At 38.9% G+C, this 62,484-nt stretch overlaps 2 protein-coding genes across 3 annotated transcripts; both read right to left on the bottom strand.

Moving 5' to 3' along the window:
• Positions 1-2,342: 2,342 nt before the first annotated feature.
• Positions 2,343-16,960, bottom strand: LOC306863414 (GTPase IMAP family member 8-like). 2 transcript variants are annotated; one of them, XM_079406748.1, is made up of 5 exons: positions 15,299-16,960; positions 13,950-14,786; positions 13,059-13,166; positions 3,831-4,033; positions 2,343-3,460 (listed from the first exon to the last, which is right to left on the bottom strand). In XM_079406748.1, the coding sequence occupies exons 1-4, from the start codon at positions 15,828-15,830 to the stop codon at positions 3,855-3,857; spliced, it is 1,656 nt and encodes a 551-aa protein (XP_079262874.1). In that variant the 5' UTR covers positions 15,831-16,960; the 3' UTR covers positions 2,343-3,460; positions 3,831-3,854. The 2 variants fall into 2 exon arrangements, with proteins under 2 accessions (XP_079262874.1, XP_079262875.1); XM_079406749.1 differs by lacking the exons at positions 13,059-13,166; positions 13,950-14,786; positions 15,299-16,960 and adding exons at positions 6,416-6,523; positions 7,307-8,140; positions 8,653-9,204.
• Positions 16,961-30,669: 13,709 nt separating this feature from the next.
• LOC306861364 (GTPase IMAP family member 8-like) lies at positions 30,670-45,406 on the bottom strand (the record flags this gene model as incomplete). The annotated part of the gene is made up of 7 exons (XM_079403584.1): positions 30,670-30,807; positions 31,915-32,435; positions 32,954-33,514; positions 33,685-33,744; positions 44,763-44,795; positions 44,911-44,935; positions 45,284-45,406. The coding sequence occupies 7 exons, from the start codon at positions 45,404-45,406 to the stop codon at positions 30,670-30,672; spliced, it is 1,461 nt and encodes a 486-aa protein (XP_079259710.1).
• Between the last annotated feature and the right edge of the window lie 17,078 nt (positions 45,407-62,484).

Raw genomic sequence — 62,484 nt, 5'->3', positions numbered from 1 at the left:
CGAGGCGACCATAAGCATCATTTGTGAAAATATACATCATGGGCGAAGGAGGATTTTACGTCACGCTTCCTTGCAACGCGTCAATGGACGTATATCCTGACAACCGTATTTCTGATTACAAAACAAGACTTGCCAGAAGCATGAACCTCAAAGGACAATGGGAGGTCGGTTTGATCGAATTTCATTATCCTATTTCCTGGTACACCTTTAAGGATGAGGGCGCAGCTTTTGTTATTAACACAACGCCTAGCATACTGGGGTATGATGAAAAACATCACGAAGAGACTGAGGGCGTAATTATCTATATTACAGAAAAAAATCCTCAAAACATATGTAAAGTGTGTAACACGTTAAAACCAGGATATTACGAGGACGTTCTGTTTCTGGTTACAGAAATAAACGCTAATCTACCTCCTAGAGTGTCCCAAGGTTATGATCCCTTCAAAAACAGGATATTTCTAAAAGCACCGGCGAACGCATCTTTGATATCTTACGGAAAGTTGGCTATTATTTTAGGGTTAAACCAGGGTGTTTAGATCGATCTGATGACGTACCTGTCGTGACGTACGCACCGCATCAGGCTGACATAAGAGGAGCCTTTTATAGCATGTATATATACACAGACATGATCAAATATCAATCAGTCGGTGATTCGCATGTGCCGCTGCTGAGAACTGTACATAGAGAGGGGGGTGTGTAACGACATCGTCAGTGTTAGATTCGATAAGCCGCATTACGCACCTGTGAATAAATCTAATATTACAGACATTTGTATCAGACGTCTATTAAAAAAATACCTACGTCGAAATACCACCTCTATCAGCAATAACGGATTCGTCACCGCTAGATTTTGTTATTGCGGGTACAGGCGAGGATTACATCGGTCACTGTTATATACACGGATGAAAATAACCAGGCCAGATGGCAGCGATACAGCAGACGGCGCACCTGTCGGTTTAATAAATTACCCCGGTGCATGTATATTCTCGCAGGTGGATGTTTCTCTAGGAGATTGTCTGATAACACAGAGTTCTAGCACTTATCCTTACAGGTATTTGATCGAAGCTTTGATAAATTTCGGAAAAGATACCTTCGAAAGCGTCTTTTCAGCTGGTTTGTTTTACAGAGATACACCGGGTCACATGGACTCTACTGACCCCGCGGGGGAAAATACGGGGTTAATGAAGCGAGCGGCGTTTACCAACGCTAGCAATGTTGTAGAATTACTAGCACCCATTCATAGCGACATTTTCTTTCAAGAAAAATGAATGTTGAACGGTGTAGATATAAAAATACGGATGACGAGAGGTAAAGACAAGTTCTGTCTGATGCGAGATGACGCTACCGCTTATAAACGTTTCAGCATCTCCTTTTGTGAAAAAAAATTTGGTTTCACCGGGTGTGCAGTTAGGACACGCGCAGGCTCTTCTATCAACCACTGCTAAATACCCTATAGAACGTGTGTCTGAAGAACTTCTCTATCCCTGTAGGATGTCACGTGTCTAATCAAGAATATCTTTTTCTTGGAACGCTGCCAAAATCCATCATTTTAGTAATGACAGAAAATTCTGCTTTTTCAGGGGCGTACGATAAAAACACCTTCGCTTTTAAACATTTTAACCTGGAGTTTTTAACTTTATATCGTGACGGTGTCCAAATCCCATCCAAACCCCTGCAACCGGAGTATGAGAGAGGATCTGCCGTGAGGGACTTTTATCAACTCGTATTATCTACCGCTGGCGATAGATCGCCAAGATTTTCTCAATGGATACACCCTCTACGGGTTTAATTTAGCACCCGATGAAGATTGTTCGAATCACGTCTCTCTAATCAGGTCAGGAAACATTAGACTGGAAGCCCAATTCAGACAGCCTCTCAGGCAGTCTATAACCATTATCGTATACGCGGTTTTTGATTCGATCGTTAGCTTTGGTGGTGGTCCAAAAAATTAGCGTTTTCCAAACCCCATCCAAGACTTTTTAAAAAACAATTCTATTCGTGTACGATACTCTAACAAACAGGTTCAAAACATCACATCAGACGCTTGTGGACAACATTGTGTGTTTTTTCTCTATCACATGTCAAAAGGACAGGATTATGAAAGTATTGTTAAAATGTATTATGATGATCCTATTAAAAATTATGATATGGTCGTTCGCTTCGTAAAGAGACTGAAACCTAGACTCATTTAATTGTACTCGGTGCGTACAGATCTAAAATAAAAGGAAAAAGTAATAAAAGGCGCTGTACCGTATAAAGAAATGGTGTTTAATAAATAAAATATGTAATCACAAAATGTATTAATGTGTGTACTGTACAAATAAAAGACAATGTGTAATCAATCTTATCTTTTTTTATTAACGTCATATTGCTAATTTAACATAGGATTTAATACAAATATTTCAAACATTTCAAATATGTTTACAAAGAATGATGTTAAAAAGTTAACCACGCGTTAGCATCAAGAGTTGGTGAATTAAACACATTTCCGATGGGGGTACTAGTTTGTGACATAACCGTAACCTTTTTACCTCTCCGCTTTTTTAACGGGGCGGGTATGTTTGGCGACATCTGCTGGCGGTGTGTGGGTGATTTTCTTTTAAGGACCTCGACCGCACGCTTAACTTGCGGATTGCTTATAGTTGATGAAAACGGTACATTTAAACCGGGTCGCATGTGTGTTTTCATCAGTGTAGGGGAAAGTTACTTTATAAAAATGCAATACAATGTTATGTTATTCCATTACTTCTTTCCCCGCCAGCGGTTTTTTTACAAGTTGCCAGCCACCGCCAGCATTTTTGATGATTTTCACCTAAATTTGACAGGCCTCAGAATATTTTCTGCTATGAAAATATGAACATATTATATATTAAAATAAAGAACCAAGCCTCTGCTCTTAATAAAATAAAATAAAAAATATTTTATTCTATCTTCATGTGTTCATTTTTTATCACCACTTGAATGCACATAGGTTTCATCAGAAATACAACATTTTGGACAAAAAATAATTTTTATCAAAGTACTGCATTTTCAAGCAAAATACATTAACATTTTTTTTTTTTTCTTATTTACAAAAAAAAGCTTCTAACTAGCATTATTTTCTTTTCCTACTTTACATTTCTTATTTACAAAAAAGCTTCTAACACTAGCTTTCTCATTTTTTTATATTCTACCTGTATGTTTTCTTTCTATTTATTATAAAATGAATAAATGAATAAAAAACCTATGTGTACAGCATTAGACTAACCGAGACTTGTCGCAGCACGTACATATTATTTAAATGTACTCCAGAGTTAAAAATGTCAGTCTCCATGATGAAAGTCCTTAGAGGTCTAGGGTGCCTGAAGATGGATGCTGTAGTGAAGCATGTCTTGAGGATAATGAAGAGCTCTTTGACTTGATTTGACAAACATCAGTGTCGAATGGATGATGAGGGAGAAGTCGTATGGCCTTAATTTCCCTAAAATGAAATACAGACTAAAGGTCAAAATGAACAAAATCAATATTCTTACACATACAGAGAGAAATCAATAATCAAACTCTGAGAAAAATCTTATTAAAACAGGTCATGATATTCAAGTGAAATGATCTGAATGGGAAAGTTTTGTTTTTTTGTTTGGAAATTAAACAAACATTGACTTATTAATATTCATTTTTGCAGATCAATTCATAGTAGAATCCGCAAAGAAACAGAGTAAAAAAAAAAACATGTATAATTAAGAAGTGAATAAATATTTTCTTCAAGCAAGTATACAAAATAAAAAATAGAATGGTTTTGGAAATTTGCATCATGCACAGATGTCTTAATGTGATGATTTGCCCAAATTTACCTGAACTTATCCTTCAGCTTCATATTATCTGCCAATCACAGACACAATGTCTTCAACAGAACCAACAATTGATCCAGCAGCTGCTCCAACAACAGGAATATAGTAACCCCAGTCACGAGCTCGCTTTGATCTGTATGGTACTTTTGCTTCAGCTTCTTTTAAAGCTTTAGCTTCTGCTTCTGCTACTTCCTTTACATGAAAACCTTTAAAAATAATTGCACAACAAAACATATCAACACTTGAGAATAGGAAAAAACATATTCACTATTATTTAAGAGTTTTCCCTCAACAAACTCCTGTTTAGCTGCTTATTAATAGTAAGGTAGTTGTTAAGTTTAGGTATTGGGTCGGATTAACCGATCTAAAATATGATCATGTAGAAAAAGGCATTTATATGAGCTTTATAAGTAATAATAAACAACCAATATGTTAGTAATATACAGTGGTGTGAAAAAGTGTTGGCCCCCTTCCTGATTTTTTTTGCATGTTTGTCACACTTTAATGTTTCAGATCAAACATATTTAAATATTAATCAAAGATAACAAGTAAACACAACATGCAGTTTTTGAAAGAAGTTTTTTTTATAATGAAGGGAAAACTGAATCCAAACCCACATGGCCCTGTGTGAAAAAGTGCTTGCCCCTAAACCTAATAACTGGTTGGGCCACCCTTAGCAGCAACAACTGCAATCAAGCGTTTGGGATAACTTGCAATGAGTCCGTTACAGCGCTGTGGAGGAGTTTTGGCCACTCATCTTGGCAGAATTGTTGTAATTCAGCCACATTGGAGGGTTTTCGAGCATGAACCGCCTTTTTAAGGTCATGCCACAGCATCTCAACAGGATTCAGGTCAAGACTTTGACTAGGCCACTCCAAAGTCTTCATTTTGTTTTTCTTCATCCATTCAGAGGTGGATTTGCTGGTGTGTTTTGGATCATTGTCCTGCTGCAGAACCCAAGTTCTCTTCAGCTTGAGGTCACGAACAGATGGCCGGACATTGTCCTTCAGGATGTTTTGGTAGACAGCTGAATTCATGGTTCATTTAATCACAGTCTTCCAGGTCCTGAAGCAGCAAAACAGCCCCAGACCATCACACTACCACCACCATATTTTACTGTTGCTATAATGTTCTTTTCCTGAAATGCTGTGTTACTTTTACGCCAGATGTAATGGGACACACACCTTCCAAAAAGTTCAACTTTTGTCTCGTCTGTCCACAGAGTATTTTCCCAAAAGTCTTGGGGATCATCAAGATGTTTTCTGGCAAAACTGAGACGAGCCTTTGTTGTTTTTGCTCTGCAGCAGTTTTCTTCTTGGATCTCTGTCATGCAGGCCATCTTTGCCCCGTCTCTTTCTTATGGTGGAGTCATGAACACTGACCTTAACTGAGGCAAGTGAGGCCTGCAGTTCTTTAGATGTTGTTGTGGGGTCTTTTGTGACCTCTTGGACGAGTCGTCGCTGCGCTCTTGGGGTAATTGGGGTTGGCCGGCCACTCCTGGGAAGGTTCACCACTGGTCCATGTTTTCTCCATTTGTGGATAATGGCTCTCACTGTGGTTCGCTGGAGTCCCAAAGCTTTAGAAATGGCTTTATAACCTTTTCCAGACTGATAGATCTTCATTACTTTCTTTCTCATTTGTTCCTGAATTTCCTTGGATCTCAACATGATGTGTAGCTTTTGAGGATCTTTTGGTCTACTTCACTTTATCAGGCAGGTCCTGTTTAAGTGATTTCTTGATTGCGAACAGGTGTGGCAGTAATCAGGCCTTTTTCACACAGGGCCATGTGGGTTTGGATTTTGTTTTCCCTTCATAAAAAAACCTTTCATGTAAAAACTGCATGTTGTGTTTACTTGTGTTATCTTTGATTAATATTTAAATTTGTTTGATGATCTGAAACTTTAAAGTGTGACAAACATGCAAAAAAATAAAAAATCAGCAAGGGGACCAACACTTTTTCACACTAATGTACATCTTGATATTTCTACATTTGATCCGCTCATCCCAGAGCCGCTGAAAATCAGAGATGTGACATGCTTTGATCTCTCCGCTGTGCGGTCACGAGATTCATGAAGCTCTCAATACTTCCAAACAACTCGTGGGATAGACAGCACTATTTTAGGAATACTATTAAAACTATTTTAGGGAGCGCAAATGGCTAATGAGCGCTGCTCTGCACTATCTACTGGTTAAAATGGTAATTCAGCGTGTTTTTAAATGTTAAAATAAAAAGTGTTTTTTATCAAGTGAAAGTTTTCGTTTTACAAATAAGGAGAATTTTTAAAGGAAAAAAAATGTTGATGGTCATCACATATGAATAATAATCAGACGTTTGAGGTTTGAAGTGCTGGAAAACGTTAGATCTCATTCATCTTAGGATGCATTAAAGACACACTTGTGTTGTTTCTCTCTGCTATTGCTGTACCATTGCAAGCATTTTGATTTCATACAGTTTGTCAAATGGCTTCAAAACATGTAGATGTGCTTGTGATTTGATGACTGCTGCTGCAGCATGTATAGCGTCAGTAGTGAAAGAAAACATGGGACTGCTTCATAAGATTTGATGGCGTCATCAGAGCTTGCCATACCTTGTCTTGAATTGATTATGCTGGTGAATCGATTGTTTTCCAGTATGATGAAGACCAGCAGAAGAACACAAATGAGCCCGAAAAACACTCCCAAATATCCACTTCCTCCTGAAAAACAGGGAGAAAACACACAGATATCCATTAAGAACAAATCACATATTATAAGATATATCCCCTAAAATCAACATTTGTGAGTAATTTATAGAGCTTTTTTAACGAGTGCTCTTTTGAATGCTCTTTTATAATGACAATCACTGGACATTAATATACGATACAATATGCTAACCATGTATGCTGTAAAGAAAAAATTCTGTGTTAATACACTAAAGGCCTGTTCACACCAAGGACAGTAACTATAAAGATAACAATGAAGATATATTTCTAAAAATCATTCTCATTATTAAAGAATAGCAGACTCCACACCACAAATATAACGTTAAAACAACAGAGAAACAATATCCTTGGAATCACTTTTAGAACAACTTTCTTTCCTGCATTTCCTGCTAATGTATGATAAAAGATGAGCGTGCGCTGAGAATAAACAGAGCTCATCCGCTGGTGTGGACGCTAACATGGTTATCTTCATAATTATCTTCAGTTATCATTCTTGCTGTGAACCTTTACACTGACATACTCTTCTTACAGAACAATTACTGAAAGTTTATGTAATGATTCTCATTATGTAATATTCCTCAAACATATCACCATCTCTAAATACACGAACTGAAAGTGCATTTCTACTTCAGTAGTACTTGAAAAAGTATACTAAATAGCACTAATAATTAAATAGATTTTTAGTGCATTGAAATAAAGTACAGTACTGCAAGAATATACTGAAATTGATTTTAAGTGCAGTCAGATAAAGTACCAGAAGTGTTTTAAGTGCATTACTTATTCTCTCTTTCTCTTCTTGAAGTTTATCCATCAGGATCTTCGTCTTGTTTTCTTCTTCTTCATGTTTAGATTGAAGATCTGCTTTCTCTCTTTTCATTCGTTCTCTCTCTCGTTTCAGTCTCTGATTAAATTCATCACAATCTCTCTGTTCTTTCTCCCTTCTTTTCTCATCCTCTTCTCTTTTCATCTTTTCCTCTTTTTTCTGTTTCTCCAATTTCTCTCGTTCTCTCTTCATCTTATGTAAATGTGTCTCTAGTGAATTAATTTTCTTCTTCATCTCTTCATGTTTCATCAGTTTTTTCATCTGTGCCTCCAGAAACTTCTCTGTGGAGAAACTCTCTCCTCTGTTTTCTTGCAGCATCTGCTCGATGTTCTCCATCAGTGTGGACACTTGTGTTTTGGGACCAAAGAACTGGTGTCTTCCTCCAAACCTCTCGATGACAGACTGTGTGTCTTCACTGAGTTCTTCTGTCTGATGCTCTGAATCCTGCTTTATGAGGATCATGAGGTGTTTGTTGATTCTTGAGCTGAAGATCCTCTGGATCTCCTCTATTTCTGCTCTGTCTTCATTATTGAGTGGAGCAGCAGGAATAATGAGGAGGAAAACATGGACTCCAGGATGACAGAGAGACACACAGCGGAGAGTCTGACGCATCACTTCCTCCTCTGAGAGACCAATCAGAGCTGGAAGCTCCAGCAGATTAATCAGACGATTATGAATCTCCACGTCTGATCTTCTGTCTGTCTGCTGCAGGATCTGCTCTGATACGGAGGATTTTAATGCCCCATCGCTCCCGCACACAACCAGATTCAGCTTCACACTCTCTGAAACTGACAGAAGAAGATGATTAAAACATATTCATTTTTCACTAGTGTTGCACGATATAGTGGTATATAAAGGTATCGCGATACCCTGCTTTTAAAAATGGTATGATTCTGCATGTTACTAGTACCGGTACTCTAAGAATGCATTTTGATAAGAGCCGTAATTCCTGAGTAAAACACTTGTTTATTTCTCGGGCTGTATTATTATGAAAAGGCGAATGTAACCATTAAAATAGACTGGAAAAAAGCAGAATTTGGAAAAAAATAAAACAGATTTTTGGAAGATATAAAACAGATTCATAGGGCCCAATTTATTTAATTTGTATCTTTGTTTTATTGTATTTGTCCTTTAGTTTGTTACTTGCATCTATGTTATTATTATTAATAACAAAGTTAAAACGTTTCCTGTTGTTCTCGGTTTTTGTCGTAGTATTGGTCCAGTAGTTGTATTGAGATATTTTAGTTGAGTATTGTATCAAAGTCAATATTTTGGTACTTGGAGCTTCAAGCATCATCACACTCAGTGGTCTGTTGCTCCATCATGAAACACTGTGAAGCTTTAGCACAGTCCAGATAACGTCCATCATTCATCTTCTCAATGTGCTCAAGCGTCTGCAGAAGATCCTCAGGAGAGCTGCTGCTCTGGAGACTGAAGTGTCTGTTTGCACATTTCTGGATGATTTTCTGTAGGATGTCACTGGTTTCTGTGGGCTCTTGTGTGCTGAGCACCATGGTGTGCTGATAAACGCTCTCAGAGAAAGAGCGCAGCACCTTCTCCACATGCTCCTGATCTTCTGCTGTATACTGATCATGTTTGAGGAGCAGAACGATCACATGAGGTCCTGGATCAGACAGAAACACACACTCTCTCACTGTCTGTGTGATCTGATGATCTGAGATGTTCGTCTGGAGCAGCTGAGGACTGTTGATGATGATCACACGTCTGTCCTTCAGTCTTCCTCCGACTCTCTCTACAACATCTGGAGGAGCTTCACTGTCAAACGCTGCTCGTCCTAACATGAAGTTCCCCACCAGACTGTTTTCAGACATGCTCGAACCCAGAAGAACAATCCTCACTGCAAAGAGTCAAATCAGACATTTAATATTGACAGTCCTCACATCACACAGTAGCAAAGATCATATGTGAGATGTAACATGCTCTGATAACAAGATCTTGATATTAATCCAGCATCACAGATTCAATCACTTTAATCACTTTCATTTATTGATGTAAGCACAGACTTACTCTGAGGAGGTTCATCTTTGCTCAGTCTTCTCCTCTGAGGAGGATTGTGGAGGACAATCACTGTATTAAACAGAAGTCATACATTATATTTGACTGTTTCATCACAGTAGCACAAACCAACAGATATCAGCATCTTTGAATGATTCTGACAAACAATGTTAATCAAAGTCAAAGTGAGATTCTATCAAATCACTTCCTGTGATTCTCACCTGTGGTGTCAGCGGCTGACATGTTGATCTTCTGCTCTTTCTCCAGTCTTCATCTGATCATCTTCTCTGACTCCTGATGTCTGTCTGTTTATCGAGATTGTAGTGATTTTCAAGCAGTTACACAGTCTCTGTTTATTCATCCAGACTCTGAAGCTGCATCACTGTTCTTCCTGTAGTTTGTTCAGTTTTCTGCAGCAGATTGAGCTGGAAATCTCAGCTAGTATAGATTATGAAGATATTCCTGCAAAACTGCTGTGATTCACACCGAACAAACACACACTGATAACACTCTCATGTATTATAGAAATAAGACACTCTCTGAATTACATACAACAGATTAAACTGAGAAAGATTAAGAGAAGTGTGTTGATCTGGAGCTTCAAGTGCAGATATTCTGCATCATGTTTATCTAAAGACCACAAACTAAACACACTTCACATCAGATAATACTCATGCGTCTCAACACTGAACTCAGTCTTTTACTCAGATTTGTTTCTCACACGTTTCTGTGACTGAAGTGAAAGTGAAACTGATGTTTCTGCAGCTCGTACACTTATTAATGACACCGATGATTAAAATAAACTCGTGTTTTAGTGTTTCTGATATTTAGATTTCATATAACGTATAGAGTGTATATAAGGAAATGTGATACCTGCATGACTCGTCATCGTGCTTATATGATTATTTCCTTATTGTTGTTCTTCGTCTTCTTCTTCTTCTTCTTCCTCTTCTGGTGTTAATGGCGGCTGGCAGACCAACTAAAATGGTGCAGTCTCGCCACCTACTGGATATTTATATATTTTTAACTAAAAACTACAATCTCTTAAATTCTATTTATCAAACTTGTTTCTTTTAAGAAAATAATGAATTAATTTAATATTCATGATTGCTTTGGGCCACCTCCTAACATAACCTGAGGTGACAAATGATTTATTCCCAAGGATCTTAACACTTGAATTAGTATAAATCTTTCTCTTTCATATGCATCACACACTATAAGAACGTGATCTATTGATTCAGCCGGACCACATTTATCACACTTTCCCCATTCTGTGTAGGCACTGATTTAACAAACAATGTCCAATACACATCCTTGACATTAAAACATCTTTTCTTTTGCCATACTTTCTTCTTTCTAGACCTACTTTCTCTTGAATGTGATATAAATGTCTATCTTTTGCTCCACTATCCCACTCCTTCTGCCATTTCTTTCTTATTTAATTTGCGATTAACCCTTCTACTTCTGTTTTACTCATTGACACTTTAATGTTAATTTGTGCATGTTTCAAAGCCTGTTTGGCCAGATGGCCTGCCTCCTCATTTCCTTCCACACCCATGTGTGATGGTACCCACACGAAGTTTACTATTAGTCCGGATTTACTTATTCTAAATAAACTCTGCATCACTTCAAATATCATATCTTGTCTTGCATGTCCACTTTACAATCTGTGCAAATTACTGGAGACAGACCTTAGTTTCAGTAGTCATGTCAAAGCAGTAACTAAATCAGCATACTATCATCTCAAAAACATTGCAAGAATTAGATGTTTTGTTTCCAGTCAAGACTTGGAGAAACTTGTTCATGCCTTTATCAGCAGCAGGGTGGACTACTGTAATGGACCGGCCTTCACCGGTCTTCCCAAGAAGCAAACTGCTGCCAGGATTCTGACTAGAACCAGAAAATCTGAGCATATCCCATCAGTCCTCAGGTCCTTACACTGGCTTCCGGTTACATTTAGGATTGATTTGAATGATTTTAAAGTGTTATTACTCATTTAAAAATCACTCAATTGCCTAGGACTTCAATACATTGCATCAATGCTCACAGATCACTGAGATCATTAGGATCAAGAAATAATACCAAGGGTTCACTCAAAACAAAGGCAGTCTGATTTTCGCTAGTATGCCGCTCTGCAGTTGGAATCAGCTTCCAGAAGAGATCAGATGAGCTAAATCACTAGCCATATTTAAATCTAGACTTAAAACACATCTGTTTAGCTGTGCATTTACTGAATGAGCACTGTGCTACATCTGAATGATTGCACTGTATTTTACGTATCCTCATTTTTTATTAATATTCTCAGATGTTTTACTTCATTTTAAATATTTTTTAACATTTTAAAATTGTAATTCTTTGCTTTTATTGTGATTATTTGTATGATAAGTGTAATCATTTTTATGTAAAGCACTATGAATTACCATTGTGTATGAAATGTGCTATATAGATAAACTTTAAAATTAACCCCATACTGCCTTATTTGCAAGCAAAAAAAAAAAAACACGTAAACAAGCATTTTACCTTTGTATTTATGAGCAAACACAGCTATCAGTATTCCAGCAATCACACAGAGCACAATAAAACGCGGGTACTTGGGGCGCTATCTGGTCCTCAACGTCTCCATCGTCGTGCAGGAAACAACCACGTCTACAGTCTTTAAATCTTTTAAACGCGCAGTTTAATCTCTCCGTAAACTCAGAGTTCGATACAGATGAGTAAATATATGAACTGATAGTACAACCGTCTGTAATCACGCTTGACTGGCCAATTAAGGACACCAGGAGGTCACCAAACACTCGCGTCTCGTGACGAGCTCAAAGTAAACAACCAAATCAAAAATTGAGTTTCCCAAGGGATGTCTATTACAGTTCTTAGCTTTTAAAACTAGTCAAAAGGATTAATTTAATCACTTCATTACCGCCTGCAGCGCGTCTCACCCCTCCCCTTCTATTTTTTTCAACCACCAATCACATTACACACCCCCCAATTGAGGGCGGGACTCTACACTAAAAAAACCAATAGAAATACAGGAAACCTAACCTGCTTGTTAAAACCACGTTTTTCACATGTGTAAATCAATCAAACCTGACATAAGATCACGCTCTTAAAGGAGCAGATACACAATTAGATTACCTCAATATAATGACCTACACCTCAGTCACAGTTTAGTTCATGAAGATCTCAATACTTCCAAACAACTCGTGGGATAGACAGCACTATTTTAGGAATACTATTAAAACTATTTTAGGGAGCGCAAATGGCTAATGAGCGCTGCTCTGCACTATCTACTGGTTAAAATGGTAATTCAGCGTGTTTTTAAATGTTAAAATAAAAAGTGTTTTTTATCAAGTGAAAGTTTTCGTTTTACAAATAAGGAGAATTTTTAAAGGAAAAAAAATGTTGATGGTCATCACATATGAATAATAATCAGACGTTTGAGGTTTGAAGTGCTGGAAAACGTTAGATCTCATTCATCTTAGGATGCATTAAAGACACACTTGTGTTGTTTCTCTCTGCTATTGCTGTACCATTGCAAGCATTTTGATTTCATACAGTTTGTCAAATGGCTTCAAAACATGTAGATGTGCTTGTGATTTGATGACTGCTGCTGCAGCATGTATAGCGTCAGTAGTGAAAGAAAACATGGGACTGCTTCATAAGATTTGATGGCGTCATCAGAGCTTGCCATACCTTGTCTTGAATTGATTATGCTGGTGAATCGATTGTTTTCCAGTATGATGAAGACCAGCAGAAGAACACAAATGAGCCCGAAACACACTGCCAAATATCCACTTCCTCCTGAAAAACAGGGAGAAAACACACAGATATCCATTAAGAACAAATCACATATTATAAGATATAACCCTTAAAATCAACATTTGTGAGTAATTTATAGAGCTTTTTTAACGACTGCTCTTTTGAATGCTCTTTTATAATGACAATCACTGGACATTAATATACGATACAATATGCTAACCATGTATGCTGTAAAGAAAAAATTCTGTGTTAATACACTAAAGGCCTGTTCACACCAAGGACAGTAACTATAAAGATAACAATGAAGATATATTTCTAAAAATCATTCTCATTATTAAAGAATAGCAGACTCCACACCACAAATATAACGTTAAAACAACAGAGAAACAATATCCTTGGAATCACTTTTAGAACAACTTTCTTTCCTGCCTTTCCTGCTAATGTATGATAAAAGATGAGCGTGCGCTGAGAATAAACAGAGCTCATCCGCTGGTGTGGACGCTAACATGGTTATCTTCATAATTATCTTCAGTTATCATTCTTGCTGTGAACCTTTACACTGACATACTCTTCTTACAGAACAATTACTGAAAGTTTATGTAATAATTCTCATTATGTAATATTCCTCAAACATATCACCATCTCTAAATACACGAACTGAAAGTGCATTTCTACTTCAGTAGTACTTGAAAAAGTATACTAAATAGCACTAATAATTAAATAGATTTTTAGTGCATTGAAATAAAGTACAGTACTGCAAGAATATACTGAAATTGATTTTAAGTGCAGTCAGATAAAGTACCAGAAGTGTTTTAAGTGCATTACTTATTCTCTCTTTCTCTTCTTGAAGTTTATCCATCAGGATCTTCATCTTGTTTTCTTCTTCTTCATGTTTAGATTGAAGATCTGCTTTCTCTCTTTTCATTCGTTCTCTCTCTCGTTTCAGTCTCTGATTAAATTCATCACAATCTCTCTGTTCTTTCTCCCTTCTTTTCTCATCCTCTTCTTCTCTTTTCATCTTTTCCTCTTGTTTCTGTTTCTCCAATTTCTCTCGTTCTCTCTTCATCTTATGTAAATGTGTCTCTAGTGAATTAATTTTCTTCTTCATATCTTCACGTTTCATCAGTTTTTTCATCTGTGCCTCCACAAACATCTCTGTGGAGAAACAGTCTCCTCTGTTTTCTTCCAGCATCTGCTCGATGTTCTCCATCAGTGTGGACACTTGTGTTTTGGGACCAAAGAACTGGTGTCTTCCTCCAAACCTCTTGATGACTGACTGTGTTTCTTCACTGAGTTCTTCTGTCTGATGCTCTGAACTCTGCTTTATGAGGATCATGATGTGTTTGTTGATTCTTGAGCTGAAGATCCTCTGGATCTCCTCTATTTCTGCTCTGTCTTCATTATTGAGTGGAGCATCAGGAATAATGAGGAGGAAAACATGGACTCCAGGATGACAGAGAGACACACAGCGGAGAGTCTGACGCATCACTTCCTCCTCTGAGAGACCAATCAGAGCTGGAAGCTCCAGCAGATTAATCAGACGATTATGAATCTCCACGTCTGATCTTCTGTCTGTCTGCTGCAGGATCTGCTCTGATACGGAGGATTTTAATGCCCCATCGCTCCCGCACACAACCAGATTCAGCTTCACACTCTCTGAAACTGATAGAAGAAGATGATTAAAACATATTCATTTTTCACTAGTGTTGCACGATATAGTGGTATATAAAGGTATCGCGATACCCTGCTTTTAAAAATGGTATGATTCTGCATGTTACTAGTACCGGTACTCTAAGAATGCATTTTGATAAGAGCCGTAATTCCTGAGTAAAACACTTGTTTATTTCTCGGGCTGTATTATTATGAAAAGGCGAATGTAACCATTAAAATAGACTGGAAAAAAGCAGAATTTGGAAAAAAATAAAACAGATTTTTGGAAGATATAAAACAGATTCATAGGGCCCAATTTATTTAATTTGTATCTTTGTTTTATTGTATTTGTCCTTTAGTTTGTTACTTGCATCTATGTTATTATTATTAATAACAAAGTTAAAACTTTTCCTGTTGTTCTCGGTTTTTGTCGTAGTATTGGTCCAGTAGTTGTATTGAGATATTTTAGTTGAGTATTGTATCAAAGTCAATATTTTGGTACTTGGAGCTTCAAGCATCATCACACTCAGTGGTCTGTTGCTCCATCATGAAACACTGTGAAGCTTCAGCACAGTCCAGATAACGTCCATCATTCATCTTCTCAATGTGCTCAAGCGTCTGCAGAAGATCCTCAGGAGAGCTGCTGCTCTGGAGACTGAAGTGTCTGTTTGCACATTTCTGGATGATTTTCTGTAGGATGTCACTGGTTTCTGTGGGCTCTTGTGTGCTGAGCACCATGGTGTGCTGATAAACGCTCTCAGAGAAAGAGCGCAGCACCTTCTCCACATGCTCCTGATCTTCTGCTGAATACTGATCATGTTTGAGGAGCAGAACGATCACATGAGGTCCTGGATCAGACAGAAACACACACTCTCTCACTGTCTGTGTGATCTGATGATCTGAGATGTTCGTCTGGAGCAGCTGAGGACTGTTGATGATGATCACACGTCTGTCCTTCAGTCTTCCTCCGACTCTCTCTACAACATCTGGAGGAGCTTCACTGTCAAACGCTGCTCGTCCTAACATGAAGTTCCCCACCAGACTGTTTTCAGACATGCTCGAACCCAGAAGAACAATCCTCACTGCAAAGAGTCAAATCAGACATTTAATATTGACAGTCCTCACATCACACAGTAGCAAAGATCATATGTGAGATGTAACATGTTCTGATAACAAGATCTTGATATTAATCCAGCATCACAGATTCAATCACTTTAATCACTTTCATTTATTGATGTAAGCACAGACTTACTCTGAGGAGGTTCATCTTTGCTCAGTCTTCTCCTCTGAGGAGGATTGTGGAGGACAATCACTGTATTAAACAGAAGTCATACATTATATTTGACTGTTTCATCACAGTAGCACAAACCAACAGATATCAGCATCTTTGAATGATTCTGACAAACAATGTTAATCAAAGTCAAAGTGAGATTCTATCAAATCACTTCCTGTGATTCTCACCTGTGGTGTCAGCGGCTGACATGTTGATCTTCTGCTCTTTCTCCAGTCTTCATCTGATCATCTTCTCTGACTCCTGATGTCTGTCTGTTTATCGAGATTGTAGTGATTTTCAAGCAGTTACACAGTCTCTGTTTATTCATCCAGACTCTGAAGCTGCATCACTGTTCTTCCTGTAGTTTGTTCAGTTTTCTGCAGCAGATTGAGCTGGAAATCTCAGCTAGTATAGATTATGAAGATCTTCCTGCAAAACTGCTGTGATTCACACCGAACAAACACACACTGATAACACTCTCATGTATTATAGAAATAAGACACTCTCTGAATTACATACAACAGATTAAACTGAGAAAGATTAAGAGAAGTGTGTTGATCTGGAGCTTCAAGTGCAGATATTCTGCATCATGTTTATCTAAAGACCACAAACTAAACACACTTCACATCAGATAATACTCATGCGTCTCAACACTGAACTCAGTCTTTTACTCAGATTTGTTTCTCACACGTTTCTGTGACTGAAGTGAAAGTGAAACTGATGTTTCTGCAGCTCGTACACTTATTAATGACACCGATGATTAAAATAAACTCGTGTTTTAGTGTTTCTGATATTTAGATTTCATATAACGTATAGAGTGTATATAAGGAAATGTGATACCTGCATGACTCGTCATCGTGCTTATATGATTATTTCCTTATTGTTGTTCTTCGTCTTCGTCTTCGTCTTCTTCGTCTTCTTCTTCCTCTTCTGGTGTTAATGGCGGCTGGCAGACCAACTAAAACGGTGCAATCTCGCCACCTACTGGATAGGAGTGTGAAGCGCATAATGTTTAGGAAGGAAAAAAAACTAAATAATTCAATTAAATAAAAAAAATATTTATATATTTTTAACTAAATAAAACTACAATATCTTAACTTCTATTTATCAAACTTGTTTCTTTTAAGAAAATAATGAATTAATTTAATATTCATGATTGCTTTGGGCCACCTCCTAACATAACCTGAGGTGACAAATGATTTATTCCCAAGGATCTTAACACTTGAATTAGTATAAATCTTTCTCTTTCATATGCATCACACACTATAAGAACGTGATCTATTGATTCAGCCGGACCACATTTATCACACTTTCCCCATTCTGTGTAGGCACTGATTTAACAAACAATGTCCAATACGCATCCTTGACATTAAAACATCTTTTCTTTTGCCATACTTTCTTCTTTCTAGACCTACTTTCTCTTGAATGTGATATAAGTGTCTATCTTTTGCTCCACTATCCCACTCCTTCTGCCATTTCTTTCTTATTTAATTTGCGATTAACCCTTCTACTTCTGTTTTACTCATTGACACTTTAATGTTAATTTGTGCATGTTTCAAAGCCTGTTTGGCCAGATGGCCTGCCTCCTCATTTCCTTCCACACCCATGTGTGATGGTACCCACACGAAGTCTACTATTAGTCCGGATTTACTTATTCTAAATAAACTCTGCATCACTTCAAATATCATATCTTGTCTTGCATTTCCACTTTACAATCTATTTAAAACTGAAAGGCAGTAACTAAATCAGCATACTATCATCTCAAAAACATTGCAAGAATTAGATGTTTTGTTTCCAGTCAAGACTTGGAGAAACTTGTTCATGCCTTTATCAGCAGCAGGGTGGACTACTGTAATGGACCGGCCTTCACCGGTCTTCCCAAGAAGCAAACTGCTGCCAGGATTCTGACTAGAACCAGAAAATCTGAGCATATCCCATCAGTCCTCAGGTCCTTACACTGGCTTCCGGTTACATTTAGGATTGATTTGAATGATTTTAAAGTGTTATTACTCATTTAAAAATCACTCAATGGTCTAGGACTTCAATACATTGCAGGAATGCTCACAGATCACTCAGAAAACACTCTCACACTGAGTCAACACATCAAATGAATTTAGGAAACATTTCATTGCGAAGGAAAGCGGCAACTGGGCGGAGTCGATCCGGAACGGCGTTCTGCCACTTCTGTTTAAGAAAGAAAAACTGGCAAAACCTTTTATATTTGTGACCAGAGTTAAATGCCAAAGTCAATAAATATTCCAGTGCACGCATTGCAGCTGACAGACAAACCCAGTTTTGCTCCTGTTCAGGTGTAGACTTCTCGATGTGTGTGAACAGTCCAGGAGAAGGTAATGCATACTCATTTACTTCAGTCACAATCTCCTCTTTACAGAATTCATGATGATAAAACCCAGGTGTGTCGAGAGACCAGCTGCTCTTTCTTCATCTCCAGCTTCTCTTTATTCAGATCTGAACCTGGACAATCAGCCACATCAACCCGCTTCTGAGTGACTTTATCACAAAATTCACCTTCATGTTTTTCCTGTTTTTCTGTGAACTTCAAATCTCTTTTCTCCTAGTGGCTCCAGATCAGCCTTTCCCTGGGATGAGACTGTGTTAGCCCATCAGAAGAACCCGGATCACTGGATCATCTGGGCTGGAGCTGCTGATTGCTGACATCTCTAAAAGATAAAGAAAATATGAAATATGAATGTAAAATTAGGCAAAGCACAGGGTAATTAACAGTTTAAAGGGGGTTTCTCACCAGGAAGTGTTCTCGTCTCCATTCTCACTGAATCTGATCACAACATATCAGAGCTTTTAAAGCTGGTTTCAACGAAAACAAATTAATTAAAACATAATTTGAATATAGCGTATATTTGCAATGTTTTATAATAACTAATATGCAACATATGCGCATAAAACACATTGTTGCGGGAAATAATCTCAGTCCAGCTGTTGTTCAGAGTTGTTCATCTTTACTTTCACTTTCGCTTCCACGTGATTCAATCCTCTCAGCTGCGGTGAAGTCACCTGATGCTAGAGAAGAGGCCACAGACTCCTGCCTCTTCTTTTGCTCACAAACGTTGGTAATAATAGCTGTGTTTGTGTTGGCCTGCGGCTGGATGTGAAATCGGGGAGATTTGCTGTTTGCAGTCGGGCGAGCAGCTGGAAATGGAGACGTGAATTCAGACATGTTCTGCTTTATAGAAGTAAGATAACGACTAATGTCTTTGAAACAAGCAAACAAACAGACAACCAAAACCAAGTAGAACTGCAGTAATTAAAAATAATAATTATTGTAATAAAATGGTGACAGCTACAGAAACACAATCACACATCAGCCTCTGATCATGGAGGATTTGTGGTATTTGTCAACACTAACAGTCCTGACAAGCATTATATTTTGGCAGTGTATAAAAAGCTTAATTATTTATATTATTCACTTTGAATATATCAAAAGCAATATTTTATTATTTAGTTAACATTAGTTGATTCTGTTTTCTCATATTTTTTTCATGGTTTTAAATGGATTAAATGTATCTGAACGCCATTCATAGGATTTATATTACTTTTCTGAAACTGCTGTTTCACTTAGAGGTTTTATTTATAAGTATTATGGCTTTTACACTCTCAGAAAAAAAGTATAGGCTGTCACTGGAGTGGTGTGTTTTCAAAAGGCAGACCTACACTTTTGTCCATTTTCATTCTCAGATCTGATGACGAAATAATGGTCACGTGATCAGATTCTGAACTAAAGCGTCTCTGAAGCGATTTCACTTCTTCAGTTTGAATGAAGCTTTGGCGCCATCTGCTGGAAACAAACACCAACATCAAGACTGAGAAACTTCAAGCAGTAAAACAATCCTGCCAATAAAATACATTTATTATTAATTGTATTGATCACAGAATTAACTTAACCCACCTTTTCCCCCCTTCTCCCAAATCAGATTATACTGTTTCAGTTCAGTTTTGTATGTAATGGCACAGTGATTATATTTCGTTTCGTTTTTTTATCAAGTTAATTTAGAAAAACATTTGGAGCATTTTTTCTTTCTTAAAGTAATGACCAAGCGGCCAGCAGCAGACCGCAGGCTGATCATAGCATGTTTGATCAATTTAGCCTTCTCAAATCATCAGGACTTGCCTAAAATAAAATCTATAGATATACTAAAACAGTTCAAGCATATAACAATGTTTAAACGTTAAACCTAGATAAATGTAGTTCATGGAGGCAGCAGTGCAATCAATTTCAGTTTTTAACAAATTACTCTATAATTTTTGCTCATAAAAGAAAGAGTAATACATCATTGGGAACTGTATAGGGTCTACATTTATTTATGTGCACTCACAGTATCAACAAAACAATGATGATTTCTGCCGTCTCGTCTTGAACAGGAGCGCTTCACAAAAATGAATCGAAAGTCAGCGAATACATGCCTCACAGACATGATAAATATATCTATAGAAAGCTTTAAATTACTTCTTAACGAAATAAATCAAATCGAAAACAAAAACTCTTTCATTATAATCCGTGAAGATGCACTTCTCTCTAAAGGCGCATCTAATGAGGAGATGGCGAGTCAGGATCATCATCTTCATCTTTGCTACACTGACACAGAAAACACTTGTTTATTAGTAGATTCAAATATGTTCTTACTATCCCTGCAAGTGACCACATTCATGGTAATTACTTTTGCTGGGGCTTTACGGCACGCTTTATTGCGTGTATCTGAAGCAGATCTCTGACGCTGGCTGCTGCTGCGGGACTCTGAACACCTCGAGTCGCTCTCAGTCGAAAAAAGAGAGGGAGACAGATGTACTGTCTCGTGAAATGGTGGGGGTGGCCAACTACATTTTCGTCATGGTTGCCAGAAAGGGACATCTTAGACATACAGAATCCCTTAAAGTAACAACGAGATGACCATAAGCATCATTTGTGAAAATATACATCAAGATTCAAGATTCAAGATTCAAGATTCAAGAGTTTTATTTGTCACATACACAATTATACAGAGTATAACCAGCAGTGAAATGTAGGTCAGGTCCGCTCCAAGGACAGTGCAATTATAAAGAATACAAATATTAAGAAGAAGTACAAACATAAAACAAAAGATAAGATAAAATAAGATAAGATAAAAAATATAAATCTAAATGTGCAGGTCAGTATTGTTGACTTAACTAGTACTATAAGAAGGAATGTGCAAAAATAATGTGCAAAAAGTTGTACAGGGTAAAAATAGCAGCAATATGAGGTAGAGAAAAATGATGAATAGCTTATTGATATGGTGATATTTACATGGAGTCAAGTGATGTTATGTTATGACACAGAGTTAGAGTTTAGGAGCCTGATGGCCTGGGGGAAGAAGCTCCTCCTAAGTCTCTCAGTTTTTGCCATCAGGCTACGGAAGCGCTTACCAGATGGAAGCAAAGTGAATAGATGGTTACCAGGGTGATTAGAGTCCTTGAAGATTTTAACAGCTCTATTTTTGCAGCGTTTGAGGTAGATGTCCTGCAGAGAGGGGAGAGCAGACCCTGAGATGCGCTCAGCTAAGCGCACAACTCTCTGTAGAGCTTTGCAGTCCTGATTGGAGCTGTTTCCATACCACACTGAGATGCACTGAGTCAATACACTTTCTATGGTCCCTGAATAGAAAGTTTTCAGGATTGCTGGTGAGACCCTGAATTTCCTCAGCTGTCGCAGATGGTACAGTCTTTGCCTGGCTTTCTTAACCTGTGTTTGGATGTGTGTAGTCCAAGTCAGGTTCTCGGAGATGTTTACACCGAGGTACTTGAAGCTACTCACCCTCTCCACAGGGGTCCCACTGATCATAAGAGGAGTGTAGGGCCGCTGCGGTCTCTTCCTAAAGTCCATGATCAGCTCTTTAGTTTTGCTCACATTCAGAGAGAGACAGTTGTCCTGGCACCATGATGTGAGTCTCTCTACCTCATCCAAGTATGCGGTCTCATCGTTGTTGGAGATGAGGCCCAGAACCACAGTGTCATCAGCGAATTTGACAATAGATGTGGAGCTGTGAGAGGACACGCAGTCATGCGTGTAGAGAGAGTAGAGCAGGGGACTCAGGACACAGCCCTGTGGGGCTCCTATGTTCAGAGTGATGGAGTTTGAGGTGAACTGGCCAGCTTTCACCACTTGAGGTCTGCCGGTGAGGAAGTCTTTAATCCAGTCACAGAGTGAGGAGTTTAGGCCGAGGTCTGTGAGTTTAGATGCCAGCTTGATGGGGACTATAGTGTTGAAAGCTGAGCTATAGTCAATGAATAGCAGCCTTACATAATTCCCATTGTTGCTATCCAAGTGTGTGAGGGAAGAGTGGAGGACGTGAGAGATGGCATCGTCCGTGGATCTGTTTGGGCGATAAGCAAACTGAAGAGGGTCCAGAGTATCAGCAAATGTGGCTCTTTACAAGTCTCTCAAAAACCTTCATGACTATAGATGTGAGGGCAACTGGGCGATAGTCATTCAGGCAAGAGGGTTTATTGTTCTTTGGCACAGGGATAATGATGGATTTTTTGAATGAGGTGGGAACCACGGCGGTAGCAAGGGACTCATTAAAGATAGAAGTGAACAAACCAGCGAGCTGATCGGCGCAGGACCTCAGAACACGGCCGGTTATCCCATCAGGTCCGGCTGCTTTCCTGACATTCACTTTCTTTAGTGCCCTCCGAACCTCATCCTCCGACACGGTGATTACAGGATCATCGCTGCTCTGCCTGTTGCTTCCTGACGCGCTGGTCGGCAGAAACGCGCTGGTCGGCAGAAACGCGCTGCCGCCGTTGCCATCGAAACGGCCGTAGAAGATGTTTAACTCGTCGGCCAGCAACGGATCTGCTCTCACCTCCGCGGAGGATTTGTTTCCGAAGTCACAGATGGTCCTCAGTCCCTGCCACATCCGTCGAGGGTCGTTGAGCTGGAAATGAGACTCAATTCTCTCTCTGTATCTGTGTTTGGCGGCTCTTACTGCGCGTCGGAGAGCATAGCACGATGCTTTGTACTCGCTCGTATTCCCAGACAGAAGAGCCTCATTGTAAGCGGCAGTGCATGTGTTAACCGTGGCATGGATTGTTCTGTCCACCCACGGTTTCTGATTGGAGAATGTCCTTATCGTTATTGTTTCTGTAGCTTGCTCGGTTAGCGTGTTTACGAAGCTTAATGCTACATCCGTGAACTCGCTGACGTCAGAAGAACTCGCCCGGAACATGTCCCAGTCGACGTCATCAAGCGCCGCCTGCAGCATAGTCTCTGAGTGGGAGGACCAGCGCGTCACTACTCTCTGCACCGGAGGTTCCTGAACGAGCCTTTGTTTGTATCTCGGTGTTAGAAAAATGGCGGCATGGTCCGATTTGCCAAAAGCCGGTAGTGAGCCGGCTTTGTAGGCATCCTTGAACTGAGTGTAGCAATGATCCAGTGTGTTTGGTCCTCTAGTTGGACAGGATACATGTTGATAAAAGTTCGGCATGACCTGCTTGAGGTTGGCTTTGTTAAAGTCCCCCGCGATGATGAAGGCAGCGTCAGGATGTTTGTTAATGTAGCCGCTGAGCACATCGTGAAGCTTAGACAAAGCCAAGCCAGTGTCCGCCTGTGGTGGAATGTACACAGCAGTAAAAATGATCGATGACAACTCCCGGGGCAGATAAAATGGGCGGCAAATAACGGAAAGATGTTCCAGATGAGGCGAACAGGAACGTGACAGAATGGAGATATTCCTGGGATCACACCATTTCTTGTTGATCATGAAACATACTCCTCCACCCCTGGATTTACCGGCCTCTGCTGTTCTGTCCGTCCGAAAGACAGAGAAGTTATCACTCGGCATTACAGCAGTGTCCGGGACCGAGGACGAAAGCCACGTTTCCGACAAACAAAGGATGTTACAGTCTCTAATGTCCCGTTGGAAACTAATCCTGGCTCTAAGATCGTCCATCTTATTCTCCAAGGATTGGACATTAGCGAGGAGAAGGCTTGGGAGAGGAGGACTGTGAGCCCTTTTCCTGAGTCTGACTCGAATTCCAGCGCGCTTCCCGCGGTGTTTCTTGATCCGTCGCCTCGGGGGGGTGTTGTTTATCTCCGCGTTCCGAAGAATCTCCAGAGGCCACGCAGGATTCGTGGATAGAGTGTCCTGAAACAGGTTGGTGTAGCGGTTTCCAATGTCCAAAAGTGTTTCTATGTTGTAGGTGATCAGTGCCGACGTGAAATGTGTAAAAAGAGAAAGTAAAAATAGGTAAAAAAGAATGTTGAAGCAAAATCTCGGTGGAGCGACCCGGACGGCGTCCGAAGACAGCGGCGCCATCTTGTGACACAGCGGCGCCATCTTGTGACGTCATGGGCGAAGGAGGATTTTACGTCACGCTTCCTTGCAACGCGTCAATGGACATATATCCTGACAACCGTATTTCTGATTACAAAACAAGACTTGCCAAAAGCATGAACCTCAAAGGACAATGGGAGGTCGGTTTGATCGAATTTCATTATCCTATTTCCTGGTACACCTTTAACGATGAGGGCGCAGCTTTTGTTATTAACACAACGCCTAGCATACTGGGGTATGATGAAAACATCACGAAGAGACTGAGGGCGTAATGATCTATATTAAAGTAAAAAATCCTCAAAACATATGTAAAGTGTGTAACACGTTAAAACCAGGATATTACGAGGACGTTCTGTTTCTGGTTACAGAAATAAACGCTAATCTACCTCCTGGAGTGTCCCAAGGTTATGATCACGTCAAAAACAGGATATTTCTAAAAGCACCGGCGAACGCATCTTTGATATCTTACGGAAAGTTGGCTATTATTTTAGGGTTAAACCAGGGTGTTTAGATCGATCTGATGACGTACCTGTCGTGACGTACGCACCGCATCAGGCTGACATAAGAGGAGCCTTTTATAGCATGTATATATACACAGACATGATCAAATATCAATCAGTCGGTGATTCGCATGTGCCGCTGCTGAGAACTGTACATAGAGAGGGGGGTGTGTAACGACATCGTCAGTGTTAGATTCGATAAGCCGCATTACGCACCTGTGAATAAATCTAATATTACAGACATTTGTATCAGACGTCTATTAAAAAAATACCTACGTCGAAATACCATCTCTATCAGCAATAACGGATTCGTCGCCGCTAGATTTTGTTATTGCGGGTACAGGCGAGGATTACATCGATCTAAATAACACACTGTTATATACACGGATGAAAATAACCAGGCCAGATGGCAGCGATATAGCAGACGGCGCACCTGTCGGTTTAATAAATTACCCCGGTGCATGTATATTCTCGCAGGTGGATGTTTCTCTACGAGATTGTCTGATAACACAGAGTTCTAGCACTTATCCTTACAGGTATTTGATCGAAGCTTTGATTAATTTCGGAAAAGATACCTTCGAAAGCGTCTTTTCAGCTGGTTTGTTTTACAGAGATACACCGGGTCACATGGACTCTACTGACCCCGCGGGGGAAAATACGGGGTTAATGAAGCGAGCGGCGTTTACCAACGCTAGCAATGTTGTAGAATTACTAGCACCCATTCATAGCGACATTTTCTTTCAAGAAAAATGAATGTTGAACGGTGTAGATATAAAAATACGGATGACGAGAGTTAAAGACGAGTTCTGTCTGATGCGAGATGACGCTACCGCTTATAAACTCAATATCGTATCAGCATCTCCTTTTGTGAAAAAAAATTTGGTTTCACCGGCTGTGCAGTTAGGACACGCGCAGGCTCTTCTATCAACCACTGCTAAATACCCTATAGAACGTGTGTCTGAAGAACTTCTCTATCCCTGTAGGATGTCACGTGTCTAATCAAGAATATCTTTTTCTTGGAACGTTGCCAAAATCCATCATTTTAGTAATGACAGAAAATTCGTTTTTTTCAGGGGCGTACGATAAAAACACCTTCGCTTTTAAACATTTTAACCTGGAGTTTTTAACTTTATATCGTGACGGTGTCCAAATCCCATCCAAACCCCTGCAACCGGAGTATGAGAGAGGATCTGCCGTGAGGGACTTTTATCAACTCGTATTATCTACCGCTGGCGATAGATCGCCAAGATTTTCTCAATGGATACACCCTCTACGGGTTTAATTTAGCACCCGATGAAGATTGTTCGAATCACGTCTCTCTAATCAGGTCAGGAAACATTAGACTGGAAGCCCAATCCTCTCAGGCAGTCTATAACCATTATCGTATACGCGGTTTTTGATTTGATCGTTAGCTGTTTTTTCGATAGCTTTGATGGTGGTGGTCCAAAAAATGTCTGAGACTTTTTAAAAACAATTCTATTCGTGTACGATACTCTAACAAACAGGTTCAAAACATCACATCAGATGCTTGTGGACAACATTGTGTGTTTTTTCTCTATCACATGTCAAAAGGACACGATTATGAAAGTATTGTTAAAATGTATTATGATGATCCTATTAAAAATGATGATATGATCGTTCGCTTCGTAAAGAGACTGAAACCTAGACTCATTTAATCTGTAAATCTCTGTGATGCCCCTAGAACACGTCTATAATTTCATAGTTGTTAAATAAAAGGCGCTGTACCGTATAAAGAAATGGTGTTTAATAAATAAAATATGTAATCACAAAATGTATTAATGTGTGTACTGTATGAATAAAAGACAATGTGTAATCAATCTTATCTTTTTTATTAACGTCATATTGCTAATTTAACATAGGATTTAATACAAATATTTCAAACATTTCAAATATGTTTACAAAGAATGATGTTAAAAAGTTAACCACGCGTTAGCATCAAGAGTTGGTGAATTAAACACATTTCCGATGGGGGTACTAGTTTGTGACATAACCGTAACCTTTACCTCTCCGCTTTTTTAACGGGGCGGGTATGTTTGGCGACATCTGCTGGCGGTGTGTGGGTGATTTTCTTTTAAGGACCTCGACCGCACGCTTAACTTGCGGATTGCTTATAGTTGATGAAAACGGTACATTTAAACCGGGTCGCATGTGTGTTTTCATCAGTGTGGGGGAAAGTTACTTTATAAAAATGCAATACAATGTTATGTTATTCCATTACTTCTTTCCCCGCCAGCGGTTTTTTTACAAGTTGCCAGCCACCGCCAGCATTTTTGATGATTTTCACCTAAATTTGACAGGCCTCAGAATATTTTCTGCTATGAAAATATGAACATATTATATATTAAAATAAAGAACCAAGCCTCTGCTCTTAATAAAATAAAATAAAAAATATTTTATTCTATCTTCATGTGTTCATTTTTTATCACCACTTGAATGCACATAGGTTTCATCAGAAATACAACATTTTGGACAAAAAATAATTTTTATCAAAGTACTGCATTTTCAAGCAAAATACATAAAAATTTTTTTTTTTTTTTCTTATTTACAAAAAAGCTTCTAACACTAGCTTTCTCATTTTTTTATATTCTACCTGTATGTTTTCTTTCTATTTATTATAAAATGAATAAATGAATAAAAAACCTATGTGTACAGCATTAGACTAACCGAGACTTGTCGCAGCACGTACATATTATTTAAATGTACTCCAGAGTTCAAAATATCAGTCTCCATGATGAAAGTCCTTAGAGGTTTAGGGTGCCTGAAGATGGATGCTGTAGTGAAGCATGTCTTGAAGATAATGAAGAGCTCTTTGACTTGATTTGACAAACATCAGTGTCGAATGGATGATGAGGGAGAAGTCGTATGCCTTAATTTCCCTAAAATGAAATACAGACTAAAGGTCAAAATGAACAAAATCAATATTCTTACACATACAGAGAGAAATCAATAATCAAACTCTGAGAAAAATCTTATTAAAACAGGTCATGATATTCAAGTGAAATGATCTGAATGGGAAAGTTTTTTTTTTTTTTTTTTTTTGGAAATTAAACAAACATTGACTTATTAATATTCATTTTTGCAGATCAATTCATAGTAGAATCCGCAAAGAAACAGAGTAAAAAAAACAAAAAAAAACATGTATAATTAAGAAGTGAATAAATATTTTCTTCAAGCAAGTATACAAAATAAAAAATAGAATGGTTTTGGAAATTTGCATCATGCAGAGATGTCTTAATGTGATGATGATTTGCCCAAATTTACCTGAACTCATCCTTCAGCTTCATATTATCTGACAATCCCATACACAAAGTCTTCAACAAAACCAATAACTGCTCCAGCAGCTGCTCCAACAACAGGAATATAGTAACCCCAGTCACGAGCTCGCTTTGATCTGTATGGTAGTTTTGCTTCAGCTTCTTTTAAAGCTTCAGCCACGTCCTTTACAAGAAAACCTTTAAAAATAATTGCACAACAAAACATATATCAACACTTGAGAATAGGAAAAAACATATTCACTATTATTTAAGAGTTTTCCCTCAACAAACTCCTGTTTAGCTGCTTATTAATAGTAAGGTAGTTGTTAAGTTTAGGTATTGGGTCGGATTAACGGATCTAAAATATGATCATGTAGAAAAAGGCATTTATATGAGCTTTATAAGTAATAATAAACAGCCAATATGTTAGTAATATACAGTGGTGTGAAAAAGTGTTGGCCCCCTTCATGATTTTTTTTGCATGTTTGTCACACTTTAATGTTTCAGATCATCAAACATTTAAATATTAATCAAAGATAACAAGTAAACACAACATGCAGTTTTTGAATGAAGTTTTTTTATTATGAAGGGAAAACTGAATCCAAACCCACATGGCCCTGTGTGAAAAAGTGCTTGCCCCTAAACCTAATAACTGGTTGGGCCACCCTTAGCAGCAACAACAGCAATCAAGCGTTTGTGATAACTTGCAATGAGTCTGTTACAGCGCTGTGGAGGAGGTTTGGCCACTCATCCTGGCAGAATTGTTGTAACTCAGCCACATTGGAGGGTTTTCGCGCATTAACCGCCTTTTTAAGGTCATGCCACAGCATCTCAACAGGATTCAGGTCAGGACTTTGACTAGGCCACTCCAAAGTCTTCATTTTGTTTTTCTTCATCCATTCAGAGGTGGATTTGCTGGTGTGTTTTGGACCAGTGTCCTGCTGCAGAACCCAAGTTCTCTTCAGCTTGAGGTCACGAACAGATGGCCGGACATTGTCCTTCAGGATGTTTTGGTAGACAGCTGAATTCATGGTTCATTTATCACAGTCTTCCAGGTCCTGAAGCAGCAAAACAGCCCCAGACCATCACACTACCACCACCATATTTTACTGTTGCTATGATGTTCTTTTTCTGAAATGCTGTGTTACTTTTACGCCAGATGTAATGGGACACACACCTTCCAAAAAGTTCAACTTTTGTCTCGTCAGTCCACAGAGTATTTTCCCAAAAGTCTTGGGGATCATCAAGATGTTTTCTGGCAAAACTGAGACGAGCCTGTGTTGTTTTTGCTCAGCAGCAGTTTTCGTCTTGGATCTCTGTCATGCAGGCCATCTTTGCCCCGTCTCTTTCTTATGGTGGAGTCATGAACACTGACCTTAACTGAGGCAAGTGAGGCCTGCAGTTCTTTAGATGTTGTTGTGGGGTCTTTTGTGACCTCTTGGATGAGTCGTCGCTGTGCTCTTGGGGTAATTGGGGTCAGCCGGCCACTCCTGGGAAGGTTCACCACTGGTCCATGTTTTCTCCATTTGTGGATAATGGCTCTCACTGTGGTTCGCTGGAGTCCCAAAGCTTTAGAAATGGCTTTATAACCTTTTCCAGACTGATAGATCTTCATTACTTTCTTTCTCATTTGTTCCTGAATTTCCTTGGATCTCAACATGATGTGTAGCTTTTGAGGATCTTTTGGTCTACTTCACTTTATCAGGCAGGTCCTGTTTAAGTGATTTCTTGATTGCGAACAGGTGTGGCAGTAATCAGGCCTTTTTCACACAGGGCCATGTGGGTTTGGATTTTGTTTTCCCTTCATAAAAAAACCTTTCATGTAAAAACTGCATGTTTTGTTACTTGTGTTATCTTTGATTAATATTTCAATTTGTTTGATGATCTGAAACTTTAAAGTGTGACAAACATGCAAAAAAAAAAAAATCAGCAAGGGGACCAACACTTTTTCACACCACTGAACATCTTGATATTTCTACATTTGGTCCGCTCATCCCAGAGCCGCTGAAAATCTGAGATGTGACATGCTTTGATCTCTCCGCTGTGCGGTCACGAGATTCATGAAGCTCTCAATACTTCCAAACAACTCGTGGGATAGACAGCACTATTTTAGGAATACTATTAAAACTATTTTAGGGAGCGCAAATGGCTAATGAGCGCTGCTCTGCACTATCTACTGGTTAAAATGGTAATTCAGCCTGTTTTTAAATGTTACAATAAAAAGTGTTTTTTTATCAAGTGAAAGTTTTCGTTTTACAAATAAGGAGAATTTTTAAAGGGAAAAAAACATTGATGGTCATCATTTAAATTGAATAATAATCAGACGTTTGAGGTTTGAAGTGCTGGAAAACGTTAGATCTCATTCATCTTAGGATGCATTAAAGACACACTTGTGTTGTTTCTCTCTGCTATTGCTGTACCATTGCAAGCATTTTGATTTCATACAGTTTGTCAAATGGCTTCAAAACATGTAGATGTGCTTGTGATTTGAGGACTGCTGCTGCAGCAGCATGTATAGCGTCAGGAGTGAAAGAAAACATGGGACTGCTTCATAAGATTTGATGGCGTCAGAAGAGCTTGCCATACTTTTGCTTCCCAGTATGATGAAGACCAGCAGAACGCAAATGAGCCCGAAACACACACATCCACATATCCATCCTGACAAAGGGGAGAAAACACACAGATATCCATTAAGAACAAATCACATATTATAAGATATAACCCTTAAAATCAACATTTGTGAGTAATTGATAGGGCTTTTTTAACGACTGCTCTTTTGAATGCTATTTTATAATGACAATCACTGGAAATTAATATACGATACAATATGCTAACCATGTATGCTGTAAAGAAAAAAAAAGAAAAAAATTCTGTGTTAATACACTAAAGGCCTGTTCACACCAAGGACAGTAACTATAAAGATAACAATGAAGATATATTTCTAAAAATAATTCTCATTATTAAAGAACAGCAGAGTCCACACCACAAATATAACGTTAAAACAACAGAGAAACAATATCCTTGGAATCACTTTTAGAACAACTTTCTTTCCTGCATTTCCTGCTAATGTATGATAAAAGATGAGCGTGCGCTGAGAATAAACAGACATCATCCGCTGGTGTGGACGCTAACATGGTTATCTTCATAGTTATCTTCAGTTATCATTCTTGCTGTGAACCTTTACACTGACATACTCTTCTTACAGAACAATTACTGAAAGTTTATGTAATAATTCTCATTATGTAATATTCCTCAAACATATCACCATCTCTAAATACACGAACTGAAAGTGCATTTCTACTTCAGTAGTACTTGAGTGCACTTCAAAAAGTATACTAAATAGCACTAATAATTAAATAGATTTTTAGTGCATTGAAATAAAGTATAGTACTGCAAGAATATACTGAAATTGATTTTAAGTGCAGTCAGATAAAGTACCAGAAGTGTTTTAAGTGCATTACTTTTTCTCTCTTTCTCTTCTTGAAGTTTATCCATCAGGATCTTCTTCTTGTTTTCTTCTTCTTCTTCATGTTTAGATTGAAGATCTGCTTTCTCTCTTTTCATTCGTTCTCTCTCTTGTTTCAGTCTCTGATTAAATTCATCACAATCTCTCTGTTCTTTCTCCCTTCTTTTCTCATCCTCTTCTTCTCTTTTCATCTTTTCCTCTTTTTTCTGTTTCTCCAATTTCTCTCGTTCTCTCTTCATCTTATGTAAATGTGTCTCTAGTGAATTAATTGTCTTCTTCATCAGTTTTTTCATCTGCACCTCCACAAACTTCTCTGTGGAGAAACTCTCTCCTCTGTTTTCTTGCAGCATCTGCTCGATGTTCTCCATCAGTGTGGACACTTGTGTTTTGGGACCAAAGAACTGGTGTCTTCCTCCAAACCTCTCGATGACTGACTGTGTTTCTTCACTGAGTTCTTCTGTCTGATGCTCTGAATCCTGCTTTATGAGGATCATGAGGTGTTTGTTGATTCTTGAGCTGAAGATCCTCTGGATCTCCTCCATCTCTGCTTTGTCTTCATTATTGAGTGGAGCATCAGGAATAATGAGGAGGAAAGCATGAACTCCAGGATGACAGAGAGACACACAGCGGAGAGTCTGACGCATCACTTCCTCCTCTGAGAGACCAATCAGAGCTGGAAGCTCCAGCAGATTAATCAGATGATCATGAAGCTCCACGTGTGATCTTCTGTCTGTCTGCTGCAGGATCTGCTTTGATACGGAGGATTTTAATGCCCCATCGCTCCCGCACACAACCAGATTCAGCTTCACACTCTCTGAAACTGATAGAAGAAGATGATTAAAACATATTCATTTTTCACTAGTGTTGCACGATATAGTGGTATATAAAGGTATCGCGATACCCTGCTTTTAAAAATGGTATGATTCTGCATGTTACTAGTACCGGTACTCTAAGAATGCATTTTGATAAGAGCCGTAATTCCTGAGTAAAACACTTGTTTATTTCTCGGGCTGTATTATTATGAAAAGGCGAATGTAACCATTAAAATAGACTGGAAAAAAGCAGAATTTGGAAAAAAATAAAACAGATTTTTGGAAGATATAAAACAGATTCATAGGGCCCCATTTATTTCATTTGTATCTTTGTTTTATTGTATTTGTCCTTTAGTTTGTTACTTGCATCTATGTTATTATTATTAATAACAAAGTTAAAACTTTTCCTGTTGTTCTCTGTTTTTGTCGTAGTATTGGTCCAGTAGTTGTATTGAGATATTTTAGTTGAGTATTGTATCAAAGTCAATATTTTGGTACTTGGAGCTTCAAGCATCATCACACTCACGTCTCTCTGTGGTCTGTTGCTCCATCATGAAACACTGTGAAGCTTCAGCACAGTCCAGATAACGTCCATCATTCATCTTCTCAATGTGCTCAAGCGTCTGCAGAAGATCCTCAGGAGAGCTGCTGCTCTGGAGACTGAAGTGTCTGTTTGCACATTTCTGGATGATTTTCTGTAGGATGTCACTGGTTTCTGTGGGCTCTTGTGTGCTGAGCACCATGGTGTGCTGATAAACGCTCTCAGAGAAAGAGCGCAGCACCTTCTCCACATGCTCCTGATCTTCTGCTGAATACTGATCATGTTTGAGGAGCAGAACGATCACATGAGGTCCTGGATCAGACAGAAACACACACTCTCTCACTGTCTGTGTGATCTGATGATCTGAGATGTTCGTCTGGAGCAGCTGAGGACTGTTGATGATGATCACACGTCTGTCCTTCAGTCTTCCTCCGACTCTCTCTACAACATCTGGAGGAGCTTCACTGTCAAACGCTGCTCGTCCTAACATGAAGTTCCCCACCAGACTGTTTTCAGACACGCTCGAACCCAGAAGAACAATCCTCACTGCAAAGAGTCAAATCAGACATTTAATATTGACAGTCCTCACATCACACAATAACAAAGATCATATGTGAGATGTAACATGCTCTGATAACAAGATCTTGATATTAATCCAGCATCACAGATTCAATCACTTTAATCACTTTCATTTATTGATGTAAGTACAGACTTACTCTGAGGAGGTTCATCTTTGCTCAGTCTTCTCCTATGAGGAGGATTGTGGAGGACAATCACTGTATTAAACAGAAGTCATACATTATATTTGACTGTTTCATCACAGTGTCACAGACCAACAGATATCAGCATCTTTGAATGATTCTGACAAACAATGTTAATCAAAGTCAAAGTGAGATTCTGTCAAATCACTAAAAGAATGAAAAGCATTTTGCTAATGTTCACTGAATGTGAAGTTATGTATAATCGAGTATTCCTGTCTACACATAATTGATTATATCTGCATGTAATGCATCCCTTTATCAGCAGCAGGGTGGACTATTGTAATGGACCGGCCTTCACCGGTCTTCCCAAGAAGCAAACTGCTGCCAGGATTCTGACTAGAACCAGAAAATCTGAGCATATCCCATCAGTCCTCAGGTCCTTACACTGGCTTCCGGTTACATTTAGGATTGATTTGAATGATTTTAAAGTGTTATTACTCATTTAAAAATCACTCAATGGTCTAGGACTTCAATACATTGCAGGAATGCTCACAGATCACTCAGAAAACACTCTCACACTGAGTCAACACATCAAATGCATTGAGGAAACATTTCATTGCGAAGGAAAGCGGCAACTGGGCGGGGTCGATCCGGAACGGCGTTCTGCCACTTCTGTTTACGAAAGAAAAACTGGCAAAACTTTTATATTTGTGACCAGAGTTAAATGCCAAAGTCCATAAATATTCCAGTGCACGCATTGCAGCTGACAGACAAACCCAGTTTTGCTCCAGTTCAGGTGTAGACTTCTCGATGTGTGTGAACTGTCCCCTAAAACATTTAGGACTTTAAAGTGTGGGTCTCTGTTCTCTGTTCAAACACTTCTTTTGAGTTTCTTCATGTTTTTATTTTCTCAAGTGAATCGCTCCACTTTAATGATGATGAGAACAGCGTGCAGTCCAGGAGAAGGTAATGCATACTCATTTACTTCAGTCACAATCTCCTCTTTACAGAATTCATGATGATAAAACCCAGGTGTGTCGAGAGACCAGCTGCTCTTTCTTCATCTCCAGCTTCTCTTTCTTCAGATCTGAACCTGGACAATCAGCCACATCAACCCGCTTCTGAGTGACTTTATCACAAAATTCACCTTCATGTGTTTCCTGTTTTTCTGTGAACTTCAAATCTCTTTTCTCCTAGTGGCTCCAGATCAGCCTTTCCCTGGGATGAGACTGTGTTAGCCCATCAGAAGAACCCGGATCACTGGATCATCTGGGCTGGAGGTGCTGATTGCTGACATCTCTAAAAGATAAAGAAAATATGAAATATGAATGTAAAATTAGGGTAATTAACAGTTTAAATGGGTTTTCTCACCAGGAAGTGTTCTCGTCTCCATTCTCACTGAATCTGATCACAACATATCAGAGCTTTTAAAGCTGGTTTCAACGAAAACAAATTAATTAAAAACATAATTTGAATATAGCGTATATTTTGCAATGTTTTATAATAACTAATATGCAACATATGGGCATAAAACACATTGTTGCGGGAAATAATCTCAGTCCAGCTGTTGTTCAGAGTTGTTCATCTTTACTTTCACTTTCGCTTCCACGTGATTCAATCCTCTCAGCTGCGGTGAGGAGTATATTAAGGAATATTTTATTATTTAGTTAACATTAGTTGATTCTGTTTTCTCATATTTTTCATGGTTTTAAATGGATTAAATGTATCAGTGGATGTCTGAACGCCATTCATAGGATTTATATTACTTTTCTGAAACTGCTGTTTCAATTAGGGGTTTTATTTATAAGTATTATGGCTTTTACACTCTCAGAAAAAAAGTATAGGCTGTCACTGGAGTGGTGTGTTTTCAAAAGGCAGACCTACACTTTTGTCCATTTTCATTCTCAGATCTGATGACGAAATAATGGTCACGTGATCAGATTCTGAACTAAAGCGTCTCTGAAGCGATTTCACTTCTTCAGTTTGAATGAAGCTTTGGCGCCATCTGCTGGAAACAAACACCAACATCAAGACTGAGAAACTTCAAGAAATAAAACAATCCTGCCAATAAAATACATTTATTATTAATAGTATTGATCACAGAATTAACTTAACCCACCTTTTTCCCCCTTCTCCCAAATCAGATTATACTGTTTCAGTTCAGTTTTGTATGTAATGGCACAGTGATTATATTTCGTTTCGTTTTTTTATCAAGTTAATTTAGAAAAACATTTGGAGCATTTTTTTTTTCTTTCTTAAAGTAATGACCAAGCGGCCAGCAGCAGACCGCAGGCTGATCATAGCATGTTTGATCAATTTAGCCTTCTCAAATCATCAGGACTTGCCTAAAATAAAATCTATAGATATACTAAAACAGTTCAAGCCAAGGGGCGTAGATTACGCGGGGGATGCGGGGGACGTGTCCCCCTCACTTTTAATATCGAGATGAACATCCCGGAGCGCTAAACGCTTTACATGCAGTGTGTGTTTCATTCATACTCGGAGCCGGAGGAAGCTCTCGCGCAGAAAGTTGCAGCATGAAATTCCTAATATATGAAATGGATGAAAACAGTTGTTCTCACAGAAAAAAAACGACGAGTTTAGAATTGCTATTGCAGATATGTGGTCTATTTTCAAGTCATCTCCAGGTAATAAATAAAGTATATGAACAATGCAGTGCTCACTGACATAGCAGTCATTACAGTATAGAAACTATTCTGCCTCATGGGATAAAAAAGTGTTTGTATTATATAAACAAATCATTATTATTGGTTATTGTCCAGCAGTGTATCAGATTTCTAAGCCAATTAAAATCTAGAAAAAAAAGACAAATTAAAGTTGCCTATACACTACCAGTCAAAAGATTTTGAACATTAAGATTTTTAATGTTTTTTAAAGAAGTCTCTTCTGCTCAGAAAGCCTGCATTTATTTGATCCAAAGTAGGCCTACAGCAAAACAGTACACTTTAGAAATATTTTCACTATTTAAAATAGCTGTTTTCTATTTGAATATATTTTAAAATGTAAATTACTCCAGTCACACAATCTTTCTGAAATCATTTTAATATTCTGATTTGCTGCTAAAAACAACAACAACACATTTATTATTATGATTATAATGAAGACAACTGAGCAGAATTGTTTTCCAGGTTTCTTTGATGGATAGAAAGTTCAGAAGAACAGCATTTATTTGAAATAGAAATCTTTTGAAACATTATAAATGTCTTTATCAACACTTTTGATCAATTTAAACCATCCTTGCTAAATACAACTATTAATTTCTATCATTTATTTTCCAAAATAAATAAAATAATAATAATACTGACTCCAATGGTGTAGTGTATGTTACAAGAGCTTTTTATTTCAGGTAAATGCTGATCTTTAGATCTTTCAATTCGTCAGAGAATCCTGAAAAAAATACTCAACTGTTTTAAATATTAATAATAATAATTAAAAAATGTTTCTTGAGCAGCACATTGTAAGGGAACTGTTGTGTGTGTGTCATGTGTTCCTGTCTCTTGTGCCCATATTTGGTTTGTTTCCTGTCCTTGTCTCATGTCATTAGTAGTTTATTCGAATTCAGCCGTGTCTGTTAATTTACCTGTGTATTTATCCACCTGTTTCCGGGGGGCGCTACTGTAAAATAGAACGTGGGAGAAACTTCCGGTTAGGTGGCGGAAGTAGTAAATCAACGGTATTTTGTGTTAGATAGCGAAGAAGTTAGGTATTTTTCGAGTACATTTTTCTGCTATTTAAAGTCGCAAACATTAATGAGAGATGTCGTTACGGAGCTCAGGGACAACGTGTGCTGTTCGTGGTTGTACATATAACCGCACTAAACTAATTCAGTGGCTTAAACGTGAGTGTTTTGAACATAAGCCTAAAACTAAATCTGATTCAATTTTATTATCCAACAATATTAAAATAAATATTTTAAGTCAAGGCTACTGTGAAGCAACATATACAGAACATGAATGACACACAGTAAACATTTCAGTTTAGTATCTTTATTAATTAATAAAAAATATACAATAATACACAATACAATAATAAATGTTGTGCCCTTAATTGTCCTAACTTTACTGACCTTCCACAAAAGTGCTGCTGCATGACTACAAGAGCGTCCTGACCCTGCAATACATGAACAACCCGCTGTCTGTACTTCACCTGTCACTGAAACTAGCACCCAAGCCTTATGATGTGTTACGTGCAGGCTCTGGCTCGGCTCAATGTCAGCTTTTAGATACGCAAGGTCGTTTCCGACGTCCTTAAACAACACTCGACCGACTTTATCACTGTGTAGATATTGATATGCCTCTGAGCTTTTCAGATTGCTCATCGCCTTACCATCACAGGCTACTGACTCTACAAAATTGCTAAAACTGTTACCATACGTGATACGAGGCGACTTTTTCACGTCATTCTCCCAACCATCTACCGCGGATGGTAAAGGTACTGTTATATCACCCCTTTTAATTTCGTTGAGGTTGTGTTCCCACATCATTAAGTTTGGATCACTAAATCTTGAATGACTAATGAATGAATGAGTGTCAACTCCCGCTTGTTTACTTCAAACCGGACGTCGCGCCCACTTTTGACGCAATGCCTCATGGGACGTAGGAAACTTGTGGATAGTCCTGTCTGTGTTGTGCCATTTTGTCTGGTCTACTCGTTACTCCCCGGTGTCCCTGTCAGTGTCTGCCTTGCCTTGCCCTGCCCTGATGTCCTAGTAAAGTATGTTTTTGAGTTACATCCTCGTTTCCGTGTTTCCTGTGTCCTCCCTGCTGTGTGCACCGTGACACACATCAGCATATTAGAATGATTTCTGAAGATCATGTGACTCTGAATCCTGGAGTAATGATGCTGAATATTCAGCTTTGATCACAGAAATACATTACATTTCCAAAATATTCAAATAGAAAGCAGTTGTACATAGTAAAACTGTATTTTGGATTAAATAAATGCAGGCTTGGTGAGAAGAGACTTATTTAAAAAAAAAAACATGGATTGCACGAATAGAAATGACACACGGGAATAAATGTTACATAGTATTTCATAGTAAAATAATCAAATGCTTCAACACTGGGATCCAGGTTTCCCTTTTTTGACATATTAACTGTGCTAATTTAAACCTTGTGCATCATTTAAAATTAAAGTTACGGTCCTTAGAGGACAAAAACTGTGTCAAAATCTGTCATAAATTTAAAGCTTTAGAGCACATACTTAAGTTTGGTGTCATTTTAAAGAAGACCTTTGGCAGATTATTGTTGCGGGAAAAAAATAAAGAAATAAAAACAGTGGGGAAACATGTTGAACAGTAAAAAACTGCTAGAAAACCAAAGCCATAAATCTAAACAAATCGTGTTTTTGAGGTTGATACCTCAAAAAAAATAAGCTTTCAGAAAGTGTTTTATTTTTATTTATTTATTTTTTCAGCAAAGCTCCTACACAGCGGTGGGATTTGTGATTTGCGGTACAATTACATGCACAAATGCGTGGACACAAATACAAATAATTACTCTCTGGCATCCATGCCAACATACCGGCTGCAACTGTGCAGTCCACATAACAGCCTATAGCACACCGTAGCCTATACATTTTACAAAATATATCCAGAAAACTCCAATTAGGCATGCACATAATATTAACTGCACATACTGAGAGTGAGTCACAATGAGCCTACTCAAACACCATACACTGTTGAAGCCTCTGGTCAGTCTTTTAATGCTTTCTTGCACATTCTATTGTGTAACTTGGGAGGAAAATATCACTAACAACAAGCTTTGCAAAGCAAACAGAGTGGGATTTTTGTTCCTTCTTTTTAAATTGAACATCAAAAAATATAAAACAAATCATTATGTTCTTACAAATTCAACAAATAATGTTTATCCTTCATAAGGAGGACAGCCGAATTCTGGCAGGGAGTCGAAATTCGGCACAACACCGGAAGCCAGAATAGACTGTGTCCTTGTAGTGACAAGACAGAAGAGGTCATTTAACTCACAATCATGTGAATGTGAAAGACTTATTTCGTTTTAAAGAGGTTTTTGTCAAAGTATTTATTTTCCAACTGAACTCAGACGATCAAAAAAATCTTACAAAGAACACAGACCCGAACTTCATTAGAAGCCAAATATCGAAATATAAACGAGAAACATTCAAGCTGTGGAAAACAACACAAAGACATAGATGTTAAACATATTTCATACCTTAACCGAACCCTTGTCCAAAATACCTGATGAAAGCTTAAGTGTTTTAGTCCAAAACCAGCTGGTTTTCAGTCAGCTTTTGTGAAACAGACAGGAAGCAGACAGAAGTAGAAGCAGTGATCAGATGAGGGAGTGGCTAATGTCAGCAGAGGCGGATCCAGGATTTATACATCAACATTAATCTGGGATAATGTATAAGATAGTGAATTAAAAAATTATTATTTTTTTTGTCGCTTTTACATTTTCACTTAGTGCAGGACAATGTAAGGTAGAGATTACATTTTAATTATTTTCATATACATCACTCTTTCTCTGACTGAACATTAGTAATTCTATTTCTTACTCTTCTTACCCTTCCTCTGCCCCCTCCTGCTCCTCCTCTTCCTCGGCCTCCTCTAATTCTCACTCTTCCTGCTCCCTCTATTGTACTCCACACGGACAGCTCACCTGTAGCTTATTTATAGTGCTTAGGCTCATTGCAAAGTGCACTAATTATCTAAAAGAGATTTCACACGTGACAGTGTGCCAGACAGTTGGCAAAATAGTGTAAATAATAGCCATAAATGTGTATAGTTTTGCTAGGAGTGTGTTGATCATTTGGAGTTGTGTTTACAGTTCTGCAAAAAGAGTGCTGTGCAGTGGATTGTATCTATCAATCAAGTATACTTATTATACTGATTATACTACTATCATGTAGATTGTATCAATCTAACAGACTGAAATTTATAATGTCTGACAATTTTACTGGAATCTATAACTTTGTTGTCTTCCTTGGGAGAAGAAAAGTGACCATTTATGGCAACAGGGAGTGAAATTGTTGAAAAAGAAAAGTAGTAGGCCTACTTCAGTGCACTTGAAAAAGTATACTTAATACCACTAATAATGAAATAGATTTTTAGTGCACTGAAATAAAGTATACTACTGCAAAATATATACAGAGCAGTTTTAGGGGGTTGCCTGGAGTTGTATAAAGCACGTTTCTAATAAAGAAGCTATTGCATTTTATATCTAATAGGCTACAGGGTATAGCTATAGGCAGAGCAGGCGGTTGTAGGGCCTCGGGTTTGAGGAGGGGCCTCCATAACTGTAACGTCCTCTATCCAGCAGTCAAGACATGCAGCAAATTCAATCCTCATCGTCAGTGTTGGGCAAGCTAAATGAGCTAAGCTAACAGTTACTCTTCATTACATGAAGCTTCACTAAAGCTACAGCCCTGGGGAATGTACCAAGCTAAGCTACAGCAACATGGCAAAAGTAGTTTACTATATCTAAGCTATTTAATAAAAAATCATTTTTATACTGAACCAGCATCATACCAAGTCAGTGCTCTCTCAGTGATCAATAAAACTGTCAGTCAAGCAGATTTACCTCATCGTGTGACATAGGCAAAATATATATATTTTTTTCTGCTTAGTAGCAATCATGTCTTTCTGTTCCACTTGATTGTGTGTGTGTGTGTGTGTGTGTGTGTGTGTGTGTGTGTGTGTGTGTGTGTGTGTGTGTGTGTGTGTGTGTGTATATATATAAATATCCCTCTACTGCACACATCATGATAGACCTATAAAAACATATTTGACTCTTGTTCTTTTTTTGGAATGGCTTAACTTGAAGTGCTGTAAAAAAAAAATATATATATACATATATATTTTAAGGTATTTTATGATTTAGCTAACTTAGAATAAGTGTGAGTTTACTTGTAGTTAATATTTTTCCTCGGAAATATTTGTGGTGATTCAATTGGTGTTATTATAATCTTTAACACAGAACATATAACATTATGCATACTTTCCAACAACTTCTGCCTTTATTTATTACAATATTTTTAGCTGAATAGTGTTTTATATTCTTTGAATTTAATACAATTTTTCATGAATATTATTTAAATTTCAAATTCCTACAGTTATTATACAAATATGATACTGTATATCATATATCATAAATCACTGACATAAAACCAAAAACATTACAGTTCATGAAAATTCAACATTACGCAATCTTATGAGAGGAAGACTTTGACCATTTAAATATGATTTTATCCACTATATACATGCCATTAACGTACAACTTATCAACATTCTATCCCTAGCATTAATATTGTTATTGTTACAGCTTAACAGATTGCAGCTGACCTTGCTAGCAGCTAAACTGCAATAATATCATTCCACAACATATACATTTGATTGATTTACCAAAAACTAATTTAATAAAAACTTTTTTGTGAGTGGTGAATATGTCATTATAACCTGGTGTGTGGTTGTTTACAGGCTATGTCACATTCTTCCAGAAAGATATGAGGATGGAGATTTCAGTGTGCTCTTCTGACACATGCAGCACAGTTGTTATCTGGTGAAGATGCGGTTTGTCACTTTCAGTGCCGTTACGACTGGCTCACACTAATACAAGACCATGTCAAACCCACACAGCTACTGTCACCCCCTGAACTTTCTCTCTGTGTGAATGAGCTGTCAGAAGCGATTCATTCAGATCTTCAGGAGGAGCATCGTTCTGCTCTCAGCGACCGAACTCTTCACCTCAGATCTGCTAACAGGTATGAAATAAGTGTTATGTGCTCAATGTAACGCATAGCTATTATAGGTTTGATTAGCAGGTTTATTAAAGTTTACTGTGAAGCAGTATTTGCAGAAGAGAAGGAGATACTATTAAAGAAATTCTTTGTTTAGTGAGCAAACGGCTGTTGGTTGTGAAGAAGCACCTCTCTGCTTATTTATGGGCAGATTAGACTAACCACACCTCTAAACAAAACTCCACCCATTTCCCTTATATAACAGGCACAGTGCTGTGAGTCACACGGCAGGGCATTCAAACACTTTTTCTGCTCATCACTTCCTGTAAATCACTCTACAGTAGGCCAACTATGCAAACGTCACTCACAGTGGTATAAACTAACTGTTTGCTCTTATTTCTATTTCATTTACTGCCACATTGTTCTTCTGTCTCTGATTTTGAATGACTGAAGCAACATTAACAGCATTACGATGCAAAACATTTTCATATAACACCATCAGCCTCTGCTACTTATACAAATAACAGAAATAAAAAGCATAATATTTCTAGAATGTGCCTTTATTCTGAGCATATAAACATTAATCTTAAATCAAAACTTTGAACATGGTTTATAAGAGGAATGGAGTAGAAATGCAGCACTTCAGATCGATTCCTATCAATTCTCCTCACAGATCTCAAATTTTGACTTTTGCCCTGACATTCAATAACAGTTTTTTACTCCAAACATGGACACTATCACACTAACAAACACACAAAAGCACTCAAAATCGTTTTTTAACAGATCTGACTGAAGGTTACACTTGAAATCTAGTAACAAACTAATGAAATATCATCATGACAAGATCAATAAAAGGCGAACATAAGAAGACCTTTTAATGATGAAACTGTCAGGACATCTGAATACATAATTTCAAAACTTTCAAAACTGAGATTTGCTTTGTAGATGCAAGATGTTATGGAACAATCAATGGATCGACAGAAACACATCAGGGTTTAAGATCAAGACATTACGGCCTGGTTTCACAGACAGGGTTTAGACTAAACCAGGATTAGGACATTGTTCAATTAGGACATTTAAGTTATTTTTATTAACATGCCTTTGGGAAAATAAAAATCATTACTGGTGTGCATCTCGAGACAAAACAAAGGCACTGATATATTTTAAGATCGGTCAGTGCATTTTAAAGCCTTGCCTGTGAAACTGGGAGTTAAAATGTTAAAATAGGCTAGTTGTAAGAGATCATAACTGCTCACAACATAGATTTGTACAATTTAAATAAATATCTACTAATATCAATACTTTCTTTCCTGGCTAAAATTTTACAAGAAGTCGTAGCTTTCATACAAGAAAGTAAATAGTGCATGTTGAACCATGTGAGCATGAATAAATGAGGACAGAATGATTATTTTGGGTGAACTATCATTTAAAATCAAAACTAATATAGTTTAAAAATAGCAAGAGTTTAATAAAAATGTAAGGATAAGAACAAAAATCTGAAATCATGTGATTTAGACTACATTTCCTTTCCATTATTTCAACTGTATCTGACATCTACACCAGAAACATAAACAACATTAAAAATAAATCGTTTTCATTTGCATTTACTCATTTATCAGACACTTATCCAAACTGACAGGTTCATTTCAAAGCTAGATCAAGAAACAAGAAATAAAACACAGAAAATAATAATTGTTTGCTGTAAGTGCCTCGGGTTTGAAGATGTCTTCAGCAGATCGTCGTATGGAGGCTTGCAGATCAGAGGAACAGAGATGGTGAAGGTTCTGGAAATAAGCTGTGTTCCTCGTTCAGTTTGAGCAGATATGAGGAATAACCCGTGATGTTGATTAATCCTCAATCGCAGGAGCTTTCTTCTGCTCAGATTCCTGCACTGCATGAGGATCATCAGATCTGACCTTCATCACTGTCCTGTAGATGCAGCAAATATCTCAACATCTGTTTCAGATCTTAACTGTTCATGTGATTTAGTGAAATTAAGGTAAATTGAATAGAAACTGAATTGGTGATTGATGACAGCAGTCTCACCTGAAGATCCTTTTACGCAGCAAGAAACAGAGAAATACCAGAACAATGATGATGAAAACAGGCAGAAGCCACCACAGCTGATCTAAACAAGTGATCAAATATATAATCAGCTGATCAATCATGATTAATCAATATTAGAAAGAGGTTAAAAGCTATGAATGTTGTACCTGAAAGCTGGAGAGATTCATGCAGACCATCTTTAAAAACATACAGTGATCATAAATACGAGTGAATATGAGAGAACAGAGTGAAAGTGTATTGAGTGTGAATCAGATCTGCAGAGTTTTATTAGATGTTTATCAGCTGAAACTCACCTGGGTTTGGAGTCGCTGCAGTTTGATTCCTCGCTGAAAAACACATTCACAATCATCATGATTCACTTGAAGATTCACAGAAGATTCAGTTCAACACAGAGTTTGATCTCAATCAGGACACACTGATGAGTTTCTCTGTTTCTCTCACCTCTGAATGCGGTCTCCTGTCTGAACTGTGATATAAGAAAGATTCATTAGAGCAAAATTAATAATAATACATTACTATTCAACAGATAAATGTTGAGAGAGATTGAGTTGATTTACTCTTGAAGAATCACAGATGATTTCATGATTCAGATTCATACAGAGAGACGTGACGAGACGATCAGATGAGACAGAAATAACAGGATCTATCAGTTTCTGAGGATCTGATGGATCTGCTATCAGACGCCCGTCCTGAACAAATACAACAGTATCAGATTGTGTGTGTGTGTGTGTGTGTGTGTGTGTGTGTGTGTGTGTGTGTGTGTGTGTGTGAGTGAGTCAATAACAGTGTAGTTGGAGGACAGAAACACACTCACCTCTGAATACCAGCTCTGCTCACAGTCAGGATTATTGGTGTGATTCAGTAAAACAGACAGAACCACATACACAAACCCCGCCGGAGTCTGAATCTCTGCACACGATACATTGATGATGTCCATGATTCAATGCTGAAAAAGAATGCTCCGTGTTGCCAGATCCAGCTATTACAAGTATGTTTGGACTTGTTTGTAATTTGACGCTTTAGAAACTTAATAAAGTAGGAAGTTGTAGTTTAGGGTCAGCGATATTTTTATTTTATTTGCAAAAGATTGGAAATGATTTTGGTTTATTTGTATCTTTGTTGTTTTCGTTTTTAATAGAAATATCTGGCAGCACTGCATCGCCGGCACTCAACTGACAGTAATCAAAAAAGCACGGACAGCTTATTGCTGACAGGATACCACATTCGGTAAGGGAAACGCAAAAATATCATGCTATTATCAGTCAGAAACGTTATCAACTCTGTCAGAAAAAGTATAGCTATTTAACACTAGCCTACACAGATCTGTACAAGTAGGTTACAGAAAGAAATAAAATGAAATACGCAAACACTAGTCATGAAGAAGTCATGCTATATGTCATTCAGCATAGACCTAATAGTTAAAATGTTCAGAAATCATGTTATAAACATTCATAAGAGCACTAGACAAAGTTATCAGCTAATGGTTATTAATAGAAACCATAACAGTAAGGTTTAGCACAGCTCTAACTAGTTAACCTCCGTTACACACAGAATAAATAACAACATCAGCCTATACCTGCATATTAAAACATGATTCAATGTAAAATTCAGATTTCCTGAAATGGACATGCAGAATAAATGTGCCTCGCAGAAACAAGTCTTCAAAATTATTCTTTCAGTTTGCAAACGGGGATTACAACAAGAAACGTACTAACTGGGTTTAAACAGAGACCTTCACCGGAAAATTATCTTTGCGCAGGAATAACATCGCGGCATTTTAAATAAACCTGCACTATACAGCACCGAGCATCTTATTCTTCAAATAGTTCGGCTAATATTTAGAACGGCTTTATCAATTAAAACGTCTAACTTTATACCATAATTCAAAAGCACGTACCGTAGCTGTGGTGAAACTGAGCGAAACCTGACGATATGTGGTCAGTTGTCCGTGTGCGGGATCAAGTATGACCTACCCGCGCCGCTTGGCTTTAATACGACTGATGGTTTTCATTGCTTCCTTACTAGATATTCATACGCGTTCCCCGCCAAACTTGGTACTGTAGTATCAAGATAATCAGGATCTTGTTTGTTATTATATTTAGACTGCTATTCTATTAAAACAGACTGATAATGTTTACTGTAATGAATATCCTCAAGAGGCGAGCTTATTTAATAAAAACGAGTTCCACATGGAACTACTTGTCATCGCGGAATGACTCTGGGAGGAGCTTTGTTGCAGGAGGACCTGCACACCAGTAAAAACTCGCGCTGTGCTAATGAACGCTGTAGAGCGCGCATGAATGAAAGACAGAGTAAAGCGCAGGCGAGATGGCCGCTCTAATGCTGATTAACACGCGTATTGTACTTTGCTTTTGTTTGTCACGTTTATTCAGTGCTTGTTTTCCGTCTTATACTCACCACCAGGGGCGTAGCCATCATTTCAGAAGTGAGGGGGACAGAAATGTAATATATATATATATATATATATATATATATATATATATATATATATATATATATAGGCTATTAGGTTTTTTTTTTTAATAAGTCTCTTCTCACCAAGCCTGCATTTATTTAATCCAAAATACAGTTACAACTGCTTTCTATTTGAATATTTTGGAAATGTAATGTATTTCTGTGATCAAAGCTGAATATTCAGCATCATTACTCCAGGATTCAGAGTCACATGATCTTCAGAAATCATTCTAATATGCTGATGTGCTGCTCAAGAAACATTTTTTAATTATTATTATTAATATTTAAAACAGTTGAGTATTTTTTTCAGGATTCTCTGACGAATTGAAAGATCCAAAGATCAGCATTTACCTGAAATAAAAAGCTCTTGTAACATTATACACTACACCATTGGAGTCAGTATTATTATTATTATTATTTTATTTATTTTGGAAAATAAATGATAGAAATTAATAGTTGTATTTAGCAAGGATGGTTTAAATTGATCAAAAGTGTTGATAAAGACATTTATAATGTTTCAAAAGATTTATATTTCAAATAAATGCTGTTCTTCTGAACTTTCTATCCATCAAAGAAACCTGGAAAACAATTCTGCTCAGTTGTCTTCAATATAATCATAATAATAAATGTTTTGTTGTTGTTTTTAGCAGCAAATCAGAATATTAAAATGATTTCAGAAAGATCGTGTGACTGGAGTAATTTACATTTTAAAATATATTCAAATAGAAAACAGCTATTTTAAATAGTGAAAATATTTCTAAATGCACTGTTTTGCTGTAGGCCTACTTTGGATCAAATAAATGCAGGCTTTCTGAGCAGAAGAGACTTCTTTAAAAAACATTAAAAATCTTAATGTTCAAAATCTTTTGACTGGTAGTGTATAGGCAACTTTAATTTGTCTTTTTTTCTAGATTTTAATTGGCTTAGAAATCTGATACACTGCTGGACAATAACCAATAATAGTGATTTGTTTATATAATACAAACACTTTTTTTATCCCATGAGGCAGAATAGTTTCTATACTGTAATGACTGCTATGTCAGTTAGCACTGCATTGTTCATATACTTTATTTATTACCTGGAGATGACTTGAAAATAGACCACATATCTGCAATAGCAATTCTAAACTCGTGGTTTTTTTTCTGTGAGAACAACTGTTTTCATCCATTTCATATATTAGGAATTTCATGCTGCAGCTTTCTGCGCGAGAGCTTCCTCCGGCTCCGAGTATGAATGAAACACACACTGCATGTAAAGCGTTTAACGCTCCGTGATGTTCACCTCGCCTTACTCTGGGTCCGAATAAAACATCAGGTCATGCAGCAGACTATCCTGTCTCTTTAAATTTAAATCTATATTTACAAACCCGATACCAAAAAAGTTGGGACACTGTACAAATTGTGAATAAAAACAGAATGCAATGATGTGGAAGTTTCAAATTTCAACATTTTATTCAGAATTCAACATAGATGACATATCAAATGTTTAAACTGAGAAAATTTATAATATAATTGTATTAATAATGTATAATAATAATAAAAATAAGTTTATTTTAAATTTCATGGCATCAACACATCTCAAAAAAGTTGGGACAAGGCCATGTTTACCACTGTGTGGCATCCCCTCTTCTTTTTATAACAGTCTGCAAACGTCTGGGGACTGAGGAGACAAGTTGCTCAAGTTTAGGAATAGGAATGTTGTCCCATTCTTGTCTAATACAGGCTTCTAGTTGCTAAACTGTCTTAGGTCTTCTTTGTCGCAGCTTCCTCTTTATGATGCGCCAAATGTTTTCTATGGGTGAAAGATCTGGACTGCAGGCTGGCCATTTCAGTACCCGGATCCTCCTTCTACGCAGCCATGATGTTGTAATTGATGCAGTATGTGGTCTGGCATTGTCATGTTGGAAAATGCAAGGTCTTCCCTGAAAGAGACAACGTCTGGATGGGAGCATATGTTGTTCTAGAACTTGGATATACCTTTCAGCATTGATGGTGCCTTTCCAGATGTGTAAGCTGCCCATGCCACACGCACTCATGCAACCCCATACCATCAGAGATGCAGGCTTCTGAACTGAGCGCTGATAACAACTTGGGTTGTCCTTGTCCTCTTTAGTCCGGATGACATGGCATCCCAATTTTCCAAAAAGAACTTCAAATTTTGATTCGTCTGACCACAGAACAGTTTTCCACTTTGCCACAGCCCATTTTAAATAAGCCTTGGCCCAGAGAAAACGCCTGCACTTCTGGATCATGTTTAGATATGGCTTCATTTTTGACCTATAGAGTTTTAGTCGGCAACGGCGAATGGCACGGTGGATTGTGTTCACCGACAATGTTTTCTGGAAGTATTCCTGAACCCATGTTGTGATTTCCATTAGAGTAGCATTCCTGTATGTGATGCAGTGCCGTCTAAGGGCCCAAATATCACGGGCATCCAGTATGGTTTTCCGGCCTTGACCCTTACGCACAGAGATTGTTCCAGATTCTCTGAATCTTTGGATGATATTATGCACTGTAGATGATGATAACTTCAAACTCTTTGCAATTTTTCTCTGAGAAACTCCTTTCTGATATTGCTCCACTATTTTTCGCCGCAGCATTGGGGGAATTGGTGATCCTCTTGCCATCTTGACTTCTGAGAGACACTGCCACTCTGAGAGGCTCTTTTTATACCCAATCATGTTGCCAATTGACCTAATAAGTTGCAAATTGGTCCTCCAGCTGTTCCTTATATGTACATTTAACTTTTCCAGCCTCTTATTGCTACCTGTCCCAACTTTTTTGGAATGTGTAGCTCTCATGAAATCCAAAATGAGCCAATATTTGGCATGACATTTCAAAATGTCTCACTTTATGCCAGCACACTTGCCCGAAAAAGTGCGGGGGACGAATTTATGTGATATTAAAAGTAAGGGGGACACGTCCCCCGCATGCCCCGCGTAATCTACGCCCCTGACCATTAATATAATCTACATCCCCCTTCTTAATGAGGGGTATATCTGGATATTTAACATGAATATAAAATTGAAATTGGATTAACAAAAGAAAAGATTTTAACAGCTATAAAATGGTTTACCCTTAGCTTTACCTGCTAAATAAGTGACAGTGAAACTGGCAAACATTGTGCAACCTGACACAGTGTATAAACTGACATGCATACCAAAACAGAATGCAACATTGTTCCCACAATACTGTTTTTTTTTTTTTTTTTTTCACACAGCCACAAGGAACAGGACTGCTGCAATAAAAGTGGTATGAACAGTCTGAGCTTATCTAGTGTAGTCTTTGTATAGAGAGTTGAGCTTTGGTTCCTGCACCTGTTCTTTTTGCGGCTGGTCAACGTTAGCCTGGGGTTCTGGCAGAGGTTCCTATTACCGTGGCCAATCTGTCATATCCCTTGTCCGTCTGTATTCTCACTGTCTGCCCTGCTTGCAATGAGGCCAATGGTCTAGCTGACCTATCATAATGTGTCTTTCCTCTCTGTCTGGTCTGTGTTAGAGCTACCTGGACCTGTGTTTCTACCTTTGGCACATACATGGCTTTGGCCATGGGGATAAGGGTCTTGGTGCGCCGAGAAAGCAGGCGCTGGGTTGGTGAGGGCAGCCCATCTCTTGGTACGTTACGTAGACTGAGCAGTGCCGCATATACATCTGTTCGATCACATGTGCATTTTTCTAACAGGTGTTTGGCTGAGCGTACAGCCCTCTCAGCTAGCCCATTTGATTGAGGGTAATGGGGGCTGCTGGTGACATGGAAGAAGTCCCATATGCGGGCAAATTCTTGGAACTCCCTACTTGTGAAATATGCTGCGTTGTCAGTCATTAGCTGCTGAGGAGCTCCATGGGTGGCAAAGCGGTGCTTTAGCCTGGTTATAATGGTCGCACTGGTCGTGTTTGGGAGCTGGTCTATTTCAAACCAGCCAGAGTACAAGTCTACGAGCACCAGGTGCTCCCCCCCCCCCCCCCACTCAAAAACATCTGCTGCTGTAAGGGCCCATGGCAAGTCTGGTATATCATGCAGCTGAAGAGGCTCCTTTGTTTGGTGTGGTCTGAGGGCATTACAAGGAGCGCACATGGAGATTTCATGTTCGATGTCCTGGTATATGCTGGGCCAAAACATGGTTTCTCTGGCCCTGCGTTTTGTTGCTTCCAGGCCCGGGTGACCTTGATGCAGCTGTCTAATATAATAGTGTTGCAGTGAGTGGGGAATGACAAAACGCTGAACACGGAACAGTAGGCCATTATCAACTGTGAGTTCATCTCTTATGGCATAGAATTGCCTGAGGTCATGTGGCAGCTTCTTTGATGAGTCAGGCCAGCCCACGGCAACGACCTCATATAAGCGCTTGCATACATGATCTGCCTGTGTTTCCTGTCTTAGTTCCTCAATTCTCCTTGAGGAGAGGACTTCCAATGTCATCACATCATAGTCCTCACTAGTTTCGTCCCAGTCAGTGGAGGGCAGGTGTGCACGTGAGAGCGCATCTGCTAGGTATAGCTCTTTGCCTCTCTTGTAAATGACATTGAGGTTATAACGCTGCAGCTTTAGCATCATCCGTTGAAGGCGTGCAGAGGCTGAGTGCAGTGGTTTCTGTAGGATCGTGATGAGGGGTTGATGATCAGTTTTGACGGTTACTGGACGGCCATATATGTAGTCGTGGAATTTCTGACAAGCATAGACAAGGGCCAGCAGCTCCTTCTCTATCTGAGCATAGCGTGACTCAGTTTCTGTGAGTGCTCTTGAAGCAAACGCCACCGGTTTGTTGTTCTGGAGGCAGACAGCACCCAGGCCGTGCTGAGAGGCATCTGCAGATAACACCACTGGCTGGTGCACATCAAAGTACTGGAGTACAGGAGGACTTGTGAGGAGTTCTTTAAGTCTGGTGAACGCTGCCATGTGGTGCTCCTGCCAGCTCCATTCCACGTCCTGAAGCAGGAGTTGACGGAGGGGTGCTGTGTTTTCACTATAGCCCGGGATGAATTTTGACAAATAGTTTGTCATACCCAAGAACCTTTGAACATCATGCTTGTCCGCTGGGGTTGGCATAGATCGGACTGCATCTGTCTTTGTGGGGTCAGGCTTTATGCCCTGGTCAGTTAGAAGGTGACCCACATATGACACCTCAGACACCCGGAAACGGCATTTGTCAGGATTCAGCTTCAGATTTACAGCGCGTATTCTGTCCATGACCTGCAGGAGGCGCAGATCATGCTCTTCTCTTGTGCTCCCCCAAACGAGGATGTCATCAACAACAATTGCACATGGCTGTCCTTCAAAGAGCTGCTCCATACACCTTTGGAAGACTTCACTGCCCGTGGATATTCCATAGGGCATTCGGAGGAAGGCATATCGGCCTACTGGGGTCATAAAGGTGGTCAGCTTTGAGGATTCCTCACTGAGTGGCACCTGCCAGAATCCACACTTTGCATCAAGGATGCTGAACACCTTGGCTCCTGGCATGTCAGCGATCACCTGTTCTACTGTTTTCATGGGGTGATGTGGTCTGAGGAGGGCTTTGTTGAGGTGTACAGGGTCAATACATAGTCTTACAGCACCATCTTTTTTACGTGCAGCCACATTGGAGAGCGTGCACATTCGGGCCAAGATGTACAAAGCCTAGTTTGACGCTGTCTCTGAGGCCCAATAGGGGTTTTACATCACTGTCAACAACATGGAACTGTAGTGTCCCGCATGTGAAGCTTACATCAGTAACACCTAAAGTCCTTATGATCTGACCACCATAAGCCACGAGGTTGACTACATGGCTGTGGTCGACATGAGCGTCTGGGTCGATGTGCTGGAGAATGCTTCTGGACAGTACATTGCACCGGGCTCCAGTGTCAATCTTCACTTTAAGTTGCTGCCCTGTATTGGAAGTGGACAGGATGGTAAATATCTCTCCTCTATCAGCTGGCACCTCTACACTTTCACAGTAGAATAGATCTGCTGGTTCATATGCAATCTGTGCATCAAGTTCACTTATTCTATGCGTCTCTCCTCCTTTGCGTATGGTGTGGGGTGCTCTGCTTGACTGAGATGGACCTTGTCCTGGTCTGTTGTAGGTGCGTGTTTTGCTTGATCTGCAACATTTAGAGAAGTGGTTCCATTTTCCACACACGTTGCAGCGCTTGTTGAAGGCTGGGCAGCTGCTTAAGTCAGATGAATGCTGGCAGCCACAGTTAGAGCATGTAAAATATTGCACTGCACAAACTTCGCTTTCCTTCTTTAGTTCTTTGATGACTGCTTCTTTTTTTATTTCTTTGTTTCCTTTTTCAGACTGCTCATGTAGCATGCATATTTCGATTGCTGAGTTTAGAGTTAGATTTTTTTCTTTCAGCAGCTGTGTGCGGATATTGTCATTGTGAATGCCACATACTAATCGATCTCTTATCAACTCGTCGTGCAGGGTGCCAAATTCGTATTTTCTGGCAAGTGTTTTTAACGTGGCAACGTACGACTGGATTGTTTCATGTGGCTTCTGGTTCATTGTATTGAATGCATGTCTGTCCATAATTACATTCTTTAGAGGCAGGCAAATTTCCTCAAATTTCTTGACCAGTTCCTCTGAATCCTCCGGATCTTCCCCCTCCTCGAAAGTGAAAGTGTCATATTTATCTTGAACATCAGGACCAGCGAGGTAGAGAAACGTGTACGCTTGCACTTTTTTTGTTGCTGCTGAAAGACCGGCGTTGCGGTATATGTGCCATTCGCGCTTAAACTTCGTCCAGTTGTCCACAATATTTTCGTCAAAGACAAGGGGGTCAATCTTACGAAGTCCTTGTGCCATCGTTACTACAGGCTAACTTCTGACACCATGTAGATGTGTATAAACAAATCAACTGGCACCTTTTTCAGAACCTATGTCTCGCTTTTTATTCACCAAACATTTTTACTTCCTATTTTCTCCGTGTTACCCATAATTCCCCCAGACCTCGTACGTCATCTCTTGTGGACAACCACAGGGAAAAATAACAAGTAACCATTAATATAATCTACAGGGCGTATGTATTTATGTCCTATAAATAGCGCAAGGAGTAGTGGCTGCTAACGACTTGACGTTTGACTTCCGCTGTCCCCTTCCGGTGTCGTGATTCTAACTCTATATTTTAAGATAGTGGGTTATGATTGTCATACTGGGCCTAATTTCCGGAGTTTTTAAAGTTGTGATTGCCTCTTTTTACACTTTGATAAATCTGATTACCCATTAAAGCAACATCTACTGCTTATTAATAAAAGTGTTAAACTTGAAGGTCACGTCTCTGTTCTTCCTTCCTTGTGGGCTATTGAACTTGTGTTGCCGTGTTTAATTATTTCCAAGGGTATACACCCCGGTGGCGTAGTCGGAATTTAGGGTGAGCACAGAGTACCGCTTGGTTACGTCTGGCGTAGTCGGCAGGGTTGCTTGTGTAAAATGAGACATGACTTCCAAGAGTAATTGTTATACCTAGCGGTTGGCTTCGGTTTTGTTTTTTGTGTGTTTTGCTACAAAACAGCAGTGGCCTACAACCATTCAACAAGAAGGTGCTCAGCGACTCAGAGGGAACTAGTTTTCCGATGGCTGCTGCTGGAATCCTAAAGGAGACTGAGGTTGAGGTTCAACACGTTCATTATCACAATGGCTAGCAAAATGACCCGGCTGTTGACAACGCCTACACACAACTTGATTACGATGCACGGGGGGGCCTTTTAGAGGGATTGTGCAATTGCAAAAGCTGATCTCCCAGCTGATTTAACTGTTCTTGTTGTCGCTTTAACAGTTCTTTTATTTCAGCAATTTCAGTGAGTACTAGGGGGGGTTGATGTCGTGGATACATGAGTCGCACACAATGAAGGCACAGAATAACTCCGTGCCCGCCCCTCTATGGACATACCTTCCAGCTCCCATCGAATAGCCTCTTTACGAATATCTAGAAGTGTAAAATTTGGATGTGCTCGGACACTTTGTTTCAATGCCCGTCGAAGGGCTGGGTCAATAACATGCTCCACAAACTGATCTCTCAGCAATGTAGCAGAGTTAGGCATTGTATCTGGGGCACTTTCCAACACCTCATTCATAAGCCTAAACAAAGCATGAGAATACTCCTGTAGCGACTCCTGTAGCGAAGAATGTTTCTTGTAATGTAACATAAGACTGAGGACAACCATACATTTCTAGAAGAATAGAAAGAATCTCATCTGGGTCCTCCCTCTCTGTTCTAGGCCGATCTCTTAGAAGTGATAAATGCCTCATTTCCTTCTGGGTCTTTTCCAAACTCCCTCAAAACTGCAGTTGTTAAGCCCTTTCTGAAAAAGCACAATCTTGATAACACCATGTTGAGCAACTATAGACCCATATCAAATCTTCCTTTCATAGGTAAGATTATTGAAAAGGTAGTTTTTAATCAGCTGAACAACTACTTAAAGTCAAATGGATATCTGGACAATTTTCAATCTGGTTTCCGAGCACATCACAGCACAGAGACAGCACTCATTAAGATAAGCAGTAACTAAATCAGCATACTATCATCTCAAAAACATTGCAAGAATTAGATGTTTTGTTTCCAGTCAAGACTTGGAGAAACTTGTTCATGCCTTTATCACCAGCAGGGTGGATTACTGTAATGGTCTCCTCACCGGCCTTCCCAAGAAGACCATTAGACAACTGCAGCTCATCCAGAACACTGCTGCCAGGATTCTGACTAGAACCAGAAAATCTGAGCATATCACACCAGTCCTCAGGTCCTTACACTGGCTTCCAGTTACATTTAGGATTGATTTTAAAGTACTTTTACTTGTTTATAAGTCACTCAATGGCCCAGGACCTAAATATATTGCTGATATGCTCACTAAATATAAACCAAACAGACCACTCAGATAAATTTTAATTTTGGAAGAAGATGGCGCCGCTGTGTTTGGCTTGCCACTTGTTACTCTGTTCTTTATCGTTTGTTTTAGCTGTCGTTTCACCGGCTATAGTTTCTGATCGGACTACGCTGCTGGAATTACGTTTTGCATCAATTGGGCTCCTGAATGCCCAGTCCTTCAAACTACCACCGCCACTGTTGATACCAATTCCTCCTCTTCTGAGACGCCCTGTCTGTCTGCTATCAGGCAGAAAGCGCCGCAGAAGGCGCGGTCGGAGAAGCGGGTTACATGTCAGGCTGAGGACTCACCTGGATTCTTCGCCGCTGAGGTGTGGAGATCGACTGGAGCTTGGCAATGTAAGAAGATCGCGGGAATGTTACCGGTGGCTTTGGCTGGTTAGCCCCGACACCGGCGTTTCATCTGCGTGTCTCCGCCACGGAAAAACAGTCACCCGGTGCTGCGTCCTACGAAATCTCTGTCCAATTCCTCGTGTGACGTCACCGCCTGTCAACTCGGCCATGTTCCGTATGGCGCTTTGTAACACTAGATCGCTCAATAACAAAACATTTGTCCTCAATGATGCCATTTCCTCTCATAATCTAGATTTGTTTTTTCTCACTGAAACCTGGCTCTGCCCAGGTGACGTTAGTGCCTTTTCGGAACTTCTCCCCTCTGGCTATCTTTACCTCAACACCCCGCGACAAACGGGTAGGGGCGGGGGTATAGCCACCACATACAGACAGTCACTGAAGTGTCGCAGTTGACCACTAGAGGCTTCTCTAGCTTTGAGTTACAAGTATTTGTGCTCACATTGCCCTGTCCTATTTTATGTGCAATAATCTACCGGCCGCCCAAATTAAACAAGGACTTTTTTAATGATTTTTCAGAGTTTTTGTCAGAGTGCATGCCAAAGTTTGACAATATCTTAATTTGTGGTGACTTTAACATTCATGTTTGTTGCCCCTCTGATAAATTTGCTAATGATTTTAATGCACTTCTCCACTCACTGGATCTGACCCAGTCCATATCCTGCCCGACTCATAGGTTAGGTCATATCCTTGATCTCATCATCTCGCGTGGGGTGACAGTGTCAATCTGTGAGGTTCTGGATTTTCCCGTATCTGATCACACTCTTATACGGTTTGACATCCGTGCTGCTCCACCTGCACCCACATCCACTGCCCCCCAACGTCGGCGAATCATTACCTCTTCTACAGTTAATGACTTTGTTGCTGCCTTTACTGCCTCTGATCTTTGCTCTGCTGCTGACTTGGCATTACCTACGTGTCCTGAACTTTTCCTCTCCTCCTTTCATACCATTTGCTCCCAGATTATGGACTCTATTGCCCCCTACAAGGTAATGGGTACCAAAAGCCCATCAGACCCCTGGCTCAATGATACAACTCGGGCCCTTAGGCGTCGGTGTAGACAGGCTGAGTGTAAATGGAAGAAGGATAGGCTGCAGGTGTCACTGGAGATGTTTAGAGACAGTCTTTCCACCTATCAGAGAGCAGTGAAGGAAGCTAAAGGACAGTACCTCTCCAATCTCATCAACAGTAATAGTCAACGCTCTGGAATCTTGTTCAGCACTATTAACTCTGTGATAAAGCCGGTGTCTGTTGGTTTGAATAATGTATCTGAACACTCCTGTAGTGCATTCAAACAGTACTTTTTGGACAAGGTTTCGTCTGTTAGGCAAGCCATCACACAAGCCCCTGCTGCTGTCATACCCTCACAAGCGGCACAATGTGTGCTGGAGAACTTTGAGGCAGTTATCCTTGTGGACCTCAAAAAAGCTGTCCTTGAATTGAAGGTTACCACCTGCCCCCTAGACGCTGTTCCTGCGAGGATTATGAAGGAGGCTATTGACATCGTGGGCCCCTGCCTTGTCTCCTTTATAAACAGTTGTCTCAGTTTGGGCACTGTTCCAACTGCCCTCAAGCATGCCATTGTCCGACCACTGCTAAAGAAACCAAACCTCGATCCTTCCATAATGTCAAATTTTCGCCCAATATCTCATTTGCCATTCTTGGCTAAGCTGATGGAGAAGGTCGTTGTCACCCAGCTTCAGTCTTATCTTCAACTGCACGCCATTGCCGATAAATTTCAGTCTGGTTTCAGGTCCCGGCATAGCACGGAATCTGCATTACTTAGGGTCCATAGCGACATTCTTGGAGCCCTGGACAGTAAAAGCTCTGTGGTTTTGGTGTTATTAGACCTGACCGCTGCATTTGATACCATAGATCATGCTGTCCTCATCTCCCGACTTCAACATACGTTCGGATTGCAGGGCATGGTTCTTAAATGGTTTTCATCATACCTCACAAACAGAACCTTTTCAGTTATGCTTAATGACTTCTCCTCTTCAGCCGCCCCTCTGTCATCTGGTGTCCCTCAAGGATCCATTCTTGGTCCTATACTGTTCTCACTCTATATGCTGCCACTTGCTCAACTCATCTCCAATTACAATGTTCCTTTTTCACTTTTATGCAGACGATCTTCAGATCTACCTTCCCGTGGTTCTGAGTAACCGTTCTGCACTGGACCCTCTTCATAACTGTATTTACAACATCAGACAATGGCTTTCTCAGAATTTCCTTCACCTGAATGAAGAAAAGACTGAGTACATCTTGTTCACCCCTACTCATCCAATAGTTCCTCCAGTTTTGGTCCTCCAACACCTCGGTTTGATACGGCAGTGCGCAACCTGGGTGTTATTTTTGACAGTGGTATGATTTTTGGAAAACAGATAAGTGCAGTTGTGAAGGCAAGCTTTTACCAGCTAAGGCTCCTCAGTAAGGTCAAACCATTCCTGTCCCGAGCTGACCTTGAAAAAGCTGTCCATGCCTTTATCAGCTCGCGGATTGACTACTGTAATGCCCTCTACACTGGACTTAATCAATCACTCCTCAATCGGCTTCAACTGGTACAAAACGCTGCAGCACGTCTCCTCTCCAATACCTCCAAGCGCTCTCACATCAGTCCAGTTCTCCGCTCTCTCCACTGGCTCCCTGTGCGGTACAGGGTGGAGTTTAAGATCCTGATGTTTGTGTTTAAGGCCATCAATGGTCTGGCCCCTGTTTATCTCGCGGAGTTGGTAATGGTCTACCAACCAGCCAGAACTCTGCGCTCCTCTGAACACACGTTGCTGGTTACACCCAAGTTCAATTACAAAAAGTTTGGAGGCCGGTCATTTGCCGTTCAGGGCCCAAAGCTGTACACTTCCGGGACACTTCCGGGACAGCTTCGAAGCATCACTGAGTTGTGTGTTTTTAAATCGCAGTTGAAGACACATCTTTTCAGACAAGCTTTTGATATGTAGCCACTGACTCGATTGTTGTTTTTATGTATATTTGTGTTTTTATTTATTGTTGTCTACTGTGTTTCTTGTTTTTATACTGGAAAGCGCCCTGGGCACCTTTTAGGTTGTTGTATGGCGCTATATAAATAAAATTTGATTGATTGATTGATTAGGATGGAGTCAGTTAGAAATACCAAGGGTTCACACAAAACAAGGGGAGTCTGCTTTTGGCTATTATGCGGCCCGCAGTTGGAACCAGCTTCCAGAAGAGATCAGGGGCCTGTACCATGAAGCCGGATTAGCTGGCTAGCCAGGTAAGTTTCAGTTTAGTTTGCACCAATCCTGGGTTTTAGATACCATGAAAGTGGCTTGGCTTTTAGCTGAGTTCATTGCCATAGTAACTTACACTCCACGGCTAACCTGCTCCGGGGCAGGTTATGTTCTGAGTAAGAGATTGCAAACTGAAATTGGACCAATCAGATGTGAGCAAAGTGACATATGTATGACACAAAAAAAAGTCACTCCCCCAGTTTGTCTTTCTACAAATTAAAGGTCACTATGAAGTACAACAAAATGGTCTGGCTTCAGTGATAATTACAATTTACGGATGATTTATTTAATTATTATACGATTTATATTATTATTACTCCATTACACACAAGCACCTTTAGTTTAACAATTATTATAAAGCATTCATGTTAAATTAATATTAATATATAAAGATCATATGTAATATAAATAAGTGGTAGAATCAATAGATAACGCTTTAAAAATGGCTACATGTGACCTTACATGTTTGAGGATCTATCACTATATATTATCAACTATATAAACTTCACAAGTTTCACTTGTGACTGCACCTACAGAGCAAGATAATTTCCTTTATTTGTCCTCTTTCATGGACAAGTACTTCAGTGGAAATGCGTTTAAATTCCTCATATTCTTTAATCTCTTAACCTTTAACAAAATAGTTCTGAATCTCGCTGGTTCTCTCGCGAGAAGTAAATCACACTTGCTCTGTGGTGTGATTGGTTGTTCGCCGCTGATGTCACACATTCATGTGCACGCACTCCATTAACTCAGGATTAAGCCTGAGTTGACCGAGAAAGTTGATGATCAGCTTCATGGTACCGACAAAGCCAGATTGGAGTGGTTTGGATTTGTCAACTCAAAACTTATCCTATAACTCTGAATTTGTTCATCTACCATCATGGTACAGGCCCCAGATGTGCTAAAACACATTTAAATCAAGACTCAAAACTCATCTGTTTAACTGTGCATTTGTTGAATGAGCACTGTGCTATATGTCCAAACTGACTGCAATGAATTTTATGTATAATCATTTTCTTTAAATTTATTTTAAATCAATTTCTATATCATTTTAAAATTCCTTGTTTTTATTATTTTTATTTCCATGTTTTTATTGATTTTTAATGTCTATTTCACTTTCTTTTATGTAAAGCACTTTGAATTACCACTGTGTATGAAATGTGCTATATAAATAAACTTGCCTTGCCTATATTTAATTTCATTTTTAACATCTCAGGAAAATGTGATCAAAATATGACCTTCTGTTATGAAACAGGGCGTTGATTTCATGCATATCCTCATATGAGGACACTGGAACTAAAAACATGTTTATTACGGGTTTTGGGAGACATAACAAATTAATAGGGAAATAAATTATATTTCAATATTCTATGAAATATTATATATTATTATGAAAATATGGTCAGTTATTACTCCCATTATTACATTTCTTTTTTTCATTACGTTTCAGAAAGAAAAAAAGGTAAATGGAATCATTCTGTTATAACATTCTTGAGAATCATCTTTATACAAAGTAGGGATGTAACGGTATGAAAATTTCTAATCACGATTATAGTGACCAAAATTATCACGGTTATCAGTATTATCACGGTATTGTTAAAATGTGCTGGAGATGTTCAAAAAGTACCGAAACATAAATCACTTCACCAAGTTTCATACTTAATCAACAAACAGCAAATAAAATGACTTTTTGTTTGCATAATCACTAAAACAATAACATTACCAATGAGGTCTGGATTTTAAATGACAATTTGACTGTCAACAGTTTAATAGCATGTTCAAATAAATAATGTAAATGTTCAAATAAAGCTTTGAAAAAGTTTAACATAAAGGTAAACCACACATTTCAGCCTTTAAAGAAAAGGGTTAAATTAAACTGATAATTAATAAATGATTAAGGCCCGGTTTCACAGACAGGGCTTAGACTAAGCCAGGATTAGGCCATTGTTCAATTAGGAAATTTAAGTAATTTTTATTAACATGCCTTAGAGAAAACTTTACTAGTGTGCATCTTGAGACAAAACAAAGGCACTGATATATTTTAAGATCAATTAGTGCAAGTTTCTTTCAGTTAAAACAGCTCAGACTTACACTTTAGTCTGGGACTAAGCTTAAGCCTTGTCTGTGAAACCAGGGGAACATGTATTTTATCTGCTCCATAAATAATTCTATATAGCATATCTGAATTGTTTAAATGTACATAAGCTTGTTTTTCATCAACCGGTTAAAATTTACAGCAGGTCATGCAAATTTGGTCAATTTTTTGGCCAGACAGAAACTGCACACAGACTGAATGTAAATAAGTGTCTGTAAATCCACTCTCTGGCAGCAGGTGGCGCTTTATACGGAAAAGCTGAATTACAGCTGATTCCTGTGAACTCCGCGAACACTTCCTTTAGGTATTACATGGAGCGAAGATGAGAACAAAATGCCATCAAATCGTTTCTGAAGACAGTCCGAACCTTCAGAGGTACATTCATATAATTAATTCATTGATATATCAATTTGTATAATTCCCTTAGCACTCTTTTAAAACCTCCCAGCTTTTCCGCCCTATTTTCACTCAGAACGAAACTACTGTGCTGCTGTGCGCACGTGAGACTGTTACTGAAAACTCTGCTTTATGCCGGACAGTATTTATTTATCGCGAGTTGTTCAAATCACGGTAATCGAATACGGTTTTAATGATAATTAAAATATGAAACGGTAATACTAACCGTGGGGAATTTTATCATGATTTATCGTCAAACCGGTAATCGTTACATCCCTAATACAAAGTTTGGTTTAAAATAAATAAATAAAAATCTTAAACTAAAAATGTATATGTGATTTTTTTTTAAATAAATTGTTTTTGCCTATGCATGTTCATTCATGTCTTTTTAGTTTTTCAAAGAAATCGAGTCTCGATGTCCTCAACCAATGACATAGCATAAGTTATGCATTTCTGGGACTTTTGTACAAAACATACCTGTACAAACAAATAGCTTATTTTGTATATTGTGTATTTTTGTCTTTAAATATATTTTTGCACATTTTGTAAATTTTTGTATTGTGTTATTCCCTATT

Source organism: Barbus barbus (assembly GCF_936440315.1).
Source record: "Barbus barbus genome assembly, chromosome: 4".
NCBI classification, from domain to species: domain Eukaryota; kingdom Metazoa; phylum Chordata; class Actinopteri; order Cypriniformes; family Cyprinidae; genus Barbus; species Barbus barbus.
Note: the sequence above shows the minus strand (reverse complement) of the source record. Positions and strands in the feature narration are given on the sequence as shown.

What these genes read in the sequence shown, in the direction of transcription:
- LOC306863414 (XM_079406748.1), bottom strand. Translation starts at nt 15,830, where the DNA reads ATGTCTGAAAACAGTCTGGTGGGGAACTTCATGTTAGGACGAGCAGCG. An exon ending in GGAGCAACAGACCACTGAGT is followed by an intron (nt 14,787 to 15,298) that starts GTGATGATGCTT and finishes TTCTTCTATCAG; the next exon opens with TTTCAGAGAGTGTGAAGCTG. An exon ending in CATAATCAATTCAAGACAAG is followed by an intron (nt 4,034 to 13,058) that starts GTATGGCAAGCT and finishes TTATTTTTAAAG; the next exon opens with GTTTTCATGTAAAGGAAGTA.